Source organism: Triticum aestivum, chromosome 5D, assembly GCF_018294505.1.
Source record: "Triticum aestivum cultivar Chinese Spring chromosome 5D, IWGSC CS RefSeq v2.1, whole genome shotgun sequence".
NCBI classification, from domain to species: domain Eukaryota; kingdom Viridiplantae; phylum Streptophyta; class Magnoliopsida; order Poales; family Poaceae; genus Triticum; species Triticum aestivum.
Genome location: NC_057808.1, coordinates 149,500,855 through 149,572,943, shown reverse-complemented (window position 1 = coordinate 149,572,943; position 72,089 = coordinate 149,500,855).

Sequence of the window (72,089 nt, the reverse complement as noted above, 5' to 3'; positions counted from 1 at the left end):
ACAATTGCAAAAAGCTGAAAAAGCACAAAAAAGCTAATAACCGATTAGCGATCGCACCTAGTGGCTTCCTACAGTCAGCCTGGCTCTGATACCAAGCTTGTCACGACCGGTTTTTCAATAAAATAATTATTGAGAGACCAATCCCTTTTACGGAACCAGTAAGGAAGAATTCCTTCTCACTGGTAGACAATATCTTGGTCACAGAAGAAAAATACCAGGAGTACTAAATATAATACAAGGTTGGGCGGAGACTGCCCAACAATTTATTACAAGTACGCCGCTAAAACAAGATGGCTGATAGGGTGGCATACTACTAACTCACGATGAAAACGGTGGTGGAAATATCACCGCGAAGCGAGTGATATGACTCCTGAAGACTACAACTCTTCGAGCGTCGGAGTGAGGCTCGAGGAGACTGATTGCGGGTGGCGGAAGCGTATATAATACAAGTGACCAATATCCGGGATCGCACAGGACTGACTGGGACTCCTCTAGGCGTCGGACGCGCTAACAAACTCTTCATCCAAGAGATCGCCTTCGTCAACATCTGGCCAAATCAACAAGCCAGGTGAGTACTATGAAGGTACTCGCAAGACAGTTCGGACATAAGATATAACAAATGCAACCATGAAGCATATGAACAATTTATCCAGTGCGTTCAGACATAGAGATAATAAATACTTGGTGCCAAGCGAGGGTCTGAATGACGCCTCGAGCGGAAACTGTAGAATAGTAATACCGGTGCCAAACGAGGGTCTGAATGACTCCTCGAGAGGAAACTGCGAGAATAATAATACTGGTGCCAAACGAGGGTCTGAATGACTCCTCGAGAGGAAACTACGAGAATAATAATACTGGTGCCAAACGAGTGTCTGAAAGACTCCTCGAGAGGAAAATGCAGAATAATAATGCCACAGTCGGGCGTCGGGGCGACACCACATAAAGGGCTTATAACAAAAGAAATAAAAGACGAACATGCCACAGTCGGGCGTCTGAGCGACATCACATAAAGGGCTCATATTGTAGCTCAATAATACAATAGTTCGGGAACATAAATTATCACAAGTACGAGACAAATATAAAATTAGTCCATCCACAGGAATAATAATTAAACTGGATTTACCACTTGAGCTTGTTCACCGGGGACAGTTTTCCACGCGGATAGATAGGGGTATAATGATTACACTACTTGATCATTGATACGATGAATTGGAAGGAATTGACTCTGCAGAGTTTGTACTTAACCACAGCCAATGGATTTCAGTAGTCACGGGGACTAGTTCCGTCTACGGTGTTTTGGAAGAAACACGTCTAACCAGTACACACCCAATTCAACCTTCCGAAGCCAGGGATCACCCTCGGCAACGTTCAAGAAAAACCTTGAGACGGGGAGGCTACAACCTCGCGTAGCATGGGATCAAATTTCTATACGCGCGCTCTAAGGGGGTGCCCCCCCTCTCGGTCCCAACCGGAAACACCCATGCCCCCTGACCGGATGACTGGCTTTAATCCTGGGCCAAGGTACCATCATCCCGGCCTCTCTGTTTGGTGTGTACACGGAAAGAGGTTACCAACTTACTAAACCGCATCCTGGCAAATGAAACATGTGGTAGAACGGAAGGGGGGAGAACGATAACGTGACTCCGTCCACGTTAACGTCGGGGAAAGTCGGATGACGCAAGGCTGGTATGCTACAACAATACCACCTTGCTGCCCTTCATGTCACCACATGATTAGGCCATCTCTCATCAGAGATCATCGCAACTTTGGAACATGCAGGGAAAAGAACGATAACGTGACTCCGTCCACGTTAACGTCGGAGAAAGTCGGATGACGCAAGGCTGGTATGCTATAACAGTATCACCTTGCTGCCCTTCATGTCACCACATGATTAGGCCATCTCTCATCAGAGATCATCGCAACTTTGGAACATGCGGGGAAAAGAACGATAACGTGACTCCGTCCATGTTAACATCGGAGAAAGTCGGATGACGCAAGGCTGGTATGCTACAACAGTACCACCTTGCTGCCCTTCATGTCACCACATGATTAGGCCATCTCTCATCAGAGATCATCGCAACTTTGGAACATGCGGGTAGTTGCCTTACAAGCAACGAGGTATTTACCGACACTCATATGCCACGCACAAACTTTCAAGCAAACATGCCAAACACTTATCATATCAAATGTTCAAACATGCTTGCCTAGTTCGGAGAAGTCGGAGTCTAGCTCGGCGAAGTTCGCGGCTCCGTCACCTCTTCCGGAACCTACGGCAATCACGAAAACGGGCACTAACGTGAAAACCAACGCGTGCATAGAAACTTTTCCAAATATTTTTCAAATAAATCCCATAAAAAACTAAACAAAATTTTAAGATTGTCAGAAAAAGAATCACTCAAAAATCCCTTTTTATTAAAAAGTTATAAAGGTTTCTGTCCAGGGACTTATCTGTAATGAAACAGAAAAGTTCCAGGGTTTTAACTGAGAAAACAGAAAACGGTTCGATTGGAAATGCGCAAGCTCAAGAGAGAAAACGTATTTTGCCTGAAGGCGCCAACAAAAAACGGTTCGCGAAAGAATAGAACAGAGGCTGACATGCGGGGTCCACATGTCAGGTTTGAAAAGCTCGCCGGCACCCGAAGACTGCGGTGGACGCCGGCGTCGACCCACGACGAGTTAGGAGGATCGGAGGGTACCAGGAGTTTCAGCTTGTTCTTCCGCATCGGTGGGTGGTGGACTCGACCAACGACGAGCACCACGTCGATGGCGACACTATCTCCGGCGGACGGCGGCTCGGGTGAGGATGGGGAACTCCGGTGGAGGGCTGCAAACTTCGAATTGAAGCGCGGGTCAGAAAGAGAGGTGCATGGTGAAGCTACTGGCAAGAGAAGGGAGGCGGAGGTGCACACACATGGGCGAATCGAGCTGGATCCCGTGGCGGGTCGCGGTGGCCGGAGTCGAGGAAGGAGACCTCCTCGGGGCTCTTCCAGTGGCTAGGCGTGCTCTAGGTGGAGTGCAGGGATGGTGGGTGCTCGAGTTGAAGCTCGGGGCCTCTATTTATAGGCGGATCGACGGGGTGGCCGTGAACGGAGAATCTCCGGCGAGCGATTACGGCAGTGCAGTGGATTGGCAGGAGGTTTGAGCGGCCAGGCAGCATCAGTGGAGGTTACTGGTGTCATTCCACAGCTAAACGGAGTTGGTCTTGGCGTAATGGCGTCGGTCCACGGTGAGGTGACTGCATGGGCTCGACGGCGGCAGAGAGCGCGCTCCGCACCCTGCGGTTCACGACGAGAGCGGCAGCACGTTCGGGGGAGTGGAAGGCCACGTGGCGAGCTCCAGAGTCTTGGGCGGCGCTGGGTGGCGTCGTCGGCGCCGTGCCTCCCGCTGGCGGCCGCAAAGCCGCTGCTGGCGTCGGTCATGGGGCGCCGCACCTTCTGCAGCTCGTCACCGACGCCCGCAAGGTGCCAGGCGCTCGTGCGGTGCAGGAACAAGGGGGAGGGGACGAGGAGCAAGGCGACACAGTGGCACTGGCGAGATCGACAACCATCTCTGAAGAAAACGACAGTAAGCCACTGAACTGTTCTCTGAATTTTTCTGAACTTGACAAAGACCATGCACTGCAGGTGCTCGACGGAATGATATGGCTATGAGAAATTTTTTTCTGGAGCTGGTACTTGGTGAGATGACCACTCAATGCACCCAGAGGCTGCCTGATTTTACTTGGAATTTTTGGAGAAGGTTTTGAATGAATTTCACCAAATTTGACAAATCTGGTCCAAACATGCAGCAAGTGTAGTTTGAAAATTTTGAACTGAAGACCAGTGGATCTTCATGGATCTTGGTTGAGGGTTCAAAGGACTAGGGAGGAGAGTTGGTTTGGGGGCAAAAATCAAAACAGAAAGTAGAGTTCCTTTGTAAAACACCAATGGATAGAATAGAAGACAGAAATTTATTTGAATAAGATTTGAATGGAAAATAAACACAGGGGAGGTTCAACTTGATGGATTAGATGCCAAACATGATCCAAAGATGAGGGGAGGGTTAGGAGAGAGTATTTGCACTAAGTTCATGGCAAGAGGAAAAAGGTTGAAAGTGGTAAATGATTATTCCAAAAGCCATAGTGCAAAATTTCAAAGACATTTTCAAAAGACATTTTCCCAAGTGAAAAGTATTTTGTCTTGAGTCCAAATGAAAAGCAAGAACCTCCAAGACCAAGGACAGATCTTGGGTGAATCCAAATAAAACTTTTGCCATAAAAAAAATATTTGAAAGGGAGAGTCCTTTTGAAAGAAAATTTTAAATCACATCCCCCAAGTCAAATAAAATCTTTTGAAAGAATCCAGTTAAAAACTTGGGTGTCACAATTCCAGTATTGCTCCCTCGCATAGGAAGGAGAGCCCAGCGCCCTCCTTAGGCTGTGCTTGGCGGCTCTCTTCTGGAGGGCCTCGGACCTAGCCAACATCACAAGGGAGGCGCTCGGGCACCACGTGGAGGCGTGCTTCGCCGCACGTTTTCCCCTCAAGAGGGCCCAAGGTGTGGAGCGCCTGGTGCTCAGGAGTTCATCACCAAGGCGACCGAGGAGCTTCAAGAAGCAAGGACTATATGCGACGATCGCCGCCCACCATCTGGCGCAGCTCCTCATCCTGGCGAGGACGACGGGCTGGGCGTCTGCGTCAACATTCCAGGGCTCAACAGCGCCGCATTTCAGGGGCGTTTTTGGCCTTCGCGCGTTGGTCGGTGCGAGGGTCCACCTCACAGCCATGTTCGCACGCCATTCGGCTTGCCGAACGCGGCTGTCACCTTCCAGCGCCACTTACGGAGCATTCTGGTGGTACAGGAGGCCAGGCATCACGCAGTCCTGGCAGAGACGCGACGGTTCTTCATGAGCCGCCCGGGCCCCCAGAGCCTCCCGAGGCTCAGGACCCTAGCAACTCATGAGCAGCAACTTCTTCAGCATGCATCTTCAGCTACTCGAACACCTCTCCAGCAATGGTATTAGGTGACTCTTTCCAGTTCATTTAGTTAGGGGCACCCCTCGGGCAGCAGTTGCCCCAAGTCGCCCGGGCCTGTCCCTGCGACGTGTATCCTTTTACATCTTTAGCTTAGTCTATTGGGGGGGGGGGCTCGGGCTGCATCATCCCCAGGCTGCTCGGGTTCTTCCTAGTTGCATCTATCTGAACTAGCTTGCCTCCTTGCATGATTTACATTATGATTATCACCTGCCTGTCCGGTGCTTCGATACCATGAACGTCGTGCGCCCTTGCAAGCCCACCCACGACCGCCCTCGCCACCACGGGAGCCGCGCGCCGGCTGTCTTTCTTCATGATTCTTTGCATGAGAAGACTAGGCACGACGTCTGTGCTCGGGTGCGTCCCTGCAGCGCCGATAAACCCAACGACCGAGCTCTTTCGGGAGGCCGGCCCCATTCACATCTCCTCCTAGGATCATTGGTGTTTGGCCTTCTCATGTAATTACCTCAGGAGATTCATCCGGTGCAGGTTGGCTAACAATCTCGTAGGGCCGCCGCAGATATCAAGAATCAAGACCACGCGCAAGCCGCCTTGAGGCAGGGCCTCGTTAGGCCCGTGCTGGCTCAGGAGTGCCCAGACACACCTCGTCTAGCCATGCCGTGCAAGCCACGTGCCATGTCAGGGCTGTACACTGTCAGGGCCCCGGTCCTAAGTCACACCGATCTAGCATGTAACACATCATATCACTTTGCGGCCTCACGCGCGGTATTCCCACATGTGCCACCTTACCTAGCCCGGAACCATTTGTGCCTTTTGGCTCACGTATATGATAGTGTCGCTAGCATCCATACGACAAAGAACCTAGGCCGACATGACTAGTCGTAAAACCAAAGTGGCACTAACTTACAGGGACATGCATACATGACCCAGCAACGAACGTGTCGGTCATCAGCGAGTGAATCCGGGCTGTAGCAGTTGGGCTAACAGGACTCCGGAGAATCCAGGATGTAGCAGACTAACAGGATTCCAGTAGACACCGCGTGGCATTTCCCCGAAAGGAAAGACACAGGAACGAAGCAGGACACATGCCGGCCAGCCTAAGTGTTCCAGAGCAGTAGCAAGCTACGATGGCTCAATGGAAGCACTAGGAGACATTTCCCGGTAAGAGAGGCTACCAAGGATAAACAACTAGGTTGTCGGATCCCGCACATACCAAGCATTTCAAATCATACACACAATATGCATGACATGTGCAAATAGAACATGGCATCATAACAAAACTCTACAACTCAAAGTATTTATTCATTAGGCTCCGAGGAGCCAAGTATTACAAACATCGGTCTCATGGCCCAACATACAGAGCAAACAAGCAACAAGCGGAAGCATAAACATGTCTTAGTACAGACAACTACAGATGAAAAGGCTAAGAAGGCTGACTATCTACAAGACCCTCCCAAGGGTACAAGATCGTAGCTGAGGTAACAAGCTAAACGTCGAAGTCCACGCGGAACTACTAGTGAGACTGAAGTCTCTCTGCAAAACATAAATTAAGCAAACGTGAGGACAAATGTACCCAGAAAGACTTACATCAGAACTAGCTATATATGCATCAGTATCAACAAACGGGGTGGTGGAGTTTAACTGCAGCAAGCCAGCTTTGACTCAGTGGCTATCCTGAACTACAACTGCTAGTAACTCTTTTGAGGTGGCGCACGCGAGTCCACATATTCACCATATCCATACACCACTATGGATCCGCTTTCATCTCCCTACGAGAAGGCCATCCATAGCACTCTCTCTTATCTTGCGCATTTTAGAGTATCCACTTTCACTTGTCTATGAACTGTATAGGCAACGCAGACGTCCTTTACCGTGGATGCGGCTATTCGAATAGATGATGTTAACCCTGCAGGGGTGTACTTCTTCACACACGCTCTCGCCACTACCAAAGCTGCCAGGGCCCTGATCCTAAGTCACACCGATCTAGCATGTAACACATCATATCACTTTGCGGCCCCACGCACGGTATTCCCACGGGTGCCACCTTGCCTAGCCCGGGACCGTTGGCGCCTTTCGGCTCACGTATATGATAGTGTCGCTAGCATCCATATGACAAAGAACCCGGGCCAACATGATTAGTCATAAACCTAAAGTGGCACTAACTTACAGAGACAGGCATACATGACCCAGCAACGAACGTGTCGGTCTTCAGCGAATGAATCCGGGCTGTAGCAGCTGGGCCAAAAGGACTCCAGAGAATCCGGGCTATAGCAGGCTAACAGGACTCCGGTAGACACCGCATGACATTTCCCAAAGGGACAGACACAGGAACGAAGAAGGACACATGTCGGCCAGCCTAAGTGTTCCGGGGCAGTAGCAAGCTACCATGGCTTAGTGGAAGCACTAGGAGACATTTCCCGTAAAGAGAGGCTACCAAGGATAAACAACTAGGTTGTCGGATCCCACAAATACCAAGCATTTCAAATCATACACACAATATGCTCGATATGTGCAAATACCACGTGGCATCACAACAAAACTCTACAACTAAAAGTATTTATTCGTTAGGCTCCCAAGAGCCAAATATTACGAACATGGGTCTCATGACCCAACATACACAGCATACAAGCAACAAGCGGAAGCATAAACATTTCTGAGTACAGACAACTACAAATGTAAAAGGCTGAGAAGCCTGACTATCTACAAGACCCTCCCAAGGGTACAAGATCGTAGCTAAGGAACATGCTAAACGTCGAAGTCCACGCCAAACTACTAGTGAGACTGAAGTCTCTCTGCAAAACATAAATTAAGCAGAGGTGAGTACAAATGTACCCAGCAAGACTTACATAAGAACTAGCTACATATGCATCAGTGTCAATAAAGCGGGTGGTGGAGTTTGACTGCAGCAAGCCAGATTTGACTCAGTGGCTATCCTGAACTACAACTGCTAGTAACTCTTTTGAGGTGGCGCACACGAGTCCACATACTCACCATATCAATACACCACTATGGATCCGCTCCCGTCTCCCTACGAGAAGGCCATCCATAGCACTCACGCTTATCTTGCGCATTTTAGAGTATCCACTTTCACTTGTCTATGAACTGTACAAGCAACCCAGAGGTCCTTTACCGCAGACGCGGCTATTCGAATAGATGATGTTAACCCTACGGGGGTGTACTTCTTCACACACGCTCTCGCCACTACCAAAGCTGTCAGGGCCCCGATCCTAAGTGACACCGATCTAGCATGTAACACATCATATCACTTTGCGGCCTCATGCACGGCATTCCCACAGGTGCCACCTTACCTGGCCTGGGACCGTTTGCACCTTTTGGCTCATGTATATGATAGTGTCGCTAGCATCCATATGACAAAGAACCCGGGCCGACATGACTAGTCGGAAACCCAAAGTGGCACTAACTTACAGTGACAGGCATACATGACCCAGCGACGAATGTGTCGGTCATCATCGAGTGAATCCGGGCTGTAGCAGCTGGGCTAACAAGACTCCGGGGAATCCGGGCTGTAGCAGGCTAACAGGACTCCGGTAGACACCGCGCGATATTTCCCCGAAGGGACAGACAGAGGAACGTAGAAGGACACATGCCGGCTAACGTAAGTGTTCCAGAGTAGTAGCAAGCTAGCATGGCTCAGTGGAAGCACTAGGAGACATTTACCGGTAAGAGAGGCTACCAAGGATAAACAACTAGGTTGTGGGATCCCACACATACCAAGCATTTCAAATCATACACACAATATGCTCGACATGTGAAAATACAATATGGCATCACAACAAAACGCTACAACTCAAAGTATTTATTCATTAGGCTCCGAGGAGCCATGTATTACAAACATGGGTCTCATGACCCAACATACAGAGCATACAAGCAACAAGCGGAAGCATAAACATGTCTAAGTACGGACAACTACAAATGAAAAAGGCTGAGAAGCCTGACTATCTACAAGACCCTCCCAAGGGTAGAAGATCGTAGCTGAGGTAACAAGCTAAACGTCGAAGTCCATGCCGAACTACTAGTGAGACTGAAGTATCTCTGCAAAACATAAATTAAGCAAACGTGAGTACAACTGTACCCAGCAAGACTTACATCAGAACTAGCTACATATGCATCAGTATCAACAAAGGGGGTGGTGGATTTTAACTGCAGCAAGCCAGCTTTGACTCAGTGGCTATCCTGAACAACAACTTCTAGTAACTCTTTTGAGGTGGTGCACACGAGTCCACATATTCACCATATCCATACACCACCATGGATCCGCTCATGTCTCCCTACGAGAAGGCCATCCATAGCACTCCTGCTTATCTTGCGCATTTGAGAGTATACACTTTCACTTGTCTATGAAGTGTATAGGCAACCCAGAGGTCCTTTACCGCAGACGCGGTTATTCGAATAGATGATGTTAACCCTGTAGGGGTGTACTTCTTCACACACGCTCTCGCCACTTACCACCATGTACACGTCATGTATCTCGGCAACCTTCAAGCGGAAGCCTGGCGAGTGAGTCGGCCACGACCTGACGGAACACACAAGTCTCTAGTCTAGGTTTATCGCCTATTCGGGTTCTATCCGCAAGGAGATCTGGCCGGGGAGTCGCTCACGGCCCCAAACGATGTGAGCAGGGTTCCCGAGCCCACCAAACGGGCGACGCTTGCTACACCTTGCCACTACACCTAGTCTGTCCCAAGCCCACCTGTACCGGGTGCCACTTGGAAGACTACTAGCACTACCTACAAACACCAGAAACTAGCTGCAACTCCTGGACAGAGATCAGGTTGATTAGTACGTCGAGTGAGCTTGGAGTGCCCGGAGCCCAATGTGTGGTAGTAGATGTTCGTGGATCACAAACACAGAACTTAGTTCCTGAGGACGGTTTCAATGAGACAACCCACCATGTAATCCTACATGGCCTCTCACCGCTACCTTTACCAAATCGTGTTCACACACTTAGCTCTCAACAGTAGGACATGTTCACAACTTTCCAATTCATCCCCGATGAATCAGACCTAACACAACTCAAAGCAATAGCAGGCCTGACAAACAAGCATGAATGATTAGGCACATCAGGGCTCAATCAACTCCTACTCATGCTACTAGGTTTCATCTACTTACTGTGGCAATGACATGTCATGCAGAGGAAAGGGATTCAACTACCGCAGCATGTAACAGTTGAAACATTGTTGTCCGAATGCAGTAAAAGAGAGCAAGAGCGAGAGAGTGGGATTGTATCGGAACGAATAAGGGTTTTTTTGCTTGCCTGGCACTTCTGAAGATAGTATAGCTCTTCATCGGTGTCATCGATCTCATCATCGGAACCATGTCTACTGAGGGGGGACAATTACCGGCAACAGAGAGGAAACACAATCAATGCAATGCAACAATATGATGCATGATCATGACATGGCAATATGCTGTGATTTGAGCTAATGCAACTACCAATGATTTAAATGAAGTTGGTTTGAATGCAAGATTCAAATTCAAACTCCATATGTGATTATTCAAATGCCATTTAATTGATTTGACCTGATCAGTAGACATAAGTTGCTCAAACATACATAGAAATGGTACAGATGGATAGATTGGATATTTCTGATAGTTTTTCGTATATAATTTATTTTAGTTTGAGCTACGGTTGATTTTCTATGATTTTTAGAAGTTTAAACTATTTTTCTAGAATTCATAAATCATTTCCTGGTTTATTTGAATCCTAGAAAAGATTTACTGCATCAGCATTACGTCACGGTGATGTCAGTAGGTCAACAGACCGACTCCAGGTCAGACCTGACGTGTGGGGTCCACACGTGAGTGGCACAGGGCTAGTTTTGGTGAATGACAGGTGGGACCGGTCAACGCTGACTTGGCCAAAGTCAAAGCTGACATGTGGGGTCCACCAGATTAGCACTAATCTAAATAGGAAATTTAGACTAACATACTTAGGCTCGGGGACCCACATGTCATCAACACAGGGAACTGACTAAACATGATTAGCACCTAGGCTAATGGCGCCACGTCAGCTGCCGGCGTACAACCGCTGGCGACCACAGACCGCGGCGGTGCCCATGGCGGGTTTGCTCTATGGGCCACAATTCGATGCGCGGGAGGGCACGTTCGAAAGAGGGGAGCGAGACGCATCTGTTGGTGGCCGTGTTTCGAGCGGGGGTGGACGGAGTAGGCGGTGGCGAGCTCGGTTGTGGCGGCCGGAGCGCGGGGTTGGCTGGGACGACGCTATAGGGCAAGGTAGGAGGTGCGAGTGGTGGCGTTGGCTTGCTGGGGAGTTGCTTAACATGAAAACATGCCCAGGTTGGGGTGATTCAAGCTCTGGGCTCGGCGGCAACATGGACGGCGGCGAGGAGCTCTCGGGTGCGGCGGCAGGCACGGTTAGAGCTCGAGCATGAGGGGGAAACAAGGGGGAGATGAGACGGGGTCACATCGGATCTTCTGGTGCGGACGGCGAGCTAGAGGAGGTCCCGTAGCCGGCGAATCGACGACGGCGGTAGTCTGGTCCCGAGGACGAGGACGACGGCGATGGCGAGGTTGAAGGGCTCCCGGGCTTGTTTTGTTCTTCTCGTCGACGTGCGTAGCTGCGGCGGAGCCTATGGATACGGTGGGGAGGTCAGGCGAGCTCGGTGGGCGCGTTGGCAGCGAGCGGCGGCGACGGTAGTGCTGGGGCAAGAGAGAGAGATCCAGGGAAAGGGGTGAGAGCGAGGGAGAGTGAGAGAGAGAAGCAGGGAGGTGCGTGGCGATGCCAGAGTCATCCAGGGCATAGCGGGTGCACGCAGGCAGGATGGAGGTGGTCGGCGTGCGTCGGGCACACGCCCTCTTTCCCACTTCCAGGAGGTTGAAGACGGTGGGGCTGAGCTGGGCCAACTCGGTTGGGCCAAAACAGCGGGGCCGCCAGGTTGGTTACCCAGGTAGGCCCCTTTTACTTATTTGTTTTATGTTTTGTTTTGTTCTTTCTATTTCTGTCATTTGTTTTAATTTGGGTTTGACCCGAACTAATTTTTCTGCTTCTGATAATTCTTGTAGGGACTAAATGGATTATTCCAAAGCCCCTCACAACCTTTCAGAATTATTGGACATATATTTCTCTTATAGAAGAAATAAATTCAACTCAAATACATTATGATTTAATTTCAAATGCCCAAAATAATTACTTTTAGTTCTCTAAAATATTGGTTTGGATTTTACCTCTTGCCAATATTTTCAAAAACTAAGAGGAACATTTTCCTGGACTTCTTTGAAGAGATTTTATTGTTGATTATTTCTGGAGTGATTTGTGAGGGTTTCAGCTATCCTCAATTCAACTTTTATAAATTTAAACATGATGCAAGCAAGATGCAAACACTAGGCAGCACCAGAAGCTAGGGGTGTGACATACACGCCCCGGGCGCTCCACTCAGAGGGAGCCCTCACCCACGCACCAGTGGAAGCACCATGCTCCGCGCTGGTTGTCCACACGGTCGAGGAGTGGCTATGCCCATGCAAGTGCGGAAGCGATGGGCTCCGCGCTGGTGATAAACAACTAAGGGCGGCCCCATGGCCGCATCAACCATAGGGAGCCACCCGTCTCAGTGTCCAGCCTCGCCGCAATGTGTTCCCCTCGGGAGAGCCGCGCGAGGGGGCTGGGCACGGGGGCTACGTTCAGGTCACACCTAGAGTACGCCGCCCTGCCAGGTCCCTCGGACCTGGTCGTCGCGCGCCCCTCCCGAGCGGGACTTCAGCGAGGACAGGTATAGAGGTCTATTTGAGCGTCAATGGGGACTCCTGAGCATCGTGACTGAGGGGCCTAACCGGTCACAGAGCCCCACCCCTTGGTCCCGTCCTGGTGATCCGGACGGCCCAACGGCAGCTGAGGTGTGCGCGAGGTAGGGCCCTGCCGAGATAGAACACTAAGACCTACTTTCGCATCTCCTTCCCGCAGGCCGTTTGCATGTCAAGGGGGACTCATGAGCATCGCAACTCAGGAGCCTAACTCGCCACGTAGCCCCTCACCCCTTGGTCCCGTCCTGGTGATCCGGACGGCCCAACGGCGGCTGAGGTATGCACGGGGTCTACCCGAAGACGAAAGAAGAGCCGTTCAGCTGGTCAAGGAACATTTGAAGACCGCCATGCCAAGGAGAGAGAACTATAGCAACCACCATCGTCAAGGAGTGAACTTTCTCGTCGAAGACTAGGAGTATCTGCAAGCCACTTCTCTCAAAGGAACCAAGCATTTCCATGCCAAAGGGAAACTCACGCCCAGATTTATCGGCCTTCCCCTAGATAACTTCAAGATGAAGAATGGGCGGCTACCATCTAGAGTTACCACCCGAGTCACCCACTATGCACAACATCTTTTCCACACGGCACCACTCCGAAAATGTTTCCAACTTCCTAACTAGTCCGGTCTCTACAAGGACATCGATCACCGAGCCATCGACATCCAGCCAATATGACCTATGCGAGAGACCACAATTGCAATCTGGATCAAACAGGACGTCATACACGAAGCCACGCCATCGAGTACTTCAAGGTTCAATGGAGCACCACTCGGAAGCACAAGCAGTATGAGGACGTGAAGACTACCCCAGATCTAGTTTTCGTATTCCTTTCCACGCCTAGTTTGGAAATCTCGGGGATGAGATTCTTGTAAGGGGGGTAGGTCTGTCACACCGTGATTTTCATGCGACAACACTTAAGCTAATAAATCATGATAAAGTGTGGTTTGACAAAAACTTTTGCCTTATTTGGCTTTTATTTGGAGTTGGTTTTCTCTCTGTGTTTTTCAAGTGCTCTTTAAAGTCAACACAACTCCACGTTATATACTTCATCTCCTTGCCCCAAACATGTGCCCAATGATCATGCCATGTGTATAGAGAAATATAGTATTTTCTTACAAAAATAATTTGGCCAAATAGTATTTAAAAAAAATTAGTTTTCCAAAAACCCCTGAATTGAGGTTTGCACTACAAATACTTGATTTGTGTATGAAAAATATTTCAAAGAGTATATTTTAAACCTATTAGATACAGGACTCCCATGAACCACAAAAATATAATTTTAAAAGTAATTTTCCTATTTTATTTAAAGGCTATTCTTTAGGCCAGAAATAGTCTTTAATAGGTTAGAATTATTTAAAAGCTTCAATTTTTTTTGAGAAAAATCAAGGAAACTCACTGGGCATATATTTTCCATATATAGGAGTTTCAACACATTGTTAAGTTCAAAATATTGGACAAAACCCTCCAAAACCATTTCTGTCCATTTTAAGTATTTGAAATATTTCTTATAGAAATATTTTCTAATAAATCTAGGAAAATTCTAGAAAGTCACATATGCATAATTTGATGATCTTGCAAAGTTTCATCTCAATCAAAATCATTTTGGTACACAAAAGTGCCCCAAAACCCTCTCTGTCCAGATCCAAGTTTGAACAACTCTACATTGCCAACTTTCTCCATTTGATCCCAAACTTTGTGGACATTATCAAATACCCAAATGATGAAACTACACCAAGTGGTGCATCAATGAGAATGGTTTTGGATGACTAGATCTTGAAAAACCCATTTCTGTTGATTTCTAGGGTTTACAAAAGTTGCGTTGGCAACTTTTCCCAAATGAGCTCAAAATTCGTTGAAGGCCCTAATTATATGTGGCATTTCACCCTGTGGACTATCATGCCAAATGAAGTTCATTTTCTTACCCAAATAAGCATCAAACACCTTCTGCAACATTTCCAAAAACACCATTCTGACCCCTTCCACTAATCTCCATGGGCTCAAAGTTTTACCACAGCCCCTCCTAGTCCCCCTCTACCTCCAGTAGCAATGGCAGCATCTCAGATCAATTATTGGGGGGGAGGTAAATCCACCTCTTCTCTCTCTGTTCACCCATGGCAGCACCTCTCTCTCTCCCATTTCTATATGCCAGCACCCCACGTAGCATCTCTCCACCCCAGGGCATCCAAGGAAACCCCAAGGCACAAAGGGACATGCCCTGGCCCTTTATAAATAGCCATGCCAGCCATTTGCATGCTCCAGAGCGCACTACAGTGCACCCAGGCACTATAACCGCCCCCTGGCCGACGCCTCCGACCACCTCGGGCCTCCCCAGCACGCCAACCAACGCCCCTCGATGCCCGCGTCATGACACGGCGCTGTCCCCCTCCTCTCTCCCCCACTCTCGCCCCTACTCGCACGCGCGCTGGCCGCCCGAGCACGCCAATGGCGTGGCTCACACGCGCGTTGCTCTCTGGCCTTCCCCCGCTCTCTCCCTTAGCTCCCCTCGGCGTAGTCCACGCCCAGCAACACCCCAGACATGGCGCCAGCTCCTCCCGAGCCCTGTGGCAATGAGCAGGAGCTCACCGGCGCACGGGTCCACGACACCCCGCCGTTCGCCTATTTAAGGGCCTCCCCGAGCCCTCCTTTCCTCACCACTCGCTCTCTCACTCCCCTAATCACCCCTACACCACCAGTTCCTCTCTACAAGCTCTCGAGCTCGAGATCGAGCTCGAGCTCCGCCTCGGCGGCTCGCCGTCGTCCGCACGGTAGAAGCTCTCCCCGCTCCTCCTCTGCCTCGATCTGGAACCCCCAAACACCACTGATCATTTCCCCCCTGTTTCCCCTGTCTGTAGCTGCCGGAAACGGCCGGAACTGCCACCACCCAAAGCTCCTCTGCCGCGTGACCTCGTCGCCAGCGAACCAGGCCACCCCGGCGACCGGTTCCACCTCCACCCGTACGGCGACATAACTCTGAGTCCGTCCCTGCCCTTGGCCAAGCTCGCCGTGCCCTGCATCGTCGCCGGTGAGCCTCGCTGCCGTCGGACGAGGGTTGACGGCGACCCTGACAAGGGGCCCCGCTCGTCAGCCTCTCTGTCCTCTCCCAGTCCCGCGCCCTCTTTCACTGACGCCGGCCCCGCCCGTCAGGTTTAAAAACCTGGTGCGCACGCGTCGGCTCGGCTGGGCCGCCTCGCTGACTGGGCCGCTGCCATGTGGCCGTTCTGGCCCAGCAGGCACAGTGCCCCTTTTTCCTTTTTCTTTTGTGATAAATTTTCGAAAATCCCACAGAGATGAATATTTGTCAAAATAAATTAATTCCAACTCCTAAATTCCTGAAATATTGCAACCTATTTAATGGTGCAACTTTCATTCCAATCCAACAACCTTTTCTTTGCTGTAAATATTTAAATGTGATTTTAAGCATTTAAATATACCTTTGTAAATCGGTAGCACTGTTTTCACAACTCCAAATCCAAAACTAGGAATTTTACCCTTCTTAGTATTCGCCATATAATTTAAGAAAAATGAGTTGACATTTTTCTGAGCACTTTGGTTTTTCTGTTTTATTATTGCCTTATTCTTCTCGTTATTATTTTGCGACGATAGAATGCGTTGCTAACAAAGGAGTTGGACCAGAAAACCTTGAAGACCCAAGAAGACCTTGCTGAGCTAGGCAAGCAGCCCTTTGACCATACCGTGAAACCTTTTTATGCATGTCATATAGCACTTCTTGTTGTTGCACCAGAATGACCATGAGAGGGTACCACTTTGTTGGGCTACTCCGTTGCTTCTCTCGTTGATACTTTCATGACGTATGACCCTACCTCTCTATGAGGGTTATGCGAGTGGGAGTAGCTAGGAGGCTAAGTAGAGCTACGCAAAAGGGGATGGTATATGCATGGTGATGGAAGCAAGATTGTTTTCAAAAGACTTTTCGAAAACCCTGTTGGGTGCCACTTATGCCCGAGGGAGATAATGAGTTGGGTAACCACTTGATGACGAAGTGGTGTACCGAGGCAAGTGTGTGTGTTGTTTTCAAAATGGATTGGTTTAAGTTGCGACCGTTGTTCCAACCTTACATGCACAACCACTCTACCCTTATACGGGAAAGGGCATTATTGATTACCTAGGCCGATACTAGCTTGGAGCCCGCATTACTAGTGACGCGAGAGTCATTGTTGCGCTCTCTCGGGACGGGGTCGTGCTAGGTAGGGCGGCCATGACTGTTTTCACAGGGCACCGGATACACCGTTGTGTCCCCTCTCGGATGTTACGATCTCGAGTGAGTCTCGTACGATGTACATCATGAGGATACGGAACAACGAGTGGACTCCTTGTTAGTGTTGTCTTGGGAAAGATAGTGATCGGGTGCTTACACGGGTACCTGAGGTACCGCGGGTCCTGGTTGACACAGAAGTTCCCCGAATCTTGTGGGTAAAGTGTGCAACCTCTGCAGAGTGTAAAACTATTCGAATAGTCGTGTCCACGGTCAAGGACAGTTGGGTAACCGCTCTTGGGCTACGTCCACATGTTTACAAACCAGTGTGTGTGTTTGGATAAGTGGGAAGAACTACTTGGGTCAAGTCAAAGGACTTGACATGATTGAGTTGGGTTGATGCCCACTCCATTTATGTTGATATCTATAACCAGTCCCTATGGTTACTTGAATTCGTATGATGCATGTTTTACCAATTGTTGAACATGTCATAGCACAATAAAATTAGCTTTCTGCCAAAATTTACCTATATCATACATTGTTGTATCTTAACCCAAAACATGGGTTGCTTGCGAGTACATTCAAAGTACTCATTGGCTTGCCACTGGTTATTTTATTGGCCAGGCATGAAAGAACAGGATATGATGAAGAATACTTCAGTGACGAACATGCGAGCTAGGACGTTTCCCAGTCAGAATGCCTGTAGGGTTAAGGTACATGGCATGGGTCCAAGTTGTCGACGAAGTTTTCCGCTGCGATGATATACTCAAGACTTGACCATAATGGTCCTACTTGTGTAATACGGTATGTATGGATGTAAGACTCTTGTTATTCAGCTTCTATGTGTTCAGTGAGCATTGATCTCTGGGATCACTGTACACGTGCATTCGGTGGTCACGACTTATGAGTCTGGGTCCCCACACGGCAACTCATCAATCCAGCGCCTTCCACTCTTGTGCAGCCTATCAAAAGTCTTTGTCCTCAGGCCACGCAACACTTTAGCATTTGCCCTCTCCGCCTGGCCGTTGCTCCGTGGGTGTGCCTTGGAAGCGAAACAGACCCTGCTGCCGAGGTCTTGGATGTATTGCATGAAGGTGTGGCTTGTGAACTGCGTGCCGTTGTCAGTGATGACTCTGTTTCGCACACCAAAACGGCACACTAGCCCCTTGAAGAACTTGATGGCTGACTGGGTTGTCACCTTCCTCACTGCCTCCACCTCCGGCCACTTTGTGAACTTGTCGATTGCAACGTACAAGTACTCAAAGCCCCCGACAGCGCGGGGGAAAGGGCCCAGGATGTCGAGCCCCCAGACCAAGAATGGCCAGGAGAGAGGAATTGTTTGAAGGGCTTGATCTGGTTGATGAAGCTTCTTCGAATGGAACTGACATGCTTCACACTTGGTTACTATTGCCGTTGCATCCTGGAGGGCAGTGGGCCAGAAGAAACCCTGCCGGAACGCCTTGCCAGCAAGGGCCCTCGACCCTATGTGGGAGCCACATATGCCTCCGTGTATCTCTACCAACAGCTCCAGTCCTTCCTCCCGGGGAATGCACTTCAATTTCACACCGTTCGGTCTCTTCCTGTACAGGACATCATCGACGAACTGATACATAGCAGACCTACGGGCTACTTTCTCTGCTTCTTCCTGCTCCTCAGGAAGCTCCCTTGTTTGGAGGAATCGGATGGTATGTTGTGCCCATGCCGGAGCCTGGGCTCGATGGCAAGGACCAAAGGCATTTCTTCTGCCATGGGAGCAGTCGTCTCTACGGTCAGGGCTTGACGGCCTGCCAGAATCAGTCGCTCCTCGGCAGGCTCAGAATCCGTGGCAACATCCTTGCCGGCGGCCCCCGGGGGCTCAGCGGGAAAGTACTTGCCGGGGCCTGATTTCCTCTGTTTGTTCTCCTCCGTTGATGGTTCGACGGATGGTTGAGTTAACCGAAGCAAAAAAGTACCTAGTTCCATAGGTAGCTTGAATGCAGCATGCTTTGACAGGTAATCGGCAATGTCGTTCTCCGCTCGGGGAACGTGCTCTGCTTGTATACCGTCAAAGCGCTCCACCAACTTCCTCACCTCATCTACGTAGGCGTCCATCAACGGGCTCTGATAATCTTTGTTGGCTTGCCTGACGACAAGCTGCGAATCACGTCTGACGATGAGCTTCCTGACCCCGAGGTCTGCCACGATCCTGAGACAGGCAAGTAACCCCTCGTACTCAACAGTGTTGTTGGTGGACATCTCCCTGGGAAAGTGCATCTGGATTACATACTTGAGGTGCTCTCCGGTGGATGCGACGAGCAGCACACCAGCACCGGCGCCTTGCAGCGAGAAAGCCCAGTCAAAGTACATGATCCAGTTATGACTTGCTTCCTTGCCAGGGAGAGTGGTCTCCTGGATTTCCTCGTCATGCGTTGAGGTCCATTCTGCAATGAACTCCGCCAAGACTCTGCTCTGGATTGTCAAAGTACTTTCAAACTTCAGACCAAAGCTTCAAATCTCCAAGGCCCACTCCACAATCCTTCCGGTCGCATCTGGGTTGTGCAGTATCCGTTGTAACGGGAGGCGGGTGACGACGGTGATTTCGTGTGCTTGGAAGTAGTGACGCAACTACCTCGAGGCCATAAGGAGGCCGAAGAGCAATTTCTGCACGCCACAGTACCTGGACCTAGCCCCCTGCAGGAGGGAGATGACAAAGTAAATTGGGTGCTGCATCATCTTCTTCTTCTGCACCACCTCTTTTGATTGCATGGGCCCTGTCCTGATGGTGTCAGACTCTGCCGGGGGCCTTGCTGTTGGAGTAAATGACCACGGGTAGGCTAACCGACTCCCCCTGGCTCTCTGAAAATTATCAGGCCGTTCAGGCCTTCAAGCATACAAAGCATAGGGCCGCCTTCCCCCGGCCGGCTACCCCCAGGGCCGACTCCCAGAAGGCGACCCAGCCCCAGAAACCTCCTCCAAGAAAGATACGAGATGGCCGACTCCGGGAGGACGGCCCCAAGAAGACCGACTCCCAGAAGCCGGCCACGAAGAAAGCCGGCTCCCGGAAGCCGGCCAAGATTGCACCCACCAAGACTGAACCCTCATAGCGGCGGTACGATGGGGCGTGGCCACAGTATAGCCCACTACCCCCGATTCCCGGAGCAGGCGTGGCCACAGGGTGCCGTACGGGCAAGCCATCCCCCGTCCGGCGCGGCACTGTAGCCATGTTGGCCTCGATGTCACCCACGGCAGGTGCCAGAACAGCCCGCAGGCCGCAGGCCCCTTTGCCAGAGAGACATCTGAAGACGGCCCGGCCTCCTCTAGACGGCCAGGGATGTGGCCGGCTCCCAATAGCCGGCTACCTCCCTCCCTCGAAGCATGCGCCCCATTAAGGAAACAAGACGAGATAAGGCTACAGTGAGAGCTCGCAAGCCGGCGACACTGTAGCCACGCTTACCTCGATAAAGCCCTCGTCATCAGAGGCGAGGCAACAGTAACCAGCCGCCGACAAAGCCCCCATGCGGTGGGGCCGGCGTGCCGGCCAAGAAGCCGGCAGCCGGCGGGACCCACCAGTCGGCGGGCCCCAATGACCGGCGGAGAAGCCGGCGAGCATAGACACTGACGGCTGGGACCCGCGCCCAGCCGGATTACCATTGTACCCCTGGGGGTAGGCCTATATAAACCCCCCGGGACACCCATGCAAAGGGTTGATCTCATAGAGTTACACACACCACATAGAGAGAAAAGGAGAGCTAGCCTTGCCCTTCTTCTTCCTCTAGCCAGACAGCTCAAGGAGCACTTGTAGCTACTTGTATTGATCTAGTGATCATGCGGAGACCCCGCAGAGCAGGACTAGGGGTGTTATCTCCACGGAGAGCCCCGAACCTGGGTAAGATTCGCCGGCGTGCATGTCTTCGCCTCATCCCGTTTCCAGGCACCGGCGACGTCTTACTGGCTCCCACAATGATAAGCCACCCGTTGGCATATGTCGCACCTACCACCCGACATTTGGCGCCCACCGTGGGGCCAGGTGCACCGTCGTCCGGAGACCTGTTCTGGACGGGAACCCTTTTTCTCCCCCGCGAGCGCAGCCAGCCTGCTGCACCCGATGGCGCTTGCCCCGACGCGCTGCAAGGCGTTGACGACGCCTGCGCAGCGAGCTGCCTCGCCGATCTTCTTGGCGAGACTCGCATCTCCGACGAGCCCGCGTCCGACGCGGGCACGGACTACCCCGAGAGTCGCCTCGTCAGCCTCCTCGACCAACTTCACGTCTCCAGCGAGCTTGCTGTAGACTTGGAGTCGGTCGGCTCCACCGACCCGATGCTTGTCGACTCCGACACGGCATCGCTCGACGCCTACCCCTCCGACGTGGTAGTCTTCAACGACCCTCTCCCTCGAGCTGACAGCGGCAGCAGCGCTGTCACTGAGGTGCTGGTCATCAGCCACGTCGCCGACTCGGGCGAGAACGCCCACGACGCCCTACAAGCGGCGATGCATGACTTGTCCGTCCCCATCCCGGCCGACGCCGACGCCGAGACCCTGGAGGCACGCCGCCTTGCCCTCATCGCGGAGGGTCAGAAGATAGCCTCCATGAGACGCCTCACCGAGGCTCACCAGCGCGAAGTCGACCGCGCCGCCTTCGGTACGCCGCCTCATGGCGGGCCGAGCCGAGCCGGCCTCGTCAAGAAGCGCGGCGCGGCCATCGCCAGCATGCTGGGGGCAGACCGCCCCGTCTACGCCACACCGCTCGAGAATCTGCGAGCCGCTCAGGCGGCCGCTGAAGAGCTAAATGGGCTGGGGGCTGATGAGCTCCCCTACATGACAAGGCGCATCCAGCAGCTGATCGACGCGGCCGCAGAACGGCATGAAGCCGGCGCCCGCGCTGAGAGTCCTCCCCCACGCCGAGAGCACGCCGCGACATCCCGGTCGCCGACTGCGAGCGGCGCCCGCGCAAGGAAAGACAAGGAGCCGGCTGCTAGCCGCAGCCGGACTCGGATCACCATCGAGCGCGACGCGGAAGGCCGCCCTCGAGCAGTGGAGCGCCAAGGCAATCCGCCTCCTCCCCCGCCTCGGGGGAGAGATATCCCACCCCGCCGCCTGTCACGCATCCGACTCTCGGTGGCCGACTAGGCCACCGCGAAGGAGTCGGCGAGAACGACGCCCGCCACCGGATCGACCGCCTAGCTCGATCCCTGGCGCTAGAAGAAGAAGACGATGTCGGCCCGCCATGCTTTGGCCCCCGCATCCGCGACGAGCCCTTCCCCAAAGGGTTCTCGCTCCCCAGAGACACGCCCAAGTACAACGGCTCTGTGAAGCCGGAAGATTGGCTCATCGACTACTCTACCGCTGTCAGCATAGCGAACGGCAACAGGCGCGTAGCCGTGAAGTACGTCCCTCTCATGCTGCAAGGCACGGCACGCACCTGGCTCAACAGCCTCAAGCCCTACAGCGTCAACAGCTGGCTGGACTTCACGGAAGTCTTCGTCCGCAACTTCACCAGCACGTACAAGCGGCCTCCCAAGCCCCGCCAGCTCTCCCTATGCGTCCAAGGGCCCAACGAGTCGACCCGCGACTACCTCACGCGGTGGGCCGAGCTCCGCAACTCCTGCGAGGGGGTGCACGAGGTTCAAGCCATCGAATACTTCACCGCCGGGTGCCGAGAGGGCACCCTCCTCAAGCACCGACTCCTCTGCGACGAGCCGGCTACCCTCGACGAGCTGCTGGTCATTGCAGACAAGTACGCCACAGCCGACTCCTCGATGAAGACCGAGCTCCGAGTGGACGCCTCTGGGAAGGTGCTCGCTCCGGCTCCTAAGACACCGGCTGGCGACTCCAATCGGCGCCCCTACCAAAACGACCACAAGCGCAAGGCCCCAATGCCGCCTTCCACCAGTCGGCAGGTGGCCACAGTCGAAGATGAGCAGCCCGAAGAGCGGCCCGCTCCCAAGAAGAAGGGCGGCAGGCCGGCTTGGCAGCCGGCCTTCTCCTACGAGCAGACTCTCGATGCCCCCTGCAAGTTCCACAGCGGCGCGAAGCCGTCCAACCACACGACCCGAAAGTGCCACTGGCTCACACGGATCTCCAAGGGCGAGGGGCTGGTGCCGCCTCCGCCTCCCGGCCCGCCGCCTCCAGCCCCCCAGCAGCCGGCTGCTCGACCAGCAGTCGGAGCCATTCAAGATGAGTTCCCTGATGAGCACGCCGCCTACGTCGTCTTCACGAGCCAGGTTGAAGACAAGCGCAGCCGGCGCCGACAGCACCAAGAGGTCAACGCAGTCGCCTCCAGCAACCCCGAGTTCATGCATTGGTCCGAAAGGCCTATCAACTGGAGCCGGGCCGATCACCCAGAGGTGATGCCGTCCCCTGGCTCCTACGCATTGGTGTTGGATGTCACCCTCGCAACGGAGAGGCGAGCTGCCCGATTCTCCCGCGTTCTGATTGATGGCGGAAGCAGTATCAACATACTGTACCGCGATACCATGGAGAAGTTGAACCTCAAGGCGAAGCAGCTCATGCCAAGCCGGACCGTGTTCCATGGCATCGTACCCGGCCTGTCCTGTTCCCCGATCGGCAAGATCAAGATGGATGTTCTCTTCGGAGACAAGGATCACTTTCGCCGAGAAGCAATCTGGTTCGAGGTAGTGGATCTGGAAAGCCCTTACCACGCCTTGCTTGGCCGACCTGCTCTGGCCAAGTTCATGGCTGTGCCCCACTACGCCTACCTGAAGATGAAGATGCCGAGCTCGAAGGGGATCATCACTGTAGCCGGCGACTACAAGAAGTCCATCGAGTGCGCTGCAGCCAGCAGCCGGCTGGCCGAGTCCCTCGTAGTGGCAGAAGAGAAGAAGATGCTGGAGCGAGTTGTGGCCATGGCCGGCAAGCAGCCGGCCTTGTCCCCCAACCCCAAGGATTATGATGCGCAGGGCTCCTTCCAGCCGGCCAAGGAGACGAAGAAGATACCTCTGGACCCGGAGAACCCGGAGAGGTTTGCAGTCATTGGTGCAAACCTGGACAGTAAATAGGAAGGCGAGCTCGTCGACTTCCTCCGTGAGAATCGAGACATCTTTGCATGGTCCCCAAAGGACATGCCGGGTGTTCCGAAGGATTTCGCCGAGCACAAGTTACACGTCCGAGCCGACGCGAAGCCGGTCAAGCAGCCTCTCCGCCGACTGTCAGAAGAGAAGAGAAGAATCGTAGGAGAAGAGATAGCCCGGCTCCTTGCCGCCGGCTTTATTATGGAAGTGTTTTTCCCAGAGTGGCTTGCCAACCCAGTCTTGGTGTTGAAGAAGAACAACAAATGGCGTATGTGTATAGACTACACTAGCCTCAACAAGGCCTGCCCCAAAGATCCGTTTGCTTTGCCACGGATTGATCAAGTGATAGACTCCACAGCCGGATGCGAGCTGTTGAGTTTTTGGATGCCTACTCAGGATACCACCAGATTAAGTTGGACCCAGCAGACCGCCTGAAGACCGCCTTCATCACACCATTCGGAGCTTTCTGTTACCTGACTATGACATTCGGCTTGAGGAATGCCGGTGCCACTTTTCAGCGTTGCATGCAGAAATGCCTCCTCAAGCAACTCGGCAGAAATGCCCACGTCTACGTAGACGATATTGTGGTGAAGACAGAGAAGCGCGGCACCCTGCTGGAAGACCTCAAAGAAACATTTGCCAACTTGCGTGTTCGGAGTACCAGCCGGCCAGCTTCTAGGCTTTCTGGTCTCCGAACGCGGCATTGAGTGCAACCCTGTGAAGATCAAGGCCATTGAGAGAATGGAGATTCCCACCAAGTTGCGAGACGTTCAGAAGTTCACCGGGTGCCTGGCCTCCCTAAACCGCTTTATCAGCCGGCTAGGAGAGAAGGCTCTCCCCCTGTACCGACTCATGAAGAAATCCACTCATTTCGAGTGGAATGACCAAGCAGACCAAGCCTTCCATGAGTTGAAGAAGATGCTGACCACTCCACCTGTCCTGGCGGCGCCGACTGAGAAGGAGCCCATGCTCCTCTACATTGCCGCAACTAGCCGAGTGGTCAGTACAGTCATCGTGGTCCAGCGCCCAGAAGAGGGCCGAGCCCAGCTAGTCCAGAGGCCGGTATATTATCTAAGCGAAGTACTATCCAGCTCAAAGCAAAACTACCCACACTACCAGAAGATGTGCTATGGAGTGTACTTCGCCGCCAAGAAGCTGAAGCCCTACTTTCAAGAGCATCCCATCACGGTCGTATGCACCGCCCCACTTGCCGAGATCATAGGCAGCCGGGATGCATCCGGCCGGGTGGCTAAATGGGCCATTGCGCTGGCGCCTTACACAATCTTCTACCAGCCCCGCACCGCCGTCAAGTCCCAAGCATTGGCCGACTTCCTCGTCGACTGGGCCGAGACCCAGTACCTACCGCCGGCTCCCGACTCTACTCATTGGCGGATGCACTTCGACGGGTCCAAGATGCGCACCGGCTTGGGAGCCGGCATCGTCCTCACCTCTCCCAAAGGCGACAAGCTCAGATACACGCTGCAAATCCACTTCGCCGCCTCCAACAACGTGGCCGAATACGAGGCGCTCATACACGGGCTCCGGCTAGCCAAAGAGCTCGGCATATGCCAGATCCTGTGTTATGGCGACTCGGACTTGGTGGTCCAGCAGTCATCTGGCGACTGGGACGCCAAGGATGCAAACATGGCGAGCTATCGATTCCTCGTCCAGCAGATCAGTGGGTACTTCGAAGGGTGCGAGTTCCTTCACGTGCCACGGGCCGACAACGACCAAGCAGATGCCCTGGCACGGATCGGCTCCACCCGACAGGCTATACCAACCGGTGTCTCTCTCCAGCGCCTCCTCAAACCATCCATCAAGCCGTCTCCAGAGTCGGACTCTATCTTCGTACCGCCTGCCCCCGATGCAGCCGGATCCGACTGGAGGAACCCAGCAGGCGGCTCGGGGACTTCGACAAGCGGCCCGGGGACTGCCGTAGTCGCACCCGGCTCGGGGACTTCAGAACCCGGCCCGGGGACTGCAGCAGTCGGCCCGGGGACTGCAGCGACACAAGAAGCGGTGGCCGACTCCAACTCCCCACCACCCAACCCGCCCACCCGAGTCACAGTGGCCGTACTGACAGTAGAAGAAGTCACAGCTCCATCATGGGCCCAGCCCATCCTCAACTTCCTAGTCAACAGAGAGCTGCCGACTGATGAGACCTCGGCAAGACTAGTGCAACGCCGAGCCGGAGCATATGCAATAATAAACAGAGAACTTGTCAAGCGCAGCGTCACTGGAGTCTTCCAGCGCTGCGTCGAGCCAGAGAAAGGTGTGGCAATCCTCAAGGATATCCACCAAGGCGAATGCGGCCACCACGCAGCCTCAAGATCACTTGTGGCCAAAGCTTTCCGCCATGGTTTCTTTTGGCCGACTGCTTTGGAAGATGCCAAAGAGATAGTCAAAAGCTGCAAAGGATGCCAAGTCTTCAGTTCCAAGCAACACCTGCCGGCTTCTGCACTCAAGACCATCCCCCTCACCTGGCCCTTTGCCGTCTGGGGGCTGGACATGGTGGGCCCATTCAAGACAGCCCGCGGCGGCTTGACACATCTGCTTGTCGCCGTGGACAAATTTACCAAGTGGATCGAAGCGAAGCCGATCAAGAAGCTGAACGGGCCGACTGCCGTGACATTCATTGCCGACATCACTACTCGGTACGGCGTGCCGCACAGCATCATCACCGACAACGGCACAAACTTTGCCAAAGGAGCACTGGCACGTTTCTGCGCGACACAGGGCATCCGACTGGACTTAGCGTCCGTTGCCCACCCGCAGTCAAACGGCCAGGTCGAGCGAGCAAATGGACTCATCCTCTCCGGCATCAAGCCCCGACTGGTCGTACCACTGGAGCGATCGGCCGGCTGCTGGCTCGATGAGCTGCCGGCTGTCCTCTGGAGTCTGCGTACTACCCCAAACAAGTCAACCGGCTTCACTCCGTTCTTCCTTGTATATGGCGCCGAGGCTGTCATCCCAACTGACATCGAGTTTGACTCGCCTCGGGTCACCATGTACACGGAGCCGGAGCGCAAGAAGACGGCGTCGACCTGCTGGAAGAAGGCCGGCTATTAGCACTCAGCCGGTCCACCATCTACCAGCAGGGTTTGCGCCATTACCACAACCAAAAAGTCAAGCCAAGATCTTTCCAAGAGGGCGACCTTGTGCTTCAGCTGATCCAGCGAACAGCCGGCCAGCACAAGCTCTCGGCCCCTTGGGAAGGCCCTTTCGTCATCAGCAAGGCACTAGGCAACGACTCCAACTACCTGATCGACGCACAAAAACCAAGAGCACGCAAGAGGGATGATTCCGGCAAGGAGTCGGAACGACCATGGAACGCGAACCTCCTGAGAAGATTTTACAGTTGAAAGTAGTATGTATCATGCTACCTTTTTGTATTAAGTACAAAACAACGGGCCCCCCGAGGAGCACTCGGGGACTACCCTCCTTTATCTATGAATGACGAGTGTCATACTCATGAATGTATTATTACATTTGATTTTTTGTCTGGCACCGGGTTCGACTAGTCGGCCCGGGGACCGGCCGCCTTAAGTTATATTAAAAGTTCTACCTAAAGTCAGACAAGTAGTGTGCCGGCACCCGTGCCCTCTCTTGTTGAAAGTCGCAGCTCGAAGAACCAACTGACCGACTGGCAAGAGCCAAAGGCAGAAAGGATGCCCACACGAAAAATGGCTAAGGACTAACGAACTTGTATAACGCAAAGACGGCCTCCAACCACGCTTGCCGGCTGTCAAAACAGCCGGCTAGCCGGCCTCCCAATCACTAGAGTACATGCCCTCCCAAGCACTTCCCCAGCCACAGATTGCAGAGCAGCTGTCCGGCTGGGGAGGCGGCAACCAAGGGAGGGCGGCAAAGGAAACAGCAGAAGGATGAAAAGCAAAGAACAAGGGAAAGCCAAACGCATGCATAATTATATTTACACATAAGGCCCCAAACCGGCCGGCAGTCAATATAGTTCGAATACACCCAGTGGGTGGAATTGTGCAAACTTAACAAAACACTATTCCAAGAATGGTGAAACAGGAAAATAGAGGCAGCAGACTAGACTAAGGGCGCAGTGTGGGAGCCGGGTTGGTCGGTGGAGACGACACCACCGGCTGGAGGAGTGGCCAGCTGGCGGGTCTTGGCTTGATCATCGCCGGCTGCAGACGGCGCACCCACGCGTGCCTTGTTGCTGGAGGCACGGTCAAGCTGAGGCTGACCGGCCGCTCCACCATCTGGCGCGACGTCTTCACCCTCCTCCTCCTCCTCCTCGCCCTCGTCGCTGGAGTCGATCTCCTCCGCCGAGTCCTCGCCGTCTGCCGGGTTCAGCCCGAACCACTCCTCCGGCTGGGCAACGCCGTTGTCGTCCACCTCAGGAGCGAAGGCGCTGGTGTCAGTGTAGTCGGCAATCGCCGAAGCCCGCTGGATGATAGCCGGCCGCGCCGGCTCCAGCTCTGTGTCGGCCTCCTGCCGCCAGGTGGCCAGCTGGTCCAGACTCAGCTCGGGATACCAGGCCTTGGCGAACTCCAGCGCCCGCCTGGCGCCGGACCGAGCCGCAGAAGCCTTCCAGGCCTCGAAGCGGCCGACCGCCACCTCCAGCCAGTCGGCAGTCCGACTGGGGGTGCGGGGAATCACCTCACCAGGCCAGAGAGCGGCCAACACCTGCGCCCCAACGCGCTGAAGCCGGCGGAGCATGCGATGAGCCGGCTGGAGGCGGGCCTGAATCGCCAAGAGCTGCTCCTCCAGCGACCGGCGAGCGTTTGGCGCGATCTCGGCGCCAGCCTGCCTTCGTGCCTCGCGGTGGGCCTCGACGACCTGGTTGGCGGCTGTAGAGTAGCCAGGGAAGTACTCTGCGCAATGAAGAAAGAGAAAGAAGAGAAAAACACCAAGTCAGAAAGTGAGCTAAAACGGCAAGCGGCAAGCAAGGACGAAGACGAAGGCGGCCTACCGTCAACCAAGTCTTCGATCTGGCCATAGCAGCTGATCAGCGTCTGCTGCGCTTCGGCCCAGCTGGCCGCCTCTGTCTCATACTCGGCTTGGAGGGCGGCTTCGCTGTCCTGCACCGCCTTCAGGGCCGCCTTGTGGCTCTTCTCCTGGTCGGCCAACCTCTTGGCCAGGCGGTCACGCTCCTGTGCCAAGGCGGTAAACTCGGCCTCCTTAGCGTGGAGGGCGGCCTGAGCCCCGCCCAGCTGTTCCCTCAGACTGGCGTTGGCCGCTGCAAGGATGGCAGAAAAGAAAGAAAGCAGTAAGGAAGAATTCGTCACGGAAGATCCGACCCGACTGCTCAGCAGTCGGCCCGAATATCGGGGCCTACACCCAGTGGTTGCGCTGACGCGCCCCCACGTGAGATAAAAGACGAAGCACTTACCCCGGCTCTCAGATAGGTCAGCAGTCTTCTAGGTCAGCTCCCGAGCCTGGGAGTTGAAGGCAACCGCGCGAAGGTTGTGGTAGTCCTGCAAGTCAGGCAGAGGAGCGAATGAGAACAAGAATAGCAAAACAAGGCCCGCTAAGAAGTTCCAAGCTGCCTGCTCAGCAGCCGACTCGGAACTCGGGGACTACACCCAGTGGGTGCGCTGACGCGCCCCCACGGAAGAAACTAAGATCAAAAAAAGCAAAATAAGAAGACTAACCCGAATGGCCGCCCGCGTCGCAAGGAACTCGTCATTATATTTCCTCAGCGCCGCAGCCTGGGCTTGAAGCCGGTTCCGGACGTCCTGCGCTACCATGTTCACCATAGCCGTCCCTCCACCCGGCGTCCACCCCGAGCTAGCGCCGGCCGCCTCCATGTCCTGGGCCGACAAGCTGGAGCCTGCGGCCTTCTGCGGCTCCAATGCAGCCTTCCCCGCGCGCTGGCGGGATGGCGACTGGACCACCAGATCCGTCCTCGCGGCCGGCTCGCCCCTGGCCGATTACGCAGGCGGCAAGTTAGGCTGGCCGCCTTGGGTCGCTCCAGTCGTCGGGGCCGGTGCCGCCTCCCTCTCCAGGACGACGACGTCGTCCTCCCTCTCCAATCCAGGCTGGTCGCCGCCGGCTTCCTCTGGCTGGGGCTCTGGGGCCTTTGGCGTCGCGACGCGCAGAGGGTGACGAGCAAGGCCCCCTCCGCCATCGCTGCGGCCGCAGCCTCCGCCTGGGCCTTGGCCACTGCGTCGGCGTGCGCCTTCGCCGCCTCCTCCTCCGGGGCCGCCTTGGCGGCAGCTGGCCTCAACTCCTCCGCCTCCTGCTCCTCCCGCGCCTCCCGCGCATTTCGCTCCGTCGCCGCCTGAAGCTCGGCGCGGGGGTCCACGCGGCGGGTGCTCCCGAATCCTCCCGGCAATCCGACGACGGAGGCGGCAGCAACCCGCTCGAGCGGCAGCGGAGCCCTGATTTTTTGAGAAAGGATAAGGACTCGAAAACTACCAAAGAAAAGAAGAAAGAATGCACAAAGGAGTATACACTTACGCCGACACCGTCTGCGGCTGCTGCACCACCTTGCGGAAGCGGGCCGCCTTCGCGGCCGCCTCATCCCGCCTGGTCGCCGCCGCCCCGCCCTTGCGCTTCTTCGGCCGACTGCCGAACAAGCCCGACGCGGCATGACGCTTCTGCCCGCCACCCCGAGCAGGCGGCGCGGCGGAGGAACCCGCGTCGTGGCCAGACACCGGCTGGCGGCGTGGGACGACTTCCGCCTCGTCGTCACCCGGCCAGTCGTCGAAGCTGGCTCCAAGACCGGAGCCACCCGCCTCGCCGTCGGCTTCGCCGCCACCCGTTTCGGTGTTGTCCTCCATGCCCGCCGCCCCCAAGTCGTAGTCCTCCAGGTCATGTTCCGCCCGGTCGGGGAGGAATCAGTGCTCCGTCTCCGACCCGGCCGCAGGTCGAAGGAGAGAGCTCTTGCAAGGCACCCTGACTGGTCAGAGACGGCCAGAAGGAATTCGACAACAAAACTAATGAAAGAAAAGGAAAGAGAAAACATACCATGGGCGGAGGATGCGGCCGGGAATATGGCTCCTTGCCAAACCGCCACTCTGCGGAGAGCTTGCAGTTCGCAAGGTAATTCACCATGTGGGCCACCTCGTCATGCGGCATGTCCTGGGTGCACATCCGGCTCAGATCGAGCTGGCTGCTCATCTGACAGATCAGGTGAGGGCGGCTCTGAAGCGGAAGCACCCAGCGCACGACGAAGGCGGCCAGCAAGTCGGGCCCAGTCAGGCCCTCCGACTGGATCATCACCCACAGTCGGGCGACGGCCACGGCTCCAGCCGGTGTCAGCGACGCGGCCCGATAGGACCAGTGGGGCCGCCTCACAGCCGGCGGGCCGGCTACATAAGCCGGCAAGTTGACGTAGTCGCCCTGCGGGCGACGTTCTTCATGTTGAAATAGGACTTCTGGCAGCGCTTCACCGACTGGATTAACGTGATGACGGGGAAGGGTTTGTCGGCCGCCGGCCTCCGCATCGCGATGAAGGCGCCGCTCTGGGACGGCACGCCCTGCATGCGGGTGCCCAGCTTAGATTGGAAGAACTCCCCCCAGAGCTCGATGGTGGGGAGAACGCCAAGGAAGCCTTCGCACAAGGTGACGAAGGCGGACAGCAGCACCACTGTGTTCGGAGTGAGGTGGTGCGGCTGGAGTTGATAGAAGTCGAGGAAGGAGCGGAAGAAGGCGCTCGCCGGCAAGCCGATGCCGCGCAGGAAATGCGAGCGGAAGACTACCCGCTCGCCTTCCTCCGGCTCCGGCGTGATCTCCCTCGCAGGCGCGAGGCGGACCCGCACCTGGTCCGCGCCGGGTAGCCGCCGCGTCTTGCGAAGGAACTCGACGTGGTCCATGTGGACGTTGGAGCCGTCCCAGTCCCTGCCGTACTGCATGGTGGCGAGAGCTAGCGAGGAAGAGTGCGGCGGCAGAGAGAGCACGGCCCTGCGGCGGCAGAGCTGCGGGGTGGAGTGAAGAATGGTGGGACGGCGCGACGGCAAGGCGCTACTGCGAGGGGAAGCAGGAGGAAGAAGATGGCGGAGAGGAGAGGAGCGTTCGAGCGTCTGCCGCTTCCACTCCTCCCCCTACTTATAGCCTCGTGCGGCGAAGCCGAGGAGGCGAGGCATGGGGAGGAACGTGGGATTAACTGCGCCCACTCCCCCACGTCCCGCGATTACTGCGGCCTAACGGCGTGCGTACGTCTTCTGGTCCTCATCTGATCTCACATGTTTATGATCTTGATGAAGATCTGCATGCCACCACAGAGGCACCTCGCGAGCCTTGGTTCCAATGTATTTGGTGGTGTTGGGACCCACGGGCTCAAGGGTGGCTTGCTCCGCTGGCGTCGGGCAGGTTGCCCCCGGCAAGGCTCTTGCCAGGGCCGCGGAGGCTGCCTCGGCAAGGGCCTTGCCAAGGGAGTCCACCTCGCCCTCTTGCTCTCCTTCGTTTCTGGTCTTGGCGTTGCCTTGGTTGTCTTGTGCTTTGGGTACTTTCCAGCTTCCCTCCTCTGCCCTGCTAAGTGTGGCCGTGGCGCGTGGCTCTGACTGTCCGTGCACAAGTAAAGGGGTTAAAAGGAGAGTCCCTACGTTTTTACACCGACACCAAGGACTCACCATCGGTGCCGGTTTCGCCTGGCTGTATGGAGCCTTCCCAAACCCCCAGTCCACCTTCAGCACAGCCTTGGAAATGTCGTTGACCCGACGGCCGATCTGGTCCGCCCCCAAGTGCAGGTTCGACATCTTGTTGGGTTCTTGAAGACCGGTTATCAGATCGATGATGTGGGTGCGGTGCTGCAGCGGTAGCACCCGGCACATGATGAAGGCTGCAACGAGGTCCATGCTGGTGAGCCCCTCCCACTCCTTAATCTCCACCACCTGCTGGCACAGGTTGAGCACCTCCTGCGACGGGTGCCTGGGGAAGTAGTGCAAGTTCTGCTTCCCCTACGGCGTCGCGTCGACGAAGGGCGGCAGATTGATCCGGTTCGCGCCGAGGTTATGGACGTAGAAGGAGTTCTGCCACTTCTTGGCAGAGTCCTCCAGCAGCATCTTGGGGCACCCCCCGTGCGTCAGCGTCGAGATGACGACGGCCCCGCAAGAAGACATCTCCCTGGCCTTCGGCCCCTGCTGCTTCAAGGAGAAGAAGCGGACCCAGAGGTCGATCGAGGGCTCGACCCACAGATACCCCTCTCACAGGGCGACGACGCCAAAGAGCTACAGGATGGCGTTCGCGCCGAGATGATGTGGCTGGAGCCCGAAGAACTCCAGGAAGGTGTGGAATAAATGACTCACAGGAAGGGCAAACCCGCGCTTGAAGTGGCTGTAGAAGACAACGCGCTCGGTCCCCTCTGGCCGCAGCTCCTGCTCGCCCTCCGGTAGGCCCGCGGTGACCTCTGTCTCCCTCGGCAGGCATCTAGTATCACGCAGATACTGGATGTCTTCGGCGATGATGGAGGAGCCCATCCACGAGCCTGACGGCAGCGCCATCGACAATACAGGGCAGAGTAGGGAAGACGAGAGAAGATTGGCGGTGAAGTTTTGCTCGAAGAGTAGCGGAGCATTGTAGCATTCGGCGGTCGCAAGAGCAGAAGGGAAAGGAAGACGAAGGGGAGCGCGAGCGAGAATGATTTCTGCCGCCCCCTCCTCCCAATTTATAAGCCACGGCTCGAACGTGGGAAAGTTGGATCGTTTGCGCATGCCCCTCCCACTTCGCCGCAATAACTTCACACGTACCATGCGCAATAACTGCCTCGAAAATGGCAACTGACTAGTGGATGCCGCAATAAATGCGCGCATGTGGGCCGAGGGTGCACAATGGCAGGCCCCGGCTCGTCGCCCTGTCCCATAAAGCACGTGGCCTGTCAGGCCCCTTCGGCTCCCGAGTGCCACGCGGTGCCTGCGCAGAGCCAAAAAGATTGCTCAAAGATTCGACGGAAGCCGGCACACAGTGGGTGTTGCCGGACCCGGCAGTCATAAGCTTTGCCATCGGCCGCCTCCTCGGGGGTAAAACTGCAAAGGCCCTCCTCCTTGAAGCCGGCGGACCTTCACACCTTCGGGGACTACTATCAGGGGGATGAACCCCGGGCAGGGAATGGAACCCCGATACTTTTCAAAATCATCGGGGCAAGCATCGCCCCTCAATCCGGCTCGCACTTGGCCAGGTTGCTCAACCCGACCAGGACCCTCGACCTGGCCGAACTCTTGAACCCGACCAAGACGGTGGCCCAGCCCGGCCGAGCCCGACGCACCAAGACTTCTCCAACAAGCCAGATCCCCCATGGCGTGTTCCTCAACCCGGCCGCGGGTCAGCTCCCGTCCCATCCCAGCTGTACGATGGGAAAATTGTCAGGACCCCGATCCTAAGTCACACCAATCTAGCATGTAACCCATGATATCACTTTGCGGCCTCACACACGGTATTCCCACGGGTGCCACCTTACCTGGCCCGGGACCGTTTGCGCCTTTTGGTTCACGTATATGATAGTGTCGCTAGCATCCATATGACAGAGAACCCGGGCCAACATGACTAGTCATGAACCCAAAGTGGCGCTAACTTACGGGGACAAGAATACATGAACCAGCGTCGAACGTGTCAGTCATAAGCGTGTGAATACGGGCTGTAGCAACTGGGCTAACCGGACTTCGGGAACCCGGGCTGTAGCAGGCTAGCAGGACTCCGGAAGTCACCGCGTGACATTTCCCCGAAGGGACAGACATGGGAATTAAGTGGATCACATGCCGGCCAGTCTAAGTGTTCCGGAGCAGTAGTAACTAGGCTAGCAGGACTCCGGTAAACCGGGCTGTAGCAGACTACCTTGGCTCAGTGGAAGCACTAGAATACATTTCCCCATAAGAGCGGCTACCAAGCATTTCAATCAAACACACAATATGCCCGATATGTGTAAATACAACATGGCATCACAACAAAACTCTACAACTCAAAGTATTTATTCATTAGGCTCCGAAGAGCCAGATATTACAAACATGGGTCTCATGACCCAGCATTCAAGTCATACAAGCAATAAGCACATGCGGAAGCTTATCTTGTCTGAGTACAGACAACTACAAAAGAAAAAGGCTGAGAAGCCTGACTATCTACAAGACCCTGCTGAGGGCACAAGATCGTAGCTGAGGTAACAAGCTAAACGTCGAAGTCCACGCGGAACTACCAGTGAGACTGAAGTCTCTCTGCAAAAACATAAATTGAGCAAACGTGAGTACAAATGTACCCAGCAAGACTTACATCAAAACTAGCTACATATGCATTAGTATCAACAAAGGGGGTGGTGGAGTTTAACAGCAGCAAGCCAGCTTTGACTCAGTGGTTATCCTGAACTACGACTGCAAGTAACTCTTTTGGGGTGGCGCACACGAGTCCACATATTCACCAATCAATACACCACTATGGATCCGCTCCCATCTTCCTATGAGAACGGCATCCATAGCACTCACGCTTATCTTGCACATTGTAGAGTATCCTCTTTCACTTGTCTATGAACTGTACAGGCAACCCAGAAGTCCTTTACCGTGGACGCGGCTATTCGAATAGATGATGTTAACCCTGTAGGGGTGTACTTCTTCACACACGCTCTCACCACTTACCGCCGTATACACGACATGTACTCGGCAACCTTCAAGCGGAAGCCCAACGAGGGTGTCGGCCACGGCCTACCTAAACACTCAAGTCTCTAGTCCAGGTTTATCGCCTATTCAGGTTCCATCCACAGCGAGTCCGGCCGAGGTTTCCACATACGGCCCCGAACGATGTGTACAGGGTTCCGCAACACCAAACGGGTGCCCGGCATATCCAGCCACGTGCCTACCGCATCACAGCCCACACCTCGGGTCAGCGCTGCGCACGGCCTCTGGCATACTACAAACAGCAAAAACTACTTGCAACTCCTGGACAGAGGACAAGGGTGGTTAAGAAGCCGAGAGAGTCAATCAATGATCCCAATGTGTGGTAGTAGCTGTTCATGGATCACAAACACAGAACTCATTTCCTGAGGACGGTTTCAATGAGACAACCCACCATGTACTCCTACATGGCCTCTCACCACTACCTTTACCAAATCGTGTTCACACACTTTGCTCTCAACAGTAAGACATGTTCACACACCTCCAATTCATCCCCGGTGAATCAGACCTGACTGAACTCTAAGCAGTAGCAGGCATAACAAACAAGCATGAATGAGTAGGCACATCAGCGCTCAAACAACTCCTACTCATGCTAGTGGGTTTCATCTATTTACTATGGCAATGACAGGTGATGCAAAGGAAAGGGGTTCAACTACCGCAGCATGTAACAGTTGAATTGTTGTTGTCCTAGTGCAGTAAAAGAGAGCAGGAGCGAGAGAGTGGGATTGTATCAAAGTGAACAAGGGGCTTTTGCTTGCCTGACAGAGTGGTCGAGGGGTACTGCCCTTCAACTGGATACTCGTGAATATTCTCGGGAGCAGAACCTACCACGGAGATTACACCGGTAACACAATCAATACATGGCGATATGCAACAATATGATGCATGCACATGACATCGCAAAATGAGTGTGTTGGGCTAATGCAACTACAACCAGATGGGTTTGAGCCATTTTGAACCAAAGGTTCAACCCCCAACTCATCTTATGAATTTAAATAGTGTGTTATCATGTTTTGATATAAACATCAGGGTTAAGTTGCTTTAACATGCATGAAACCAGTACAGATGCATAGATTCGATTTTTCTGATCATTTTTGGAGTTACAGATTAATTTCTACGATTTTTAGAAGTTAGCACTATTTTCTGGAATTTCCTGAATAAGAATAAATCCAGAAAATGCATTACTGCGTCAGCAGGTCAACTGTGTCATTAGTGTCATTAGTGAGCAGGACCCACTGGTCAGTGGCCCAGTGTCATTAGTGTCACGGACAGGTGGGTCTAGTCAACGGCCACGTCAACATGGTCAACTGTGATGTGCGGGTCCCACTGGGTTATAATTAATCTAAGCAAAAATAATGTTGTGGTTAATTAGGGCGTGGGCCCCATGTGTCAGTCAGCCAGGGGGTTAATTAGGGCGTCATCAGCCACTAATGACTGTGCCACGTCAGACGCACCGGCGATTAGCCGCCGGCGACCAAACAGAGCGGCGGAGGCGCTCGGGATTCGCCGTCCGGTGACCGTTCCACTCGCGGTTTGTTGCTATGGGTTGCTGGCGCACGCGCACATCCAGCGATGGCCACAGGAGGGAGCGAGGTGGACCGTAATGGCGGTGCCATCGAGCTGGGCGGCGGCCGGAGTTCGGGCATCGACCGAGTCGACGCCTCAGAGCACGTTAGGAGCAGCGGTTGGGTGTTTTGAGCTCCTGGAGAGGCGCTGAGCGCATTGCTATGCTCGACCGCGAGGGGAAGAGCTCAGGAGCACGGGCCTGCCGGCCATGGCGGACGGCGGCGCGGGAGCTCACGGGGTGGTACTGCGCTACGGCACACGGACGACGATGGGAGAAGGGGGGAAAGTACCAGGGCTCACGGCGAGGTGAAGCGTGCAGACGGTGGGGTTGGGGACGACCCGGGTGGCGCGAATCGGCGCTGGCGATCTCGGTGGCCCGAGGTAGAAGACGACAACGTCGAGGGTGTTCCAGTGCTTCCCAGCTCATGTGGCTCGATGGAGTTGATGGGGACGGCATGGCAGATCTCTCGAGCACGTTGGATGGGCGAGGGAGGGCCGGTGGCCGTGGCAACAACGAGCGGCGGCGACGGCAGCGCTCAGCCATCGGGAGGGGAAGCAGAGGAGCGAGGGGGAGAGAGAACCAGAGAGCAAGGGGCTTTGTGGCCGTCTCCGTGGCGTGAGGACAGGACGAAGGGGAAGCAGGAGTTGGAGCTCGGGTGCGCGCGTTCGACACGCCTCTGCCTACTGGCAGAGGTTGAAGACGGCGCCTGTTAAGCTGGGCCGGGCTACAGTATTGGGCCAGGTGCTGCTAGGCCAAGTGAGGCAAGGTCAGTAGCCTCTCTCTCTCTTTTATTTTCGGTTTTTGTTTATGTTTTCTTTTATTCTGTAACTTCAGGGCTTTAATTAAATTACTAAAACTAACTCAAAAATCATGAAACTTCTCATGCCCACTGTATGGAATATATCCAACAGGAAACATTTTGGTTTATGATTATTTGGACATTTAAAATATTTGTAGCATTTAAATGTCCAAATACAAATAACATATGATTTAATCCAGTGACCTTATGATGTTCTAGAAAAGTGTGCACCATTTTGTTCAGAAGTTATAGACCAAGGCAAAGATGATGAACATTTTAGAAGGGCATTTCAGGTTCATTGAAAAGAATTTTAGTAAACCCTAGATGGTTTAAGTGGTGCTGGGGGTTTCTATCATCCCCATTTCAACTTTCTGGGGGAATTAAACATGATGCAACACCAGATGCTAGCACTGGGCAGACTAGAACTAGGGATGTGACAGCTCACCCCCACTAAACAAGAATCTCGTCCCGAGAACCAAGCGTAAGGTAAGGTGAAGGGGGGACGCAAACTAACACAATCTTCATGATCCAGGTGGCACTTCATAAGAACGTTGATTCGATCACCATCATTGTCTCGATGTCTTGCTCTGAGAACTCCAACTAACATGACAATGAGAGGAAAGGGAAAACTCTAGAAGGATTGATCTTATCAAAGATTGAACAACTCAAGATCAACTCATGGAGGGAGACGCTGAAACATCTCTCGAGCTGAGACACGAAGCAAACGTCCAGAGGGATGGAGTGAAACACATGACAAAGGTTCACTAGGTAGGCAACAATTCCACACCTAAGAGGGTGGTGAACGGTTGTCAACGTAGCAAGGATTTGAGTTGCCATGATACCATAACGAGACACCTTAGAGAAGAATGACTCGTAGAATTATCCCTTAAGTGGCAAAAAGAATTACTTTTGATTCAGAGATCAATAAAATTCTCTATACCAGCCTAGGGCAAATCTCAAGCAATCAATTGAAGGAGTTCGCAAGAATGACATACTTGGGCTAGGGCGGATGATGTGGACTACCTTGTTGAAGACAACATAATGGATGATTTGCTTATCATCGGAGATGGATGGGACCCATGGTAAGTCCACTTTTGAAGATGATCCTGGACAACAATTACCGAGGTGCAAGCTGGGAACAAAATGCAAATGCTGGGAATGATCCTGGTAACTGGGGAAAAACTCAATAGTCGAGAGTGTTTCCAACGTTTGAGTGGTTATAGAATCATCGAGGAAATTGAGAGCACAAGGATCCCTAAGGAACAACTTCTAGAATAAGTCACACGAAATCCTCATGGAGAGATGGTCAAAGATACTGCAATGATAGATCTTCTAGCTAGGTGTGTCGGCTAGAACATCAACCTTGTCGGGACCTACATCATAGATCCTGGAAAAGTTCCAACTATCATATCTGCCTGAGATTCAGATCTGGTTGGTAATAGGATATTTCAGACAGCATGTCTGGAAAAGATAGTGTGCAACACAAACCGACGAGATGACATTGCGAGATTCTCGGGAAATGAACTACGATAGCAAGCTCCAAAACATGAGCTGGTTCTGCTACAAAGCTATGAACACGCTATCCAAGACAAGCATGACCACGTAGTAGTCTTATAATAAACACTACCGAGTTCAGGTGGGGAACCATCATCGAGGATATCGAAGTCCTTGCGTAAGTCTAGCTCTTAAGAAGAAACTTCTTCTCCTTGAACAAATCAATCAGTGGCTTGGTGTGCTAGGGATTTATATAGAATGAAGGTTGCAAGTCTCCAGACCACAGAATACTTCGCACGTATGCCTGACTGACTTGGGATGATTCCAGAGGAAGCGAAACAAACTTTTCTCAAATTCACGGCAGCAACTTGCATCATATGCACGTGAATTAGAGGAAGTCACTTCTTCCATCAAAACATAAACTTCATGAGCTAGCACGAAGAAAATGCTTTCAAAAGTTTCCAACACTAATCTTAGATGTTCAACATGAATCATGGACAAGATGAAAATGTTGTCAATGGGCTCAACAACAATCCATCCAGGCTTCCATATATATGGAATCCCACAATTAAGTGAACACGGTGATAGCATTGGTCAGACCAAAAGATGTAATGGTGTATGCTCGGGGGATCAACCATGAGTAAGACAACATTACGAACATCATTGGTTCTGATTTGATTCGAGGATAGCCCACACTCAAATCAAAGTTTGGACAAGACAATAGATCCATCAACTGGTCACGAGATCAATCGATGAAGACATCATCTTTCTTCAACACACAAACAAACAAAAAGACATCCCTTAAAAATGAACTAAGTTAGACAAGCTTTTATCTTCCAACTATCCAAGTTGTTGTTTGGCTTAACCAACTAACTCAGGGGTATCCAACACGGATTCTTGGAGAAGGGGTGGTTTACAAGAAACCAACTTGATTACGAACTCAACATAGCGGTCAGGTGACAACCTGGTAACACTTCCGAGAAGATATTCGGAAAATCACGAACCACCGATATGCTACTAAGCTCGAGAACAATCTTGCTTTTCTGGGCAGGATGATATGATCAAAAGTGCGAGGGTTTGACACAAGCCTAACTCATTGATCGAAGAGCCCGGAAATAAGGACTATGTAGCACAATTTTTCTTAGAATGATGATTCAATAACCAACACGCTAAGAATGAAATTATTGTCTTTTAACTACCAAGCAACGAGGTTGCTAGGAGTATTGATTTCACACATCACAATTCATCGGTTGGCATCCTGGTTACAATAACACGGGGAACAAAGAATGAATAGCTATGGCAAGAAGTATCACTACGGAAAGAATTCATAAGAGGTTGTGCAATTCCTATGACATTCTCGACATAAAGGGGGTAATACTCCAGGGTAGAACAGAGCAAAAGCTGGATTGGCATTTTGATCCACGGAATACAACTACTTTGACCCAATCCTCGAAGTGGACAAGGTACTGGAGTTTGTTTCTCCTAGTCATTCCAGAATAGAATGGCTTGACAGACCACAAGAATATGAGGTATCGATGACATGAATGCACAACTACTCCTGACTATCAATTGATAGACAGGGTCAGAATAAACTAAAGAGGGACAACTCCAAGGAACATATAACTTTCTGAGTTGTGGATGCATAGATTAGTATGTCGAACCAAGTTCAATAGATTTCTTCCGGATAACCCATGCAGAGAAGGTAGAACTAACAGAGTCACAACATAGAATCGAGAACTCGTCAAGAGCACTCTGGTTGTGATCTTTCGGTTCCACGAGGAACTTCTTCCATAAGCAGTTCATGATATTTGGAAGAAGGATATACCATGAACCTCGAGGACTATCGCAAAGGTTACTAATATCCTAAAGGAACTAGCAACACTATCAACATGAAGTAAGTAGGGCGAATCTCGAGTTCAGAAACCCAGGAATAGAATGCCTACTAACTAAGTGGCATCACGGAATGCTTTCGAGAATGATGGCCAGAATCATCACACTGGGAACACAAGAAATGGCTAGATTACTAGGTGGTTCTCTAAGACACCTAGGGTCATATTAATAGCTCCACATATATGCCGAGGCAACAGAGTACCTCAACTCACCGATTAGTGTGGTTAAATTGGCCCAAAGGAACTTCGGGAAAGGAAAGAAGGAAGTTGCAAATGCATCAGACTATTTCGAAACCTAGGATGACTCGGACAGCATAACGGCTGTAATGCTCAAAAAGATTTGATACATCCTACAAAATGGTGGCACAACCAGTTAGCATCACAATATCAAGGTGCTGAGATCAACTTCAACACAGAGAAGTAGTAGAAACTGAACCGGGGCTTGAAACCATCAATCTTATAGGTCTACAGATTAGTAACACGTTATCCTGATAGAAAGATGAGAAGGCTAGTTCTTAATTCCCGTAGGAAAGTAAGATGACTCAGATCAGAAGGGCATAAGGTAAAGGAGTAAAAAGAGCCTTACATTCCCTTCCACAATCAATTCCCTTACATAACTAAAGCATTTCTAGACTTAACTTCGACTAGTTTGGCTTGGTAATCCTACAGGCAGTCATGCTCTAATACCAAAGCTGTCAGGACCCCAATCCTAAGTCACACCGATCTAGCATGTAACACACAATATCACTTTGCGGCCTCACGCACGGTATTCCCACGGGTGCCACCTTACCTGGCCAGGGACCGTTTGCGCCTTTTGGCTCACGTATATGATAGTGTCGCTAGCATCCGTATGACAGAGAACCTGGGCCGACATGACTAGTCGTGAACCCAAAGTGGCGCTAACTTACGGGGACAGGCATACATGAACCAGTGTCGAACGTGTCGGTCATTCGTGTGTGAATCCGGGCTGTAGCAACTGGGCTAATAGGACTCCGGGAACCCGGGCTGTAGCAGGCTAGCAGGACTCCGGAAGTCACCGCGTGACATTTCCCCGAAGGGACAAACACAGGAACGAAGTGGATCACATGCCAGCCAGTCTAAGTGTTCGGAGCAGTAGTAACTGGGCTAGCAGGACTCTGGTAAACCGGGCTGTAGCAGACTACCATGGCTCAGCGGAAGCACTAGACTACATTTCCCCATAAGAGAGGCTACCAAGGATAAACAACTAGGTTGTCGTATCCCACACATACCAAGCATTTCAATCATACACACAATATGCCCGATATGTGTAAATACAACATGGCATCACAACAAAACTCTACAACTCAAAGTATTTATTCATTAGGCTCCGAAGAGCCAGATATTACAAACATGGGTCTCATGACCCAGCATTCAAGTCATACAAGCAATAAGCACATGCGTAAGCTTATCTTGTCTGAGTACAGACAACTACAAAAGAAAAAGGCTGAGAAGCCTGACTATCTACAAGACCCTGCCGAGGGCACAAGATCGTACCTGAGGTAACAAGCTAAACGTCGAAGTCCACGCGGAACTACTAGTGAGACTGAAGTCTCTCTGCAAAAACATATATTAAGCAAACGTGAGTACAAATGTACCTAGCAAGACTTACCTTAGAACTAGCTACATATGCATCAGTATCAACAAAGGGGGTGGTGAAGTTTAACTGCGGCAAGCCAGCTTTGACTCGGTGGCTATCCTGAACTACGACTGCAAGTAACTCTTTTGGGGTGGCGCACATGAGTCCACATATTCACCAATCAATACACCACTATGGATCCGCTCCTGTCTTCCAACGAGAACGCCATCCATAGCACTCACGCTTATCTTGCGCATTTTAGAGTATCCACTTTCACTTGTCTATGAACTGTACAGGCAACCCAGAAGTCCTTTACCGTGGACGCGGCTATTCGAATAGATGATGTTAACCCTGCAGGGGTGTGCTTCTTCACACACGCTCTCACCACTTACAGCCGTTTACACGACTTGTACTCCGCAACCTTCAAGCGGAAGCCCAACGAGGGTGTCGGCCATGGCCTACCTAAACACTCAAGTATCTAGTCCAGGTTTATCGCCTATTCAGGTTCCATCCGCAGGGAGTTCGGCCGACGTTTCCACATACGGCCCCGAACGATGTGTATAGAGTTTCGTGACACCAAACGAGCCCCCGGCATACCCGGCCACGTGCCTACCGCATCACAGCCCACCCCTTGGGCCAGCGCTGCGCACGGCCTCCAACATACTACAAACAGTAGAAACTACTTCCAACTCCTGGACAGAGGACAAGGGTGGTTAAGAAGCCGAGAGAGTCAAGTAAGGATCCCAATGTGTGGTAGTAGCTGTTCATGGATCACAAACACAGAACTCAGTCCCTGAGGACGGTTTCAATGAGACAACCCACCATGTAGTCATACATGGCCTCTCACCGCTACCTTTACCAAATCGTGTTCACACACTTAGCTCTCAATAGTAAGACATGTTCAGACACCTCCAATTCATCCCTGGTGAATCAGACCTGACTCAACTCCAAGCAATAGCAGGCATAACAAACAATCATGAATGGGTAGGCACATCAGGGCTCAAACAACTCCTACTCATGCTAGTGGGTTTCATCTATTTACTGTGGCAATGACAGGTCATGCAAAGGAAAGGGGTTCAACTACCGCAGCATGTAACAGTTGAATCGTTGTTGTCCTAGTGCAGTAAAAGAGAGCAGGAGCGAGAGTGTGGGATTGTATCAAAATGAACAAGGGGGTTTTGCTTGCCTGACAGAGTGGTCGAGGGGTACTGCCCTTCAACTGGATACTCGTGAATATCCTCGGGAGCAGAACCTACCACGGAGATTACACCGGTAACACAATCAATACATGGCGATATGCAACAATATGATGCATGCACATGACATGGCAAAATGAGTGTGTTGGGCTAATGCAACTACAACCAGATGGGTTTGAGCCATTTTGAACCAAAGGTTCAACCCCAAACTCATCTTATGAATTTAAATAGTGCTTTATTTTGTTTTGATATATAAAGCAGGGTTAAGTTGCTTTAACATGCATGAAACTAGTACAGATCGATAGGTTTGATTTTTTTGATCATTTTTCATATATAAATCTTTGCATTTGGAGTTACAGATTAATTTCTATGATTTTTAGAAGTTAGCACTAGTTTCTGGAATTTCCTGAATAAGAATAAATCCAGAAAATGCATTACTGCGTCAGCAGGTCAACTGTGCGGTCCAGGTCAAGCCTGACCAGCAGGACCCACTGGTCAGTGGCCCAGTGTCATTAGTGTCACGGACAGGTGGGTCTGGTCAACGGCCACGTCAGCATGGTCAACTCTGACGTGCGGGTCCCGCTGGGTTATAATTAATCTAAGCAAAAATAAAGTTGGGCTTAATTAGGGCGTGGGGCCCATGTGTCAGTCAGCCAGGGGGTTAATTAGGGCGTCATCAGCCACTAATGACTTTGCCACGTTAGACGCACCGGCGGTTAGCCGCCGGTGACCAAACAGAGCGGCGGAGGTGCTCGAGATTCACCGTCCGGCGACTGTTCGACTCGCGGTTTGCGGCTATGGGTTGCTGGCGCACGCGCGCATCCAGCGGTGGCCATGGGAGGGAGCGAGGTGGACCGTAGCAGCTGTGGCATCAAGCTGGGCGGCGGCCGGAGTTCGGGCATCGACCGAGTCGACGCCTTAGAGCACGTTAGGAGCAGCGGTTGGGTGTTTTGATCGCCTGGAGACGCGCTGAGCGGGTTGCTATGCTCGACCGCGAGGGGAAGAGCTTAGGAGCATGGGCCTGCTGGCCATGGCGGACGGCGGCGCGGGAGCTCGCGGGGGGGGGGGGGGGGTACTGTGCTACGACACGTGGACGATGATGGGAAAAGGGGGGGAAAGGACCAAGGCTCACGGCGAGGTGAAGGGTGCAGACGGCGGGGCTGGGGACGACCCGGGTGGCGCGAATCGGCGCCGGTGATCTCAGTGGCCCGAGGTAGAAGACGACGATGTCGAGGGTGTTGCAGTGCTTCCCAGCTCATGTGGCTCGGTGGAGTTGATGGGGACGGCGTGGCCGATCTCTCGAGCACGTTGGATAGGCGAGGGAGGGCCGGTGGCCGTGGCAACAACGAGTGGCGGCGATGGCAGCGCTCGGCCATCGGGAGGGGAAGCAAAGGAGCGAGGGGGAGAGAGAACCAGAGAGCAAGGGGCTTCGTGGCCGTCTCCGTGGTGCGAGGAAATGACGAAGGGGAAGCAGGAGGTGGAAGCAGGAGGTGGAGCTCGGGCGCGCGTGCGTTCGACACGCCTCTGCTTACTGGCAGAATTTGAAGACGGCGCCTGTTAAGCTGGTCTAGGCTATAGTATTGGGCCAGGTGCTGCTAGGCCAGGTGAGGCAAGGTCAGTAGCCTCTCTCTCTCTCTTTTATTTTCGGTTTTTGTTTATGTTTTCTTTTATTTTGTAACTTCAGGGCTTTAATTAAAATACTAAAACTAACTAAAAAATCACAAAACTTCTCATGCCCACTGTATGGAATATATCCAACAGGAAACATTTTGGTTTATGATTATTTGGACATTTAAAATATTTTATAGCATTTAAATGTCCAAATGCAAATAACATATGATTTAATCCAGTGACCTTATGATGTCCTAGAAAAGTGTGCACCATTTTTGTCAGAAGTTCTAGACCAAGGCAAAGATGATGACATTTTAGAAGGGCATTTCAGGTTCATTGAAAAGAATTTTAGTAAACCCTTGTTGGTTTAAGTGGTGCTGGGGGTATCTGTCATCCCCATTTCAACTTTCCGGGGGAATTAAACATGATGTAACACCAGATGCTAGCACTAGGCATACCCGAACTAGGGATGTGACAAAAATTCTCCATTCAAGGATGAGCAAGGCAATAGTGCCTCACCAACTCCTCTGACCAGTGGAGGTGTGGCAACAGTGCCCCATCTACCCTGCTGACCAGGGCCGGTGTGGCTACAGCGCACCGGTCATCACTGCTGACGCGAGCGGACGGCGACCAGGCGGTATGCCACTGTAGCGGACTCGACCCGGCCACTTGGTGACGATCGACAAGAGGGCAAACATTGCTTCCTGGCACATGGGGCTCGCGCCCGGAGAACCCGGCGTGCCCTGACACCCGGCGGGTCCCACCACCGGTTTCCCGGACGATGACAACCTGGCCCTATGGCCCTTTAACATTACCATTGTACCCCTGGGGGGTTGACCTTTAAAACCCCCCAGGAGCCCTCATGCATACGGGCACGCACGCAACATACGATCAGACTAGCCACACCCATATGCACAGGGAGAGGGAGCAGCCTAAGCCTTGGCCTACCTTCCTTCTTCCTCCATACAGCTCTAGGAGCAATTTTGTATTGTTTCATATAAACCAAACTCGACAGGACTAGGGGTATTATCTCTCCGAAGAGCCCCGAACCTAGGTATGTCTTGCGTCCCTCGCTCGCTCATGCTGACCCCACCTCTTGAGCCCACTGGTCCCCTCGAGCCTCCTCCTCTCTTTATCCATCCTCTGGCATCTACTGTGCGCTGACCACGACTCTCGGGGAGAGAAGCTACGCGCGTACAAGTGCGCTGGGGTCCAAATCCTTATCTAGGTTGCCATGGCCCTCCTTTTATAGCCTTAGGGGTTACCACCGTGGCAAAATAGCCATTATCCACGGATTAGATAGCAAACAGTGTTATCATACCTAACTCTGGGAGTTAGGAAAAAGTACGTTAAATGCACTGCTAGGTGTCACGCTGAGGATGCAGCCCGGCAAGCCTGCCACGCAGCTTAATCATCTTCTACCTGTCTGCATGACACGCCTCTGGACGGGTGTCATATACGGGTAATCTCCCTTCCAAATGGCCGCCACGTGCCAAATGACAGCCACTTGATCACTTGGGGGCTCGACACCACACTGATAAGTGACTTGCGTCACTGTGCGGTGGAGCGGTGGAGTCTTGGCGGGGAGATTCGCCCTTAGCGGCCCCAGCAAGCCTGCCGGGGAAACCTTGGATTCGTCCTTGGGGCGGCCTCGACATGACCAGGCTCGTCTGCCCAGCAAGGGAGGCTTTCCTTTAGTGACATTTTGTTCCCTTGGATTGTCTTGGTCTTCTTGATCCACCCTTTGATCCCTCAAAGAGCTGCTTATCTGGCTTGGTCTCGATTTGGATGCTTGGTGAAGTTGTATCCTCGCCATCGCGCCTGTGTACAGTCTGGGCAACTGTCGGCGTTCTGGAAACCAGGGTACCAAGACTTGCCTGCCTACGGCCCATGGTGAGGCCCCATCGACGGCCAGGTACGGCCCATTTACAACACCTTCAAGACAAGATCCTCGCGAGGGGCCAAGGCTCGCAAGGTTGGCAACATCAAGACCTCCGGAGGGAGGGGCCTCCCTAGGCTGGCTCCTGAGGAGTGGAGATTTCTATGCAGGTGTGCAACCTCACGAGGTTTTGGTGACGCAAGCCATGACCACCAACGCCAGGTGGGCACCAGCGGGCGTAGAGGAGCATGTTTCCTCTTTGGTGCTAAGGAGGCAAGTGCAGGCGCGGGGTCCCAAGGAATCAGCCAAAGGTTTCCATTCCCGTGCAACGAGACCAAGACCGCCGGAATGGCAGGACAGATGTCATCACCGAGCCAACCGTAGTGTCACGACCAGAAGCCTTGCAGGAGAAGAACACCTTTCATCAGGATAAGATGTAATACTTGTCCCCTTTCAAATTGGGCACCGTGAGAACCCTTCCCGCCTTCGTTTTGGTGGAAGAGGACCAAGGCCACTATAAATATAGGCTAGCCATGACCGTAGGAAGGGGGTTGGCTAGATCGGTACATTATCAACTCACACCCACACCAGAGAAGACCTGATGAGGTTGTTCTTCCCTTGTACCAGTTCATCCTCAGCCCCTCGTGAGGCTAAACCACCAGAAAGCAGGAGTAGGGTCTTACACCGCAAGGTGGCCTGAACCTGGGTAAACTGTTGTGTCCATCTTCTTCCTCGTTCATCGAACTAAGCCGTGGGGATAACGAACTGGTTGGCTGGGAGGTTGAGTTGTTCGCACACGTGCCAGAGTTCGAACCTTGGGTCTGCGGAGCCCTGAATGCGACATTGGGCACACCAGGTAGGGCCGTGTCGAGTCCCTTCTCCATCCCCGCACAGTGTCCATTCCGTTGTACCGATGGCAGAGGCCCCTCGAGCTTGCGCTGAGTGTTGGCTGCTCGCGCCACCCAGGTGGCGCCCCTGTCCGTGGAGCTCATCATCACCATAAGCTCCCCGCGGCAGGCGCGGATACTAGTGTCGACCACCACCGGCGGCGCGGGCCGCTCCCGCCCTCTCCCGTGCAGTGTTGTAACCGTGCCACTGCGCAGTCCTCTGGCTACACCGTGGCATTGTCCCTGCACGCTTGCCAGGAGCAGGCAACCACACGAGCCACGCTCATCGTGGCGCACGAGCTGCTGCAGTGCAGGTTAGCAAAACTTAGCCGTGATGCCTTGCTCGCCTGCATCGCCGAGCTGCTCGATGCTGCTTGTGAGGGTGCGGCGCCTTGCCGCATCGGGCCAGCAGCGCGGACACCTTCGAGGACCCGCGCCCGCCCCTGCTGCGTCTCCTCGTGCCCCTGGGGGGAGCCCAGAGGGCCCCGCAGAGGCAATCCCGCGCGTGGTGCCACCCACCACACCTAAGAGGCGCGCCACCGGGGTGTCACCAGGCTAGGCGGGCTCCACCGGGGCAACGGCGAAGAGCCAAACCCGGGCTGGCAAGGCAGAACATCGGAGATGGTGGACAATGGAGCAGAGGGACTAGCGGCTGGCGTCACAATGATGGCCCCTGGTACCTCTGTGCCGCCGTTGGTGGGCTCATTGTACCAACAAAGGAGAAGCCATTACGCGTTCCCCCTGCCAACTGGGACGTCTGGACCGCCAAGGCCACACGGGGCCGGGACCCCTTACGAGCCAACCAAACGCCTCGCCAGCGCCTTCCACAACAACGGCCACCGGTTACGACCAATAACTTGGGAACATGTCACACTAACCTTGGATCATAGGTAAATCGTGCCACGATAACGCGCCCCCGACGACCAATATCTTCCAAAGAAATTAGAGGCAATGGATATCATTTGGTCCCCAAAGTTGGGGCGTTCCCTACCGAAACCATCATGCTTGTTGTGAGAAGCTTTGCTTTGTGAGAAGCATATACCCAAACCTGCTCCAAATGGGACAAAAACTTTACCATGCCATGTTGATGCCGCTCCATGATAGCATGCCAAGTTTCATGAATTTCAGACGAGTTTTGGATTTACTAGAATTTAAATACCAGGTATCTCAATGTTTGCGGCCGAGTGACGGTGGCAGGATGTTTGACATTCATTCCCATTTCTTGCATGGGACCCAAGCATGCACCCAAGGACAAAGATTTAATTTTTCAACCAATTTATATGCACGGGAGCATGTGCATGTAGTTCAAATTTGAATTATGCACATAAATGCATTGAAAACTCACTTAATGCATAAAAATGTCCAGACGAACCCTGAAAAATCACAAAAAATAAAACAACACTCCTCTTGTTCTATGTTGACATGAGAAAAAAATTTAAAAGCAATTAGAGGCAATGGATATCATTTGGTCCCCAAAGTTGCGGCGTTCCCTACCGAAACCATCATGCTTGTTGTGAGAAGCTCTGGTTTGTCAGAAGCATATACCCAAATCTGCCCCAAATGGGATAAAAACTTTACCACGCCATGTTGATGCCGCTCCATGATAGCATGGCAAGTTTCATGAACTTCAGACGACTTTTGGATTTACTAGAATTTAAAAACCAGGTATCTCAATGTTTGCGGCCGAGTGACAGTGGCAGGGTGCTTGACATTCATTCTCATTTCTTGCATGGGACCTAAGCATGCACCCGAGGACAAAGATTTGATTTTTCAATCAATTTATATGCACGGGAGCATGTGCATGTAGTTCAAATTTAAACTATGCACATAAATGCATTGAAAACTCACTTAATTCATAAAAATGTCCAGACGAACCCTGAAAAATCACAGAAAATAACACAACACTCCTGTTGTTCTATGTTGACAGGAGAAAATAATTTGAAAGCAATTAGAGGCAATGGATATCGTTTCGTCGCCAAAGTTGGGGCGTTCCCTACCGAAACCATCATGCTTGTTGTGAGAAGCTCTGGTTTGTGAGAAGCATATACCCAAACCTGCCCCAAATAGGACAAAAACTTTACCACGCCATGTTGATGCCGCTCCATGATAGCATGCCAAGTTCCATGAATTTCAGACGAGTTTTGGATTTACTATAATTTAAAAACCAGGTATCTCAATGTTTGCGGCCGAGTGACGGTGGTAGGGTGCTTGACATTCATTCTCATTTCTTGCATGGGACCTAAGCATCCACCCGAGGACAAAGATTTGATTTTTCAATCAATTTATATGCACAGGAGCATGTGCATGTAGTTCAAATTTAAATTATGCACATAAATGCATTGAAAACTCACTTAATTCATAAAAATGTCCAAACGAACCCCGAAAAATCACAAAAAATAACACAACACTCCTGTTGTTCTATGTTGACACGAGAAAATAATTTGAAAGCAATTAGAGGCAATGGATATCGTTTCATCCCCAAAGTTGGGGCGTTCCCTACCGAAACCATCATGCTTGTTGTGAGAAGCTCTGGTTTGTGAGAAGCATATACCCAAACCTGCCCCAAATAGGACAAAAACTTTACCATGCCATGTTGATGCTCCTCCATGATAGCATGCCAAGTTTCATGAATTTCAGACGAGTTTTGGATTTACTAGAATTTAAATACCAGGTATCTCAATGTTTGCGGCCGAGTGACGGTGGCAGGATGTTTGACATTCATTCCCATTTCTTGCATGGGACCCAAGCATGCACCCAAGGACAAAGATTTAATTTTTCAACCAATTTATATGCACGGGAGCATGTGCATGTAGTTCAAATTTGAATTATGCACATAAATGCATTGAAAACTCACTTAATGCATAAAAATGTCCAGACGAACCCTGAAAAATCACAAAAAATAAACAACACTCCTGTTGTTCTATGTTGACATGAGAAAAAATTTGAAAGCAATTACAGGCAATGGATATCATTTCGTCACCAAAGTTGGGGCGTTCCCTACCGAAACCATTATGCTTGTTGTGAGAAGCTCTGGTTTGTCAGAAGCATATACCCAAACCTGCCCCAAATGGGATAAAAACTTTACCACGCAATGTTGATGCCTCTCCATGATAGCATGCCAAGTTTCATGAATTTCAGACGAGTTTTTGATTTACTAGAATTTAAAAACCAGGTATCTCAATGTTTGCGACCGAGTGATGGTGGCAGGGTGCTTGACATTCATTCTCATTTCTTGCATGGGACCTAAGCATGCACCCGAGGACAAAGATTTGATTTTTCAATCAATTTATATGCACGGGAGCATGTGCATGTAGTTGAAATTTAAATTATGCTCATAAATGCATTGAAAACTCACTTAATTCATAAAAATGTCCAAACGAACCCCGAAAAATCACAAAAAATAACACAACACTCCTGTTGTTCTATGTTGACACGAGAAAATAATTTGAAAGCAATTAGAGCCAATGGATATCGTTTCGTCGCCAAAGTTGGGGCGTTCCCTACCGAAACCATCATGCTTGTTGTGAGAAGCTCTGGTTTGTGAGAAGCATATACCCAAACCTGCCCCAAATGGGATAAAAACTTTACCACGCCATGTTGATGCCGCTCCATGATAGCATGCCAAGTTTCATGAATTTCAGACGAGTTTTGGATTTACTAGAATTTAAACCCAGGTATCTCAATGTTTGCGGCCGAGTGACGGCGGCAGGGTGCTTGACATTCATTCTCATTTCTTGCATGGGACCTAAGCATGCACCCGAGGACAAAGATTTGATTTTTCAATCAATTTATATGCACGGGAGCATGTGCATGTAGTTCAAATTTAAATTATGCACATAAATGCATTGAAAACTCACTTAATTCATAAAAATGTCCAGACGAACCCTGAAAAATCACAAAAAATAACACAACACTCCTGTTGTTCTATGTTGACATGAGAAAATAATATGAAAGCAATTAGAGGCAATGGATATCGTTTCGTCGCCAAAGTTGGGGCCTTCCCTACCGAAACCATCATGCTTGTTCTGAGAAGCTCTGGTTTGTGAGAAGCATATACCCAAACCTGCCCCAAATAGGACAAAAACTTTACCACGCCATGTTGATGCCGCTCCATGATAGCATGCCAAGTTTCATGAATTTCAGACGAGTTTTGGATTTACTAGAATTTAAAAACCAGGTATCTCAATGTTTGCGGCCGAGTGACGGTGGTAGGGTGCTTGACATTCAATCTCATATCTTGCATGGGACCTAAGCATCCACCCGAGGACAAAGATTTGATTTTTCAATCTATTTATATGCACGGGAGCATGTGCATGTAGTTCAAATTTAAATTATGCACATAAATGCATTGAAAACTCACTTAATTCATAAAAATGTCCAAACGAACCCCGAAAAATCACAAAAAATAACACAACAGTCCTGTTGTTCTATGTTGACACGAGAAAATAATTTGAAAGCAATTAGAGGCAATGGATATCGTTTCGTCCCCAAAGTTGGGGCGTTCCCTACCGAAACCATCATGCTTGTTGTGAGAAGCTCTGGTTTGTGAGAAGCATATAACCAAACCTGCCCCAAATAGGACAAAAATTTACCATGCCATGTTGATGCCGCTCCATGATAGCATGCCAAGTTTCATGAATTTTAGACTAGTTTTGGATTTACTAGAATTTAAATACTAGGTATCTCAATGTTTGCGGCCAAGTGACGGTGGCAGGGTGCTTGACATTCATTCCCATTTCTTGCATGGGACCCAAGCATGCACCCAAGGACAAAGATTTGATTTTTCAACCAATTTATATGCACGGGAGCATTTGCATGTAGTTCAAATTTTAATTATACACATAAATGCATTGAAAACTCACTTAATGCATAAAAATGTCCAGACGAACCCTGAAAAATCACAAAAAATAAAACAACACTCCTCTTGTTCTATGTTGACATGAGAAAAATTTTTAAAAGCAATTAGAGGCAATGGATATCATTTCGTCAGCAAAGTTGGGGCGTTCCCTACCGAAACCATCATGCTTGTTGTGAGAAGCTCTGGTTTGTGAGAAGCATATACCCAAACCTGCCACAAATGGGATAAAAACTTTACCACGCCATGTTGATGCCGCTCCATGATAGCATGCCAAGTTTCATGAATTTCAGACTAGTTTTGGATTTACTAGAATTTAAATACTAGGTATCTCAATGTTTGCGGCCAAGTGACGGTGGCAGGGTGCTTGACATTCATTCCCATTTCTTGCATGGGACCCAAGCATGCACCCAAGGACAAAGATTTGATTTTTCAACCAATTTATATGCACGGGAGCATTTGCATGTAGTTGAAATTTAAATTATACACATAAATGCATTGAAAACTCACTTAATGCATAAAAATGTCCACACGAACCCTGAAAAATCACAAAAAATAAAACAACACTCCTCTTGTTCTATGTTGACATGAGAAAAAAATTTAAAAGCAATTAGAGGCAATGGATATCATTTCGTCAGCAAAGTTGGCGCGTTCCCTACCGAAACCATCATGCTTGTTGTGAGAAGCTCTGGTTTGTGAGAAGCATATACCCAAACCTGCCCCAAATGGGATAAAAACTTTACCACGCCATGTTGATGCCGCTCCATGATAGCATGCCAAGTTTCATGAATTTCAGACGAGTTTTGGATTTACTAGAATTTAAGAACCAGGTATCTCAATGTTTGCGGCCGAGTGACGGTGGCAGGGTGCTTGACATTCATTCCCATTTCTTGCATGGGACCTAAGCATGCACCCAAGGACAAAGATTTGATTTTTCAACAATTTATATGCACGGAGCATGTGCATGTAGTTGAAATTTAAATTATGCACATAAATGCATTGAAAACTCACTTAATGCATAAAAATGTCCAAACGAACCCCGAAAAATCACAAAAAATAACACAACACTCCTGTTGTTCTATGTTGACACGAGAAAAAATTTGAAAGCAATTAGAGGCCAATGGATATCGTTTCGCCCCAAAGTTGGGGCGTTCCCTACCGAAACCATCATGCTTGTTGTGAGAAGCTCTGGTTTGTGAGAAGCATATACCCAAACCTGCCCCAAATGGGACAAAAACTTTACCACGCCATGTTGATGCCGCTCCATTAAAGCATGCCAAGTTTCATGAATTTCAGACGAGTTTTGGATTTACTAGAATTTAAAAACCAGGTATCTCAATGTTTGCGGCCGAGTGACGGTGGCAGGGTGCTTGACATTCATTCCCATTTCTTGCATGGGACCTAAGCATGCACCCGAGGACAAAATTTGATTTTTCAACCAATTTATATGCACGGGAGCATGTGCATGTAGTTCAAATTTAAATTATGCACATAAATGCATTGAAAACTCACTTATTTCATAAAAATGTCCAAACGAAACCTGAAAAATCGCAAAAAATAACACAACACTCTTGTTGTTCTATGTTGACATGAAAAAAAAATTAAAAGCAATTAGAGGCAATGGATATCGTTTCGTCCCCAAAGTTGGGGCGTTCCCTACCGAAACCATCATGCTTGTTGTGAGAAGCTCTGGTTTGTGAGAAGCATATACCCAAACCTGCCCCAAATGGGACAAAAACTTTACCATGCCATGTTGATGCCGCCTCCATGATAGAATGCCAAGTTTCATGAATTTCAGACGAGTTTTGGATTTACTAGAATTTAAAAACCAGGTATCTCAATGTTTGCGGCCGAGTGACGGTGGCAGGGTGCTTGACATTCATTCCCATTTCTTGCATGGGACCTAAGCATGCACCCAAGGACAAAGATTTGATTTTTCAACCAATTTATATGCACAGGAGCATGTGCATGTAGTTCAAATTTGAATTATGCACATAAATGCACTGAAAACTCACTTAATGCATAAAAATGTCCAGACGAACCCCAAAAATCACAAAAAATAACACAACACTCCTGTTGTTCTATGTTGACACGAGAAAAAATTTGAAAGCAATTAGAGGCAATGGATATCGTTTCGTCCCCAAAGTTGGGGCGTTCCCTACCGAAACCATCATGCTTGTTGTGAGAAGCTCTGGTTTGTGAGAAGCATATACCCAAACCTGCCCCAAATGGGACAAAAACTTTACCACGCCATGTTGATGCCGCTCCATGATAGCATGCCAAGTTTCATGAATTTCAGACGAGTTTTGGATTTACTAGAATTTAAAAACCAGGTATCTCAATGTTTGCGGCCGAGTGACGGTGGCAGGGTGCTTGACATTCATTCCCATTTCTTGCATGGGACCTAAGCATGCACCCAAGGACAAAGATTTGATTTTTCAACCAATTTATATGCACCGGAGCATGTGCATGTAGTTCAAATTTGAATTATGCACATAAATGCATTGAAAACTCACTTAATGCATAAAAATGTCCAAACGAACCCCGAAAAATCACAAAAAATAACACAACACTCCTGTTGTTCTATGTTGACATGAGAAAAAATTTGAAAGCAATTAGAGGCAATGGATATCGTTTCGTCCCCAAAGTTGGGGCGTTCCCTACCGAAACCATCATGCTTGTTGTGAGAAGCTCTGGTTTGTGAGAAGCATATACCCAAAGCTGCCCCAAATGCGACAAAAACTTTACCACGCCAAGTTGATGCCGCTCCATGATAGCATGCCAAGTTTCATGAATTTCAGACGAGTTTTGGATTTACTAGAATTTAAAAACCAGGTATCTCAATGTTTGCGGCCGAGTGACGGTGGCAGGGTGTTTGACATTCATTCCCATTTCTTGCATGGGACCTAAGCATGCACCCAAGGACAAAGATTTGATTTTTCAACCAATTTATATGCACGGAGCATGTGCATGTAGTTCAAATTTGAATTATGCACATAAATGCATTGAAAACTCACTTAATGCATAAAAATGTCCAAACGAACCCCGAAAAATCACAAAAAATAACACAACACTCCTGTTGTTCTATGTTGACACGAGAAAAAATTTGAAAGCAATAAGAGGCAATGGATATCGTTTCGTCCCAAAGTTGGGGCGTTCCCTACCGAAACCATCATGCTTGTTGTGAGAAGCTCTGGTTTGTGAGAAGCATATACCCAAACCTGCCCCAAATGGGACAAAAATTTACCACGCATGTTGATGCCGCTCCATGATAGCATGCCAAGTTTCATGAATTTCAGACGAGTTTTGGATTTACTAGAATTTAAAAACCAGGTATCTCAATGTTTGCGGCCGAGTGACGGTGGCAGGGTGTTTGACATTCATTCCCATTTCTTGCATGGGACCTAAGCATGCACCCAAGGACAAAAGATTTGATTTTTCAACCAATTTATATGCACCGGAGCATGTGCATGTAGTTCAAATTTGAATTATGCACATAAATGCATTGAAAACTCACTTAATGCATAAAAATGTCCAAACGAACCCCAAAAAATCACAAAAAATAACACAACACTCCTGTTGTTCTATGTTGACACGAGAAAAATTTGAAAGCAATAAGAGGCAATGGATATCGTTTCGCCCCCAAAGTTGGGGCGTTCCTACCGAAACCATCATGCTTGTTGTGAGAAGCTCTGGTTTGTGAGAAGCATATACCCAAACCTGCCCCAAATGGGACAAAAACTTTACCATGCCATGTTGATGCCGCTCCATGATAGCATGCCAAGTTTCATGAATTTCAGACGAGTTTTGGATTTACTAGAATTTAAAAACCAGGTATCTCAATGTTTGCGGCCGAGTGACGGTGGCAGGGTGTTTGACATTCATTCCCATTTCTTGCATGGGACCTAAGCATGCACCCAAGGACAAAGATTTGATTTTTCAACCAATTTATATGCACGGAGCATGTGCATGTAGTTCAAATTTGAATTATGCACATAAATGCATTGAAAACTCACTTAATGCATAAAAATGTCCAAACGAACCCCGAAAAATCACAAAAAATAACACAACACTCCTGTTGTTCTATGTTGACACGAGAAAAAATTTGAAAGCAATAAGAGGCAATGGATATCGTTTCGCCCCAAAGTTGGGGCGTTCCCTACCGAAACCATCATGCTTGTTGTGAGAAGCTCTGGTTTGTGAGAAGCATATACCCAAACCTGCCCCAAATGGGACAAAAACTTTACCACGCATGTTGATGCCGCTCCATGATAGCATGCCAAGTTTCATGAATTTCAGACGAGTTTTGGATTTACTAGAATTTAAAAACCAGGTATCTCAATGTTTGCGGCCGAGTGACGGTGGCAGGGTGTTTGACATTCATTCCCATTTCTTGCATGGGACCTAAGCATGCACCCAAGGACAAAGATTTGATTTTTCAACCAATTTATATGCACCGGAGCATGTGCATGTAGTTCAAATTTGAATTATGCACATAAATGCATTGAAAACTCACTTAATGCATAAAAATGTCCAAACGAACCCCGAAAAATCACAAAAAATAACACAACACTCCTGTTGTTCTATGTTGACACGAGAAAAAATTTGAAAGCAATAAGAGGCAATGGATATCGTTTCGTCCCCAAAGTTGGGGCGTTCCCTACCGAAACCATCATGCTTGTTGTGAGAAGCTCTGGTTTGTGAGAAGCATATACCCAAACCTGCCCCAAATGGGACAAAAACTTTACCACGCCATGTTGATGCCGCTCCATGATAGCATGCCAAGTTTCATGAATTTCAGACGAGTTTTGGATTTACTAGAATTTAAAAACCAGGTATCTCAATGTTTGCGGCCGAGTGACGGTGGCAGGGTGTTTGACATTCATTCCCATTTCTTGCATGGGACCTAAGCATGCACCCAAGGACAAAGATTTGATTTTTCAACCAATTTATATGCACCGGAGCATGTGCATGTAGTTCAAATTTGAATTATGCACATAAATGCATTGAAAACTCACTTAATGCATAAAAATGTCCAAACGAACCCCGAAAAATCACAAAAAATAACACAACACTCCTGTTGTTCTATGTTGACACGAGAAAAAATTTGAAAGCAATAAGAGGCAATGGATATCGTTTCGTCCCCAAAGTTGGGGCGTTCCCTACCGAAACCATCATGCTTGTTGTGAGAAGCTCTGGTTTGTGAGAAGCATATACCCAAACCTGCCCCAAATGGGACAAAAACTTTACCACGCCATGTTGATGCCGCTCCATGATAGCATGCCAAGTTTCATGAATTTCAGACGAGTTTTGGATTTACTAGAATTTAAAAACCAGGTATCTCAATGTTTGCGGCCGAGTGACGGTGGCAGGGTGTTTGACATTCATTCCCATTTCTTGCATGGGACCTAAGCATGCACCCAAGGACAAAGATTTGATTTTTCAACCAATTTATATGCACCGGAGCATGTGCATGTAGTTCAAATTTGAATTATGCACATAAATGCATTGAAAACTCACTTAATGCATAAAAATGTCCAAACAAACCCCGAAAAATCACAAAAATAACACAACACTCCTGTTGTTCTATGTTGACACGAGAAAAATTTGAAAGCAATAAGAGGCAATGGATATCGTTTCGTCCCCAAAGTTGGGGCGTTCCCTACCGAAACCATCATGCTTGTTGTGAGAAGCTCTGGTTTGTGAGAAGCATATACCCAAACCTGCCCCAAATGGGACAAAAACTTTACCACGCATGTTGATGCCGCTCCATGATAGCATGCCAAGTTTCATGAATTTCAGACGAGTTTTGGATTTACTAGAATTTAAAAACCAGGTATCTCAATGTTTGCGGCCGAGTGACGGTGGCAGGGTGTTTGACATTCATTCCCATTTCTTGCATGGGACCTAAGCATGCACCCAAGGACAAAGATTTGATTTTTCAACCAATTTATATGCACCGGAGCATGTGCATGTAGTTCAAATTTGAATTATGCACATAAATGCATTGAAAACTCACTTAATGCATAAAAATGTCCAAACGAACCCCGAAAAATCACAAAAAATAACACAACACTCCTGTTGTTCTATGTTGACACGAGAAAAAATTTGAAAGCAATAAGAGGCAATGGATATCGTTTCGTCCCCAAAGTTGGGGCGTTCCCTACCGAAACCATCATGCTTGTTGTGAGAAGCTCTGGTTTGTGAGAAGCATATACCCAAACCTGCCCCAAATGGGACAAAAATTTACCACGCCATGTTGATGCCGCTCCATGATAGCATGCCAAGTTTCATGAATTTCAGACGAGTTTTGGATTTACTAGAATTTAAAAACCAGGTATCTCAATGTTTGCGGCCGAGTGACGGTGGCAGGGTGTTTGACATTCATTCCCATTTCTTGCATGGGACCTAAGCATGCACCCAAGGACAAAGATTTGATTTTTCAACCAATTTATATGCACCGGAGCATGTGCATGTAGTTCAAATTTGAATTATGCACATAAATGCATTGAAAACTCACTTAATGCATAAAAATGTCCAAACGAACCCCGAAAAATCACAAAAAATAACACAACACTCCTGTTGTTCTATGTTGACACGAGAAAAAATTTGAAAGCAATAAGAGGCAATGGATATCGTTTCGTCCCCAAAGTTGGGGCGTTCCCTACCGAAACCATCATGCTTGTTGTGAGAAGCTCTGGTTTGTGAGAAGCATATACCCAAACCTGCCCCAAATGGGACAAAAATTTACCACGCATGTTGATGCCGCTCCATGATAGCATGCCAAGTTTCATGAATTTCAGACGAGTTTTGGATTTACTAGAATTTAAAAACCAGGTATCTCAATGTTTGCGGCCGAGTGACGGTGGCAGGGTGTTGACATTCATTCCCATTTCTTGCATGGGACCTAAGCATGCACCCAAGGACAAAGATTTGATTTTTCAACCAATTTATATGCACTGGAGCATGTGCATGTAGTTCAAATTTGAATTATGCACATAAATGCATTGAAAACTCACTTAATGCATAAAAATGTCCAAACGAACCCCGAAAAATCACAAAAAATAACACAACACTCCTGTTGTTCTATGTTGACACGAGAAAAAATTTGAAAGCAATAAGAGGCAATGGATATCGTTTCGTCCCCAAAGTTGGGGCGTTCCCTACCGAAACCATCATGCTTGTTGTGAGAAGCTCTGGTTTGTGAGAAGCATATACCCAAACCTGCCCCAAATGGGACAAAAATTTACCACGGCATGTTGATGCCGCTCCATGATAGCATGCCAAGTTTCATGAATTTCAGACGAGTTTTGGATTTACTAGAATTTAAAAACCAGGTATCTCAATGTTTGCGGCCGAGTGACGGTGGCAGGGTGTTTGACATTCATTCCCATTTCTTGCATGGGACCTAAGCATGCACCCAAGGACAAAGATTTGATTTTTCAACCAATTTATATGCACCGGAGCATGTGCATGTAGTTCAAATTTGAATTATGCACATAAATGCATTGAAAACTCACTTAATGCATAAAAATGTCCAAACGAACCCCGAAAAATCACAAAAATAACACAACACTCCTGTTGTTCTATGTTGACACGAGAAAAAATTTGAAAGCAATAAGAGGCAATGGATATCGTTTCGTCCCCAAAGTTGGGGCGTTCCCTACCGAAACCATCATGCTTGTTGTGAGAAGCTCTGGTTTGTGAGAAGCATATACCCAAACCTGCCCCAAATGGGACAAAAATTTACCATGCATGTTGATGCCGCTCCATGATAGCATGCCAAGTTTCATGAATTTCAGACGAGTTTTGGATTTACTAGAATTTAAAAACCAGGTATCTCAATGTTTGCGGCCGAGTGACGGTGGCAGGGTGTTTGACATTCATTCCCATTTCTTGCATGGGACCTAAGCATGCACCCAAGGACAAAGATTTGATTTTTCAACCAATTTATATGCACCGGAGCATGTGCATGTAGTTCAAATTTGAATTATGCACATAAATGCATTGAAAACTCACTTAATGCATAAAAATGTCCAAACGAACCCCGAAAAATCACAAAAATAACACAACACTCCTGTTGTTCTATGTTGACACGAGAAAAATTTTGAAAGCAATAAGAGGCAATGGATATCGTTTCGTCCCCAAAGTTGGGGCGTTCCCTACCGAAACCATCATGCTTGTTGTGAGAAGCTCTGGTTTGTGAGAAGCATATACCCAAACCTGCCCCAAATGGGACAAAAATTTACCACGGCATGTTGATGCCGCTCCATGATAGCATGCCAAGTTTCATGAATTTCAGACGAGTTTTGGATTTACTAGAATTTAAAAACCAGGTATCTCAATGTTTGCGGCCGAGTGACGGTGGCAGGGTGTTTGACATTCATTCCCATTTCTTGCATGGGACCTAAGCATGCACCCAAGGACAAAGATTTGATTTTTCAACCAATTTATATGCACCGGAGCATGTGCATGTAGTTCAAATTTGAATTATGCACATAAATGCATTGAAAACTCACATAATGCATAAAAATGTCCAAACAAACCCCGAAAAATCACAAAAAATAACACAACACTCCTGTTGTTCTATGTTGACACGAGAAAAATTTGAAAGCAATAAGTGGCAATGGATATCGTTTCGTCCCCAAAGTTGGGGCGTTCCCTACCGAAACCATCATGCTTGTTGTGAGAAGCTCTGGTTTGTGAGAAGCATATACCCAAACCTGCCCCAAATGGGATAAAAACTTTACCATGGCATGTTGATGCTGCTCCATGATAGCATGCCAAGTTTCATGAATTTCAGACGAGTTTTGGATTTACTAGAATTTAAAAACCAGGTATCTCAATGTTTGCGGCTGAGTGACGGTGGCAGGGTGTTTGACATTCATTCCCATTTCTTGCATGGGACCTAAGCATGCACCCAAGGACAAAAGATTTGATTTTTCAACCAATTTATATGCACCGGAGCATGTGCATGTAGTTCAAATTTGAATTATGCACATAAATGCATTGAAAACTCACTTAATGCATAAAAATGTCCAAACGAACCCCGAAAAATCACAAAAAATAACACAACACTCCTGTTGTTCTATGTTGACACGAGAAAAAATTTGAAAGCAATAAGAGGCAATGGATATCGTTTCGTCCCCAAAGTTGGGGCGTTCCCTACCGAAACCATCATGCTTGTTGTGAGAAGCTCTGGTTTGTGAGAAGCATATACCCAAACCTGCCCCAAATGGGACAAAAACTTTACCACGCATGTTGATGCCGCTCCATGATAGCATGCCAAGTTTCATGAATTTCAGACGAGTTTTGGATTTACTAGAATTTAAAAACCAGGTATCTCAATGTTTGCGGCCGAGTGACGGTGGCAGGGTGTTTGACATTCATTCCCATTTCTTGCATGGGACCTAAGCATGCACCCAAGGACAAAGATTTGATTTTTCAACCAATTTATATGCACTGGAGCATGTGCATGTAGTTCAAATTTGAATTATGCACATAAATGCATTGAAAACTCACTTAATGCATAAAAATGTCCAAACGAACCCCGAAAAATCACAAAAAATAACACAACACTCCTGTTGTTCTATGTTGACACGAGAAAAATTTGAAAGCAATAAGAGGCAATGGATATCGTTTCGTCCCCAAAGTTGGGGCGTTCCCTACCGAAACCATCATGCTTGTTGTGAGAAGCTCTGGTTTGTGAGAAGCATATACCCAAACCTGCCCCAAATGGGACAAAAACTTTACCACGCATGTTGATGCCGCTCCATGATAGCATGCCAAGTTTCATGAATTTCAGACGAGTTTTGGATTTACTAGAATTTAAAAACCAGGTATCTCAATGTTTGCGGCCGAGTGACGGTGGCAGGGTGTTTGACATTCATTCCCATTTCTTGCATGGGACCTAAGCATGCACCCAAGGACAAAGATTTGATTTTTCAACCAATTTATATGCACCGGAGCATGTGCATGTAGTTCAAATTTGAATTATGCACATAAATGCATTGAAAACTCACTTAATGCATAAAAATGTCCAAACGAACCCCGAAAAATCACAAAAAATAACACAACACTCCTGTTGTTCTATGTTGACACGAGAAAAAATTTGAAAGCAATAGAGGCAATGGATATCGTTTCGCCCCAAAGTTGGGGCGTTCCCTACCGAAACCATCATGCTTGTTGTGAGAAGCTCTGGTTTGTGAGAAGCATATACCCAAACCTGCCCCAAATGGGACAAAAACTTTACCACGCCATGTTGATGCCGCTCCATGATAGCATGCCAAGTTTCATGAATTTCAGACGAGTTTTGGATTTACTAGAATTTAAAAACCAGGTATCTCAATGTTTGCGGCCGAGTGACGGTGGCAGGGTGTTTGACATTCATTCCCATTTCTTGCATGGGACCTAAGCATGCACCCAAGGACAAAGATTTGATTTTTCAACCAATTTATATGCACCGGAGCATGTGCATGTAGTTCAAATTTGAATTATGCACATAAATGCATTGAAAACTCACTTAATGCATAAAAATGTCCAAACGAACCCCGAAAAATCACAAAAAATAACACAACACTCCTGTTGTTCTATGTTGACACGAGAAAAAATTTGAAAGCAATAAGAGGCAATGGATATCGTTTCGTCCCCAAAGTTGGGGCGTTCCCTACCGAAACCATCATGCTTGTTGTGAGAAGCTCTGGTTTGTGAGAAGCATATACCCAAACCTGCCCCAAAGGGACAAAAACTTTACCACGCATGTTGATGCCGCTCCATGATAGCATGCCAAGTTTCATGAATTTCAGACGAGTTTTGGATTTACTAGAATTTAAAACCAGGTATCTCAATGTTTGCGGCCGAGTGACGGTGGCAGGGTGTTTGACATTCATTCCCATTTCTTGCATGGGACCTAAGCATGCACCCAAGGACAAAGATTTGATTTTTCAACCAATTTATATGCACCGGAGCATGTGCATGTAGTTCAAATTTGAATTATGCACATAAATGCATTGAAAACTCACTTAATGCATAAAAATGTCCAAACGAACCCCGAAAAATCACAAAAAATAACACAACACTCCTGTTGTTCTATGTTGACACGAGAAAAATTTGAAAGCAATAAGAGGCAATGGATATCGTTTCGCCCCAAAGTTGGGGCGTTCCCTACCGAAACCATCATGCTTGTTGTGAGAAGCTCTGGTTTGTGAGAAGCATATACCCAAACCTGCCCCAAATGGGACAAAAACTTTACCACGCCATGTTGATGCCGCTCCATGATAGCATGCCAAGTTTCATGAATTTCAGACGAGTTTTGGATTTACTAGAATTTAAAAACCAGGTATCTCAATGTTTGCGGCCGAGTGACGGTGGCAGGGTGTTTGACATTCATTCCCATTTCTTGCATGGGACCTAAGCATGCACCCAAGGACAAAGATTTGATTTTTCAACCAATTTATATGCACTGGAGCATGTGCATGTAGTTCAAATTTGAATTATGCACATAAATGCATTGAAAACTCACTTAATGCATAAAAATGTCCAAACGAACCCCGAAAAATCACAAAAAATAACACAACACTCCTGTTGTTCTATGTTGACACGAGAAAAAATTTGAAAGCAATAAGAGGCAATGGATATCGTTTCGTCCCCAAAGTTGGGGCGTTCCCTACCGAAACCATCATGCTTGTTGTGAGAAGCTCTGGTTTGTGAGAAGCATATACCCAAACCTGCCCCAAATGGGACAAAAATTTACCACGCATGTTGATGCCGCTCCATGATAGCATGCCAAGTTTCATGAATTTCAGACGAGTTTTGGATTTACTAGAATTTAAAAACCAGGTATCTCAATGTTTGCGGCCGAGTGACGGTGGCAGGGTGTTTGACATTCATTCCCATTTCTTGCATGGGACCTAAGCATGCACCCAAGGACAAAGATTTGATTTTTCAACCAATTTATATGCACCGGAGCATGTGCATGTAGTTCAAATTTGAATTATGCACATAAATGCATTGAAAACTCACTTAATGCATAAAAATGTCCAAACGAACCCCGAAAAATCACAAAAAATAACACAACACTCCTGTTGTTCTATGTTGACACGAGAAAAAATTTGAAAGCAATAAGAGGCAATGGATATCGTTTCGCCCCAAAGTTGGGGCGTTCCCTACCGAAACCATCATGCTTGTTGTGAGAAGCTCTGGTTTGTGAGAAGCATATACCCAAACCTGCCCCAAATGGGACAAAAACTTTACCACGCATGTTGATGCCGCTCCATGATAGCATGCCAAGTTTCATGAATTTCAGACGAGTTTTGGATTTACTAGAATTTAAAAACCAGGTATCTCAATGTTTGCGGCCGAGTGACGGTGGCAGGGTGTTTGACATTCATTCCCATTTCTTGCATGGGACCTAAGCATGCACCCAAGGACAAAGATTTGATTTTTCAACCAATTTATATGCACTGGAGCATGTGCATGTAGTTCAAATTTGAATTATGCACATAAATGCATTGAAAACTCACTTAATGCATAAAAATGTCCAAACGAACCCCGAAAAATCACAAAAAATAACACAACACTCCTGTTGTTCTATGTTGACACGAGAAAAAATTTGAAAGCAATAAGAGGCAATGGATATCGTTTCGTCCCCAAAGTTGGGGCGTTCCCTACCGAAACCATCATGCTTGTTGTGAGAAGCTCTGGTTTGTGAGAAGCATATACCCAAACCTGCCCCAAATGGGACAAAAATTTACCACGCCATGTTGATGCCGCTCCATGATAGCATGCCAAGTTTCATGAATTTCAGACGAGTTTTGGATTTACTAGAATTTAAAAACCAGGTATCTCAATGTTTGCGGCCGAGTGACGGTGGCAGGGTGTTTGACATTCATTCCCATTTCTTGCATGGGACCTAAGCATGCACCCAAGGACAAAGATTTGATTTTTCAACCAATTTATATGCACCGGAGCATGTGCATGTAGTTCAAATTTGAATTATGCACATAAATGCATTGAAAACTCACTTAATGCATAAAAATGTCCAAACGAACCCCGAAAAATCACAAAAAATAACACAACACTCCTGTTGTTCTATGTTGACACGAGAAAAAATTTGAAAGCAATAAGAGGCAATGGATATCGTTTCGTCCCCAAAGTTGGGGCGTTCCCTACCGAAACCATCATGCTTGTTGTGAGAAGCTCTGGTTTGTGAGAAGCATATACCCAAACCTGCCCCAAATGGGACAAAAAATTTACCACGACATGTTGATGCCGCTCCATGATAGCATGCCAAGTTTCATGAATTTCAGACGAGTTTTGGATTTACTAGAATTTAAAAACCAGGTATCTCAATGTTTGCGGCCGAGTGACGGTGGCAGGGTGTTTGACATTCATTCCCATTTCTTGCATGGGACCTAAGCATGCACCCAAGGACAAAGATTTGATTTTTCAACCAATTTATATGCACCGGAGCATGTGCATGTAGTTCAAATTTGAATTATGCACATAAATGCATTGAAAACTCACTTAATGCATAAAAATGTCCAAACGAACCCCGAAAAATCACAAAAATAACACAACACTCCTGTTGTTCTATGTTGACACGAGAAAAAATTTGAAAGCAATAAGAGGCAATGGATATCGTTTCGTCCCCAAAGTTGGGGCGTTCCCTACCGAAACCATCATGCTTGTTGTGAGAAGCTCTGGTTTGTGAGAAGCATATACCCAAACCTGCCCCAAATGGGACAAAAACTTTACCACGGCATGTTGATGCCGCTCCATGATAGCATGCCAAGTTTCATGAATTTCAGACGAGTTTTGGATTTACTAGAATTTAAAAACCAGGTATCTCAATGTTTGCGGCCGAGTGACGGTGGCAGGGTGTTTGACATTCATTCCCATTTCTTGCATGGGACCTAAGCATGCACCCAAGGACAAAGATTTGATTTTTCAACCAATTTATATGCACCGGAGCATGTGCATGTAGTTCAAATTTGAATTATGCACATAAATGCATTGAAAACTCACTTAATGCATAAAAATGTCCAAACGAACCCCGAAAAATCACAAAAAATAACACAACACTCCTGTTGTTCTATGTTGACACGAGAAAAAATTTGAAAGCAATAAGAGGCAATGGATATCGTTTCGTCCCCAAAGTTGGGGCGTTCCCTACCGAAACCATCATGCTTGTTGTGAGAAGCTCTGGTTTGTGAGAAGCATATACCCAAACCTGCCCCAAATGGGACAAAAACTTTACCACGCCATGTTGATGCCGCTCCATGATAGCATGCCAAGTTTCATGAATTTCAGACGAGTTTTGGATTTACTAGAATTTAAAAACCAGGTATCTCAATGTTTGCGGCCGAGTGACGGTGGCAGGGTGTTTGACATTCATTCCCATTTCTTGCATGGGACCTAAGCATGCACCCAAGGACAAAGATTTGATTTTTCAACCAATTTATATGCACCGGAGCATGTGCATGTAGTTCAAATTTGAATTATGCACATAAATGCATTGAAAACTCACTTAATGCATAAAAATGTCCAAACGAACCCCGAAAAATCACAAAAATAACACAACACTCCTGTTGTTCTATGTTGACACGAGAAAAATTTGAAAGCAATAAGAGGCAATGGATATCGTTTCGCCCCAAAGTTGGGGCGTTCCCTACCGAAACCATCATGCTTGTTGTGAGAAGCTCTGGTTTGTGAGAAGCATATACCCAAACCTGCCCCAAATGGGACAAAAACTTTACCACGCCATGTTGATGCCGCTCCATGATAGCATGCCAAGTTTCATGAATTTCAGACGAGTTTTGGATTTACTAGAATTTAAAAACCAGGTATCTCAATGTTTGCGGCCGAGTGACGGTGGCAGGGTGTTTGACATTCATTCCCATTTCTTGCATGGGACCTAAGCATGCACCCAAGGACAAAGATTTGATTTTTCAACCAATTTATATGCACCGGAGCATGTGCATGTAGTTCAAATTTGAATTATGCACATAAATGCATTGAAAACTCACTTAATGCATAAAAATGTCCAAACGAACCCCGAAAAATCACAAAAAATAACACAACACTCCTGTTGTTCTATGTTGACACGAGAAAAAATTTGAAAGCAATAGAGGCAATGGATATCGTTTCGCCCCAAAGTTGGGGCGTTCCCTACCGAAACCATCATGCTTGTTGTGAGAAGCTCTGGTTTGTGAGAAGCATATACCCAAACCTGCCCCAAATGGGACAAAAACTTTACCACGCCATGTTGATGCCGCTCCATGATAGCATGCCAAGTTTCATGAATTTCAGACGAGTTTTGGATTTACTAGAATTTAAAAACCAGGTATCTCAATGTTTGCGGCCGAGTGACGGTGGCAGGGTGCTTGACATTCATTCCCATTTCTTGCATGGGACCTAAGCATGCACCCAAGGACAAAGATTTGATTTTTCAACCAATTTATATGCACCGGAGCATGTGCATGTAGTTCAAATTTGAATTATGCACATAAATGCATTGAAAACTCACTTAATGCATAAAAATGTCCAAACGAACCCCGAAAAATCACAAAAAATAACACAACACTCCTGTTGTTCTATGTTGACACGAGAAAAAATTTGAAAGCAATTAGAGGCAATGGATATCGTTTCGCCCCAAAGTTGGGGCGTTCCCTACCGAAACCATCATGCTTGTTGTGAGAAGCTCTGGTTTGTGAGAAGCATATACCCAAACCTGCCCCAAATGGGACAAAAACTTTACCACGCCATGTTGATGCCGCTCCATGATAGCATGCCAAGTTTCATGAATTTCAGACGAGTTTTGGATTTACTAGAATTTAAAAACCAGGTATCTCAATGTTTGCGGCCGAGTGACGGTGGCAGGGTGTTTGACATTCATTCCCATTTCTTGCATGGGACCTAAGCATGCACCCAAGGACAAAGATTTGATTTTTCAACCAATTTATATGCACCGGAGCATGTGCATGTAGTTCAAATTTGAATTATGCACATAAATGCATTGAAAACTCACTTAATGCATAAAAATGTCCAAACGAACCCCGAAAAATCACAAAAAATAACACAACACTCCTGTTGTTCTATGTTGACACGAGAAAAAATTTGAAAGCAATAGAGGCAATGGATATCGTTTCGTCCCCAAAGTTGGGGCGTTCCCTACCGAAACCATCATGCTTGTTGTGAGAAGCTCTGGTTTGTGAGAAGCATATACCCAAACCTGCCCCAAATGGGACAAAAACTTTACCACGCATGTTGATGCCGCTCCATGATAGCATGCCAAGTTTCATGAATTTCAGACGAGTTTTGGATTTACTAGAATTTAAAAACCAGGTATCTCAATGTTTGCGGCCGAGTGACGGTGGCAGGGTGTTTGACATTCATTCCCATTTCTTGCATGGGACCTAAGCATGCACCCAAGGACAAAGATTTGATTTTTCAACCAATTTATATGCACCGGAGCATGTGCATGTAGTTCAAATTTGAATTATGCACATAAATGCATTGAAAACTCACTTAATGCATAAAAATGTCCAAACGAACCCCGAAAAATCACAAAAAATAACACAACACTCCTGTTGTTCTATGTTGACACGAGAAAAAATTTGAAAGCAATAAGAGGCAATGGATATCGTTTCGTCCCCAAAGTTGGGGCGTTCCCTACCGAAACCATCATGCTTGTTGTGAGAAGCTCTGGTTTGTGAGAAGCATATACCCAAACCTGCCCCAAATGGGACAAAAATTTACCACGCATGTTGATGCCGCTCCATGATAGCATGCCAAGTTTCATGAATTTCAGACGAGTTTTGGATTTACTAGAATTTAAAAACCAGGTATCTCAATGTTTGCGGCCGAGTGACGGTGGCAGGGTGTTTGACATTCATTCCCATTTCTTGCATGGGACCTAAGCATGCACCCAAGGACAAAGATTTGATTTTTCAACCAATTTATATGCACCGGAGCATGTGCATGTAGTTCAAATTTGAATTATGCACATAAATGCATTGAAAACTCACTTAATGCATAAAAATGTCCAAACGAACCCCGAAAAATCACAAAAAATAACACAACACTCCTGTTGTTCTATGTTGACACGAGAAAAAATTTGAAAGCAATAAGAGGCAATGGATATCGTTTCGCCCCAAAGTTGGGGCGTTCCCTACCGAAACCATCATGCTTGTTGTGAGAAGCTCTGGTTTGTGAGAAGCATATACCCAAACCTGCCCCAAATGGGACAAAAACTTTACCACGCCATGTTGATGCCGCTCCATGATAGCATGCCAAGTTTCATGAATTTCAGACGAGTTTTGGATTTACTAGAATTTAAAACCAGGTATCTCAATGTTTGCGGCCGAGTGACGGTGGCAGGGTGTTTGACATTCATTCCCATTTCTTGCATGGGACCTAAGCATGCACCCAAGGACAAAGATTTGATTTTTCAACCAATTTATATGCACGGAGCATGTGCATGTAGTTCAAATTTGAATTATGCACATAAATGCATTGAAAACTCACTTAATGCATAAAAATGTCCAAACCAACCCCGAAAAATCACAAAAATAACACAACACTCCTGTTGTTCTATGTTGACACGAGAAAATTTTGAAAGCAATAAGTGGCAATGGATATCGTTTCGCCCCCAAAGTTGGGGCGTTCCCTACCGAAACCATCATGCTTGTTGTGAGAAGCTCTGGTTTGTGAGAAGCATATACCCAAAGCTGCCCTAAATGGGACAAAAACTTTACCACGGCATGTTGATGCCGCTCCATGATAGCATGCCAAGTTTCATGAATTTCAGACGAGTTTTGGATTTACTAGAATTTACAAATCAGGTATCTCAATGTTTGCGGCCGAGTGACGGTGGCAGGGTGTTTGACATTCATTCCCATTTCTTGCATGGGACCTAAGCATGCACCCAAGGACAAAGATTTGATTTTTCAACCAATTTATATGCACCGGAGCATGTGCATGTAGTTCAAATTTGAATTATGCACATAAATGCATTGAAAACTCACTTAATGCATAAAAATGTCCAAACGAACCCCGAAAAATCACAAAAAATAACACAACACTCCTGTTGTTCTATGTTGACACGAGAAAAAATTTGAAAGCAATAAGAGGCAATGGATATCGTTTCGTCCCCAAAGTTGGGGCGTTCCCTACCGAAACCATCATGCTTGTTGTGAGAAGCTCTGGTTTGTGAGAAGCATATACCCAAACCTGCCCCAAATGGGACAAAAACTTTACCACGCCATGTTGATGCCGCTCCATGATAGCATGCCAAGTTTCATGAATTTCAGACGAGTTTTGGATTTACTAGAATTTAAAACCAGGTATCTCAATGTTTGCGGCCGAGTGACGGTGGCAGGGTGTTTGACATTCATTCCCATTTCTTGCATGGGACCTAAGCATGCACCCAAGGACAAAGATTTGATTTTTCAACCAATTTATATGCACGGAGCATGTGCATGTAGTTCAAATTTGAATTATGCACATAAATGCATTGAAAACTCACTTAATGCATAAAAATGTCCAAACGAACCCCGAAAAATCACAAAAATAACACAACACTCCTGTTGTTCTATGTTGACACGAGAAAAAATTTGAAAGCAATAAGAGGCAATGGATATCGTTTCGTCCCCAAAGTTGGGGCGTTCCCTACCGAAACCATCATGCTTGTTGTGAGAAGCTCTGGTTTGTGAGAAGCATATACCCAAACCTGCCCCAAATGGGACAAAAACTTTACCACGCCATGTTGATGCCGCT